The 71,442-nt window shown below is 47.0% G+C and overlaps 1 protein-coding gene and 1 long non-coding RNA gene across 4 annotated transcripts; one reads left to right on the top strand and one right to left on the bottom strand.

Moving 5' to 3' along the window:
* Window positions 1-29,573: 29,573 nt before the first annotated feature.
* On the bottom strand, window positions 29,574-53,551 carry CD34 (CD34 molecule). 2 transcript variants are annotated; one of them, XM_039230105.1, is made up of 8 exons: window positions 53,307-53,544; window positions 43,038-43,220; window positions 42,098-42,360; window positions 40,995-41,075; window positions 32,584-32,734; window positions 32,286-32,338; window positions 31,804-31,968; window positions 29,574-31,101 (listed from the first exon to the last, which is right to left on the bottom strand). In XM_039230105.1, the coding sequence occupies exons 1-8, from the start codon at window positions 53,383-53,385 to the stop codon at window positions 30,916-30,918; spliced, it is 1,161 nt and encodes a 386-aa protein (XP_039086036.1). In that variant the 5' UTR covers window positions 53,386-53,544; the 3' UTR covers window positions 29,574-30,915. The 2 variants fall into 2 exon arrangements, with proteins under 2 accessions (XP_039086036.1, XP_039086037.1); XM_039230106.1 differs by lacking the exon at window positions 29,574-31,101 and adding an exon at window positions 31,109-31,248 and having other exon boundaries at window positions 53,307-53,551.
* Window positions 50,939-68,088, top strand: LOC120230509. 2 transcript variants are annotated; one of them, XR_005528046.1, is made up of 4 exons: window positions 50,939-51,239; window positions 60,432-60,537; window positions 60,665-60,911; window positions 67,979-68,088. It is a non-coding gene; the product is annotated as an uncharacterized LOC120230509 (long non-coding RNA). The 2 variants fall into 2 exon arrangements; XR_005528045.1 differs by lacking the exon at window positions 67,979-68,088 and adding an exon at window positions 64,547-64,814.
* Window positions 68,089-71,442: the final 3,354 nt, after the last annotated feature.

The raw sequence follows: 71,442 nt of genomic DNA, 5'->3' as shown, positions 1-71,442 counted from the left end.
AGCCTTCACAAAATCATACTTCTCTTTATTACATGCCATGCAGTCTAATATTTTCTATTATGACCTTTTTAAAAAAAAATGTTGGGGGCACATGGGTGGCTCAGTTGGTTAAGCATCCAACTTTAGTTCAGGTCTTGATCTCGCATTACGTGAATTCGAGCCCCACGCTGAGCTCCGTGCTGACAGCTCAGAGCCTGGAGCCTGCTTTGGATTCTGTGTCCCTCTCTCTCTCTCTCTGCTCTCCCCGACTCGACGCTCTGTCTCTCTCTCTCTCAAAAATACAAAAACATTAAAAAAAATGTTGGCGTCAACCCATTAAATTGATTTCACCCCCTGTTATAGTGTCTGGACTTGCAGTCTGAACACAACTCTGGGAAATTCGGGAGGGCCTCTTCTTCCTGAAAAAAATATTGTATTTCAGACAGACAGTGCGAGCAGGGAAGAGGGGTAGAAAGAGAAAGAGAGAGGATCTTAAGCAGGCTTCATGCTCAGTGGAGCCTGCCTCAGGGCTCGATCCCACAACCCTGGGATCATGACCTGAGCTGAAATCAAGAGTCAGACGCTCAAACGAGCTACCCAGACGCCCCGAGAACACTTAAAACTCACTCACAGACGAACCTCTTCGCAAAGCAAAATCCTGCTAAGCACATGAATGGGAGGCCTCAGTAGAGGGGAGGAAGAGCCTGCATCGAGCACTGGCTGCTCCCAAGGGCCCCTGACCCTGCTCCTTGATTTGCTCCAGATGCACGAGCTCAAGGGCGCTCCCCATCCTCCTCCAATGGCTCCTTCTGTTGCTGATCAGCATCAAGCATGGCAGCGCACAGGGCTGATTTTCAGTCAACCTCGTTCTCCAGAAAGAAGCACTGCCTCACCGCACGGCCACGGAATGAACTTCCTACCACACACACAGGCATTAAAGTCAATGCCATGCTGCCCACACTGGGTTGTTCAAATCTCCAACTATCCTATCTGTATATCAGGTACACTACAGACTCCTGGCAGACAGGAAGTCTGGTTAATTTACTTTTTACCTGAGGGTACACAGGTATTTTCTTTACAGGAATTTTTTTTATGACAAGGAAAACAAAACAATCCAGTTTGAAACTACCCGCAGCCCAATCTTTCAGCCTTTTCAAGCAGCCCGTGAAATCTCACTGTCTCCTCCTCCAGGCAGCTTTGGATGGATCCGGGCAGCTAAGGGGCTCTTTGAACCTTGTACCATAGTAACGTGCAACTCTAATGACTCCTTTCCATGATCACTGTTCCCAAAAAAATGCTAACATTGCCTCTCTATATCTGTAATTACTGCTTGGCCGGCTGTGTGCGCTGGAAAACGCGTCACAGAAAAAAGTTAGCCAAAGAGTCCCCTATACGAACTTAGTAAGTTTTAAAGGTTCATCTCCCCCCGATACTTTCCCAGGTATACCGTTTGTTGTCCTCTGCTAAACGGAACAGACACTGGATCTCTCCATTTATGTCAGTGCATAGAGAGACCCCTCCCCTATTCTCCACGGCTTCCCTGAGCTCACTGGGGTCACGACTATGCCTGCCACCCATCAGCGGAATGTCTGCATCAAAGGAAAAACAAGTGTCTCTGGCCCATGATAAGATCTCAGCAAAAGCACGGACAGACCCCCGGCTGACAACACGGTTTTATAACTTGGGATCTGTGAGTTATATTGCACTGTTGTGATTTTTTCTTTCTTGGAGAAAAAGGCTTATTTACACGCAATTCTTAATGAGTACTGGTGCAAAAGAGGTTAAAAACCACCACAGTCAAATTCCTACGAAGTTGCTGGAGGCCCTCTGGAGACTGCCCTTAACTCTGCAATATGGAAACCCACTTTCTGCTTCATACACCTCCTCAGAGCACACCAACTACCTTCTCCCAAGCAGTCATTTCTTCCGTGACCCCTGGGCCTTTGCACTGTCTCTGGTGAAGGCCTACTCCTTCACTACCCAATTATTAACAAATGCGTAACTACTGAACACCTGATAAGAACTAAGCACTATGCTAGCCTCTGAGGATTCAGCTATGATCAAGATGGACAAGATCTTCTTCCTCATGTTCCAGGAGGCATCCTCCAATTCCCAGCTGCCCCCTCTGGCTAATAAATCCCCTTCTTGTACTCCACCACTTCCCTTTTATGCTTTGTCTTGTATTTTAGCATGGGTGCCTATCACCCTCACTACCCATTAGCTCCCTGAGGACAGAGGTCATGTCCCATTCACACTGGCATATCCCTTCCTTTCCCATTCCCACCCTGCTCCATTCAGAATGATAGAGTCTTTCACCCAGGAGGCCCTGTACAAACGTGCATCAATGAACAGATGCTGATGGAGCAGTGAGATGTCTGAGTAGCAAAGACTGGTTTACTGGGGACAAGCCTTGCTCATCCATGTGGGGTCCAGGGAACATGAGAGGTAGTCTACATGGCAGAGGTACACAGGCCTCTGTTCTTGACAGTCTGCAACTCTCCTTCCAGCTGCTCATCTTTTACATTGTGCTTCTGGTAACAGCAGTCAGAAAATCAACTCCAAGCGAACACATCCAGTTGACATACCTCCTAGATGGTCAACATGGATAAAGGGCATACTTGCACAACCCCTGTGTGCATCTAGGTGAGCTGACAGGGGGCGTCCCCCCAGTGCTGTAAAGAATGTTAAAGAAATGGCTGTAGCAGCTACCAAAGACATCTGGGTACTGGACTTGGCTGTCCTACAAAGGTACTGAGGTCAGAGAATGGATCTATCCCCCAGCACTGTTCAGTTCATAAATATTACTGAAACCCAGCCCTGGCAGGTACTAGGAGCAAGAGAAAAAAGACCCAGCCCTCAACTGCATTAGAGTTACGGAGATGAGGTTAATATAGAAGAACCAACTAGAGCAATCACGTTGGATGAGGCATGTGCAAGATCCAGCAGGGTGAAGAAGAAATGATTAGGATGTCTGTATCTATTTTTATTTGAAAGTAAGGAATTAAATCTTATTATTATTTAACGTGTGAACTGACACCGGTACATTCCTTCAATTGGTGTGGCCGGTGTTCACTGAAGGTCCAGGGGGTATCCTGTGTCTGAGTGGGAGAGCCAAACACAATGAATAGCCAGTGGCACCCCCAGCTGACTGGGTACTTTTAGTACAGTTTACATGTACCTGGTGAAGCAAATTTAAGGGTACCATCCTCCGTACAACAAATAACAGCCGTCTGTAATGAGAGGGTGAGGCCTACAAATCATCTGACCACACTGTCACTGCTTATCTCACGGCAGAGTCCCTGAAAGAGGTGCTCAACTTAAAGAGGAATTACACATTTTTTTTTAAAGCAGAAAACATCACAGCTCTGAAATTTGCCGACCTCTTCTGCAGTGAGCACCTGTCGGTAGAATGCTACTTAATGAATATTTTTAAACAAATATTTAATCCATCCCTTCAAGCTAAAGGTGACATTTCAAAATGGGTAAGAAAACCTTTACTTCTGGAAAGAGACTTACATCACAGAAAGAACACTTTAAAAGCGGGCACTTGGAAATCGTTTCCACCATTATGTGACACAGTTACTGCATTCAAGGTAAGGACGTCATTTCTAAAATGTCGTACCTACACACACACTTGAAACGGAATATTCAAACTTGGTTTAAAATAACCCAAGGAAGGGCGCCTGGGTGGCTCGGTCAGTTAAGCATCCCACTTCGGTTCAGGTCATGATCTCACAGCTTGTGAGTTCATCGGGCTCTGTGCTGACAGCTCGGAGCTTGGAGCCTGCTTTGGATTCTGTGTCTCCCTCTCTCTCTCTGCCCCTCCCCCACTCGCTCTGTCTCTCGTTCTCAAAAATAAATTAAAAAAAAAACATTAAAAAAATAAAATAAAATAACCCAAGGAAATGAATGAATTGCAGTGTTTCAGGGGTCTTGAATCCATTCATATTATAAATTGCACCCATAATCACCTCTTTATAAAGGACCTCTTTCAAAATACCCTGACTTCAGCAAGACCTTCAAACTGCTACACTGCAAAAAAATGACACCACACAATGAAGGGTAATCAACTGAATGGCGCTTGCTAAAAAAGAAGCCTTAATCATTCATCCCATTTAATTCTTCAACAACATCTACCTATCTCTTACATGTGCCAGGCACTGTTCCATGCTCGGGAAATACAGCCGTGAACCAAAGTGTCCAAAGTGTCTGCTCTAATGGCACTCAGATACCAGCAGGGAGAGAGGGAAAATATATGAAGCAATAGAAATATTACAGTGTGTTAAATGGTGATGGCGCTAAGGAGAAAAAACACCGTAGGGCACGGATGCAGGTGACGCCAACAAACGTGTGGGTGCGGAGTGGGGCATAGCCAAGATGGTCTCTGGTCACAGACCCAAAGGAAGGAAGACTCGGCCGCCCGGCCAGCTGGGAAAAAGCGTTCCAAACAGAGGGAACAGGGCCTAAAACAGGAAATGCCTAGTTTATCTGAGGAGCAGCAAAAAGGCCAGTGTGGCCAGAACAAAGTGAAAGAAGGAAGAGCTAGTAGGAGATAAGGACACAGAAGATCACAGAGGCGTGCATTTCCAACATGGGAGCCGCTTGCCGCGTGAGGCTACTGAGCACAGGAAACAGAGCTAATCCAAACTGAGATATGCCATGAATGTCGCTTAGTATGAATAACCCTGGAATATCCATCAGAAATGAAAGTATTTTTGACACGCTGGGTTAATTAATTATTAAAATGAATTTCACCTGTTTCCTTTTCCAATTTAGCTACCAGAAAATGTCGAATTACCTATGTGGCTCTCATGCGTAACTCACATTATATTTCTGTTGGACGGTGTTTACAAGCTACAGGGTCCTCTAGACCACACCAAGAGCCATGACTTTCGCTGAGTGAGACCAGAAGCCACTGCAGAGTTCTGAGCATGGCAGGGCATGATGTGACTTCTGTATCATGGGGTCCTTCTGCCTACTGAGGATTATATACCCTGTAAGGGGCAAAGGAGAACCGGGTGAGTAATGATGGTGGCTTGCACACCGGCGAACACAGTGGAAGTAGTTCCAGTGGGTCACATTCTAGATCTATTTGCAGGTATAGTCAACAAGATTTGCTGACGGACTGAATGAGAAATGTTAGAGAAAGAGTGACATCAAGTATGACTATAGGTATTCTGCATGAGCCATTGGAAGGATGGTATTCCCATATCCAAGATGGGAAACCAAAGGAAGAATATATTTGAGCGGGAAAATCAGGAGTTCGGTTTTGGGCATATAAGTATGAAATACCTATTAACATCCAAGTTAAAAGTTTAGTAGGCAGATGGATACAGAGGTCTATACTTCAGGAGAAGGGCTGGGCTTCAGACAAATAAGGGGGGGAGGTCCCTAGCCTATAGATTTTTAAAAACTTTTTATGATGGAAAATCCCAAACATAAATAAAACTACAAAGAACAGTATAACAAACCCCTAGGTACACATCACCTAACCCCAGCTGTTAACAACTCATGGTCAATCTTGTTTATCTCCCAGGATTACTCTGAAGCAAATTCTAGAAAACATTCATAGAGGTTGTATTTCAAGCCACGGGTTGGGAAAGGATGACAGAAAGAGAGAAGATGGAGAGGAAGGGCCACATGTTTCAAGGTCAGGGAGAGGAGATGCCGCAAAGGAACGGCCAATGAGACAGGCACAGCACCAGCAACGCATGTCCTGGGAGCCAAGCGAAGAAAGAGCTTCGAGGGAAAGGGTCCGACCAGACGTGCCTAACTGCTGAAGCTACTAGGATGGAGACTAAGAAGCCAGGGCTAGATTTAGAAACATGGTGGTCACAGCTGGCTTTCTCGAGGCCATGTTCACCTGAAGTGGGAGGAGGGGACAAGTCTGCCTGGGGTGGTGGTGGGGAGTCAAGAGAGGAAGTAAAGGTTGCATAGACTGAAGACTCTCCAGGGGCAGAGAAAAGGGCAGGGGCCGGAAGAGATGGGGTCAAAGAGTAGAGAAACAACAGCATATGGAAGCAATCCAGCAGAGAGGGCACAAAACTGGCGATGCCAGAGTGGGAGGGAAGCTCTGTGAGAGCAGTGATGTCCTTAATGTGTGAGGGGTGAGGACGGAGTGCGGGCTGCCATCCATCAGGACCAGGAACGGTTCATGCTGGACCAGGAAGGCAGAGAATATGCTGCAGCGCAACTTCCTTTAATTTTTATTTTGAGGGCGCCCGGGGAAGCTCAGCTGATTGAACGTAGACTTTGGCTCAGGTCATGATCTCACAGCTCCTGAGTTCGAGCCCCATGAACTCTGTGCTGACAGCTCGGAGCCTGGAGCCTGTGTCTTCGGATTCTGTGTCTCCCTGTTTCTCTGCCCCTCCCCTACTTGCTCTCTCTCTCTGTCAAAAAATAACCATTAAAGAAATTCTTTTTAGTTTGTATTTTATAGTGTATGTAATGTATTAGCACAGCACACTGTATAGAAATTATAAACACACACGGCGATCTGTTCAAAAATTTTAACCAACATAGTCATATGATTAAAATAATTAAAGACTCCTTAATTGGAATAATAGAAAGTATTCTCAAACTCTAACCTATGAATCCTTCAATGACAGGACTTATACATCACGGTATATTTAATAGACTCTGTACTAGCATCTTCAGTATACAATAAAATATCTAGGAGAAGTGAAAGAATAGTAGTCTTTATACCTGGGAATACATTTACTTTGTTAACGAAGATTTTTCTGTTTAAAGGCTCAGAACCACAATGCAGCTGCATCTGAAATGCAAATGGAAACACACACACACACACACACACACACACACACACACACAAGAATCACAGACTGTTCTCAACATCAGAGGGTCACAGGGACCCAACACAAGGCTGACTGTTATTTACATAGAGAGATGCAAGTAAGTCAATAGCCTTTTTAACAAGACAGACCTGACCAGGAGCGTCGGGTTCTGCCTCGGAGGCAGCATGGCTAGCCAGGACTCAACCTTGCGGCAACAAAGAGCAAACTGGGAAAGTGAACCTACCCAGGCAGGTAACCTCATCAGAACAGGGAAAAGTCCCCCAGCAGCCTGACCTTCACCGAGTCACAGAAGCAGCCAACCAGCTCAAAGAACGCATTAGCACCACTTGGTGTCTGCTGAGCCCTTCAGCATTTCAGAGCACCTTCCAGATGTTTCATCCAGCCTCTCCACCACCCCCCAGGCCAAGCAGGCTCTCCATTTTAACTTACTTAGCGCTAAAGACTCAGGCCACAAGAGTCCCACGGATCCATGCCAAGTCAGCCAGCGACACTGTTAGACTCCCAGTCACATGTTTATGAAAGAGGCCTCCCGCAGGAGCCACACCCAACTTCTTGGAGAGTTCTAGAAGCACCTCTTATCAACCACATAAATGACCACATGAGAACAGCAATACCAAGCCCTAGAACACAGCAGATCTGACAGCACACAAGTGACCTCGTGGTCACCCAACTCAGCTGGGGTGAACACAGGAGGGAAAGAGACAGCAGGCGGATGGAACCAAACTGCTCTCATGTGGTTGGACTGGAGGCTCCCAGGACGCCCTCTTCCCACAGCTGCATGCCCAGTGCCCGGGAGAGTGCCTGGCACAGAGCGGGCACTCCAGAAGCACTTACCGAAGGAGGGAATAAATGACTAGATCCACTAAACCACATAGACAAGAAGAAGAATGAAGCGCGCTCAGGAATCACAACAGGGTTCAAGAGAACTCAGGAAAGCTGGTGACGGCAGTTGAAGGGAGACAGAGCAGGGCAGCTAAATAAACCTCAACGGCAGAGCTACAAAACATAAATTATTTTAAGCGTGCCTGTACTCCTTATTAACAGATGACGTGAGATTAATCATAAACTAAATGAGACGTGTGGATCTTGTTTGGAACTGGATTCAAGTGAAACCATTAAAAACCCGAGACCAGGAGGGAAACATAAACACTGGCTGCAGGGACAGGTGATATTTTGGGGTGATAAGACTGGGTTATGCTTTAAGAGAGCCACACTGGAGAATTTACGGATGAAACACGATGTTTGGGATTTGCTGTAAGAAAAAAAAATACAGGAGAGGAGTAAGGAATAGGTGGGTGGGGTACAAACGAAATGAGAGAGGCCACATGCTGATTACATGTTAAAGCTAAGTGGCAGGGACATGGAATGTTCTTATTCTAACAGTATCTTCGCATACATGTGCGATTTCCACAGTAAGAATTTTAGAGGGTAACCATCATCTCAAACTGCAGCTAATTTCCCCGCATCCGCCCCACTGCAGAGAAATACGGTGTTGTGGGGGTTGTACCTGGACACGGCCTTCTAGAGACCTGCAGAACGGGGCTGAGGCCTGTCTTTTCTCCATCACTGCCATCGTGCTCCTCTGGGACTTGCCCGCTTCAGCTCTGCTTGGCCTGGGCCTGGGACTCAGCTGTGCTTCCTCTCACACTGTTCCCACTGTCACCGCCCCCCCATCTCCCCAGGCCTACCCTTCCCTGCCACTGGCTGGTTCTCCTTTCCTCCCCAGCCCTCTGCTTTCTCCGATGGTGTGGGCTGCCTCTGTCCTGACTCCCTGTACCAGTTCATTCTCCCCCTTTCCCACGGTCCCCTGATGCCCAAGGAGTCCCATTCCCACAGGGCGATCTTTCTTTCCTTAACTGCAGTCACATCGCTGGGATGCGCAGGAACATTCCATCTTACCCCAAGCCCGCCATGCTTGCTGCCATGAGCTTCCCCTCTTCCTCTGCCTGCCTACTCAGACACCTCCCGCACACTTCCGGGACGCACCAAATCAGGATGGGTCAACCAATCAAACACGTGCACGCCTACAGTGTGTCAAGCATGGTACCCCGGGCCAGGATGACAGCAACGAACACAGCAGACAAGGATACACTCTCTAGAAGCTTAGATTCAAGTGCAGATCATATTAAAATGGGTTCAACTGTCCGTATACCTTCCAGACCAGACTGTGAATCCTTTATTTTCCTTGGTAGCCTCTGAGCTTCGTACAGTGCCTCATGCATTACAGACCCTTAATAAATACCTGGTAAACAAATATTTCCCCACGTCCGTGCACTAGTGTCAACATCGGGTCAAGTCCAGGCAGGACAAGGTCACCCTAAACTCTACAAATGAAAGGTATTTAGAGAGGACTTTTGATGAGGACCCTTTCTTTTTTTCTTTTGGGGGGGATGAGAAGAGTCAGAGAGCCAGCCTCTGGGGAGAATGTGTGTAGGGAGGTGTGAAGTGAGACTCTTAGGGCCAGGCTTACCATTACCAGCTAAAAGCAGCTCTGAGTGTGCTCAGCTCCTTTGCTATTCTGGGTTGTCTGCTCCCTCCTCCCACTGCCAGCCTCCTCCCTTCCAGCTGCAATGGGAATAAACCTCAGTCCCCCCCCCCCCCACCCCTCAACACTGTTCCCAGAACGTGGTTTCCTCTAGCCACCAGAGTGTCTCACTTCCTATCCCAGCCCAGACCAGGAGTGATGCAATTGCTGTGCGGCTGTCCTACAGTAGAGAGGGGGGAGGGGGTGGCTTGGCCTGCTCGTAACCAAGAATTTCACCGAGACTCTGGTTTGAGGACCAGGTCAAAAGGGTGGAAACCTGGACCCAAGAGGACACCGTAAGTGTTGGCTGCGAGAATCCTGAATACTAATTCCAGACCCAAGCCCACACAGAGGCACGCACACCCTAGAAGCCCCGATCCAGAGGGCCTTGCTCTGACAGAGTGGATGAGTGCCAGGCTCAGGCAGACAAACTAGGCTTGGTTGCAGGCTCTCGGCAAATGCATCTGTAAAGATCCTGGCACCAAAAGGGGCTGTGAGGCTGGAAGTGACAAATCAAAGACATCAAGGGAAATAAGGTGCAGAACTGGGGAGAACCCATGATCCTCTCCTTCTTACAGGGTCTGGGTTGGTCCATTCTGTTCTGCACAGGCCTAGGAAATCAGAGTGAGATGAAACGGAGGGCCAGTTATCACAGAAAGGCCACAACCCTTCCCTGCAGAGGAAGGAAGGTCTCCAGGTCTGAAGACATGGGGTGGAGGCGGCACCTCCAGGCTCTAGGGAAAGGGCTGAAAACAAAAGGGATTTCCCAGATACAGAAAGGCTATCTTTGGGTTGATTCCACTAATCTACTCTCTCAACTGCCGTACCATCCTCTCATGGGATAACAAAGGAAGGCCCAGCGCAGAATCTTCAAGAACCAGAGGATCTGAAATGGCCACAGTGAAGCATCTCAGTGGAGATCCAAGCACTCTGGTGGTCTGCGGCACAGTTTTTCATAAAGGGCAGGACGGTATTATTTCGGGATTGCTGGTCACGCGGTTTTTGTTGCAATACTCAACTGCACCAACCTAGCATGAAAGCAGCCGTGGACGGTACATAAATAATGGGCATGTCTGCGTTCCAATAAAGTTTTATTTGCAAAAGCAGGCATCTGACCCACGGATTGCAGTCGGCCAGCTCCTGGTGACTGAGAAAACCTGCTCTTCCAGCATTTCCACATTTGCAAGAGGGACAGGGAGGGGCCACACTCCCTCTGGAGGGCTCCCATCCACTTTGGAGTCGTGGGTCTACAGGAGACCAGGCCTCCATTTCTGCTACTCCTTCCCACAAAGCATCAAAGAAATCTAGGCAGCTCGTTCAAAAAGCCTGCCCTGCACCAGAAACCTGGGCAGAGGTGGAGAGAGCCTTGAATGTCAAATCCGAAGGCTTTTAGAGATGGAAGAAACCTGACCGCTCAGACTAGGCACTAAGGCCTGGAAAAGGAAGTGCCTCGCCCAAGACCACGTAGCTGGCAGAGGCCTTCTGACATTCTGTTCAGTGCTCTTGCTCCTCTAGAGTGATGACTGGGAAGGAACCAGAACAAACAGTCTTGCTGGTGGAGGCTAATTAAAGACCAAGGCTCATCGCTATAGCAGGCACACCTTGGGGCCTCTTAGGAATCTATAAGTGAATGGCACTGCCAAGGTCAAGGAGAGAGCGTGGAGAAGTAAGAGTATGTATCTATCTTTCCAGGACATATCCTCCTGGACATAGTTACTAGGGAGAAGGAAACTTAAACAGAAACCTGAACTGCAAAAAGGGGTGTGGTTTGGTAGAAGACGTGTGTATTCATTAGCAGAAACAGGTCCAGCAGTCTGGGCGGGCGCTGGGATCATAAACAAGTGCAAGATATACAGCCTCACTCAATTCTAGGCCGATGCCCGGGGCCCTGGGCTCACTCTCTCTGCATACGTTCTCAGCAACCTACACCTTCAAGGCTTCGTAAAACAATTTCCTTTAAGTGTCTTCCCCAAATTGACTCCCACTGCAAACTTTATCTGCCTGGCCATAACATTTCTATCTGGCACCCTGCCACGGTCTTGAAGGCAGTATGCCTAAAATCAAATCAAATGTGGTGCTCCTATGAAGAAGTCTGAATCCTGGTTTTTCGGTCAATCACTAAGGCTCAAAATTTTAGCGCCTTCTCTTCCCCACGTCCTATCCACAAGCCAAAGCGTCTCTCTGAAAGACTCTTCCTCTGCATTCTCTCAGGCTCCACCCTAATCCATCACCTCCAGTCTGGAATACCACCAGTCTCCTCGCCTGGGGCCCCAGATTCCAGGCTTGTAACAATGCCAGGCTGATCTTCCCCTATATACCCACTTTCCTCCCATCCACGACAATCTTTCCAAGGTCAAGGACCAGTCCTGTCTTCTCAGCTCCCAGAACCTTAGCTAACGTTGCAGGTACCCAGGACCTGCTAAATGAATGAACCCTAGTTTTCATTGGGAGCTGAGACCATAAGAAAGACCTGAAGGCCCTTCTGTTCCCTACCTACGGGAAGCCTACGCTGCTACGCTCTGCAGGCCCTCACCCCCCCTTCCCACCCCCAGGTCCTACCACCCCAGAAACAAGCGCCATCTAGCTGATCAGTGCCCGACCTCCTCGTGCGCCAGTCATTCCCGCATCCACGTCTCTACCCACGCTCTGCTCGCCCTGCCCTGCAATGACGTCCGTACCCTTCCCCTCCTTCCCCTCCAACTCCTGCGCAACTGCCGAGCTCTGGGAGAGATAAGGGATGCTGGAAGGGGCAAGACGATTATAAAACTGGGGAATGGGGGGCCTGATGGGGATACACTGGGGTCTCTGATCCCTGGAGCCATCAACCTCCCAATGGGTCGCAGGCGATTAGAGAAGGAAGAGGCGGGAGGAGGAGCTAGATTTTTCCACTGAACGAAAGGCATGATTTTCATCACTGCTTCTGTTGCCCTGGTAACCAGGGACAGCCCAGTGGAGAGTACAGTAAAAGAACACCATGTTTATCTTTGCTGTCTGATCCACTTCCCTGTACACCCTTCCCTGACCATCCCCTAGCTCCTAGGCCTGCTCCCAATTTCTCATAAGGCCACTGCCATCCTTCTAATCACATCTGCTCAAAACCTCAAAGCAGAGTTAATGTCTGCCTCTCTCTATGCAACCCTATGTACCGCGTATTCTTCCGTAACGTTCTAGGGGTCATTTCACCACACCCATGTGCCATGCTGGGGGACCCCGAAGAACAAATGCTGACCTCAAAATGCAAGAAGGGCATCCACTCCACCAGACAGTTCTCTGGGCAAGGGGGCCTAGAGAAGCAAGAAGGTGAGGAGGGCCGCCCAGTCCACTCTTCTCTCTTAGCCCCTGACGGCTGGTGTGGATGGGCCCGTTCTCCCATCCTCCCTCCTACGCCGGGGATGGGGAGGAGGAGCCAGGCTGAGGACGGAGGAGAATGTCCACCCCAAAGCGTCCACAGATCCTGCCTCCCACAGGGACACTGTGTCGGCGTGACCCGAGAGCCGAGATACAGCGCTTGCCCTGGGAGATTATATAAGCGTTATATAACATGGTGGCACCAATAAGCACATAGCCACAGTTGTTGAGTGCCAGGGACAGGCCAGGGGTGGAACCAAACCCAAGGGGCTGGAGGTAAAGGCTTTCAGCACCAATGCCAAAGCTCACTGCCCCGGCCCTGTCTATACCTGCTCCTTGCACCCCAGAGGACACAGAAAGAGACTTGCCTGGCTCTGCATTCTTCTTCCCACGCTGGGCAGCAGGGAGGGGCTGCAGCACCATCACCACCCTGGCTCAGGGCGGCCGTGGCCCAAGGTTCCAGGCCCTTCTCACAGGGGAGCAGCAAGGGGGCTACAGCAGCCCCCTCCTCTCTGTCCTTGCACCAGAATGTGTTTGTTTGGGGAACAAGTGCTGCAGCGGCTCCAGGATTGGCTAGGCCGGCGGTCCCTCTGCTCTGTCATTTGCAGTTCCTCTAAAAAAAAATAAAAAAACAAAACAAAACAAAACAAAAAAACAAACCGAAAGGGAAAGAAAAAAGAAATTAGCACATATGGCAGATGCTGAATCCCGATTTTTGGTCTATGGCTCTAAACAAAGCTGGAGGGAGGGGGTCCTAAGGACGTTACCCTATTTCCCTACAGACCCCACCTCCCTCCGCTTAGAACATGGGCTGCAGGCCTGGAGACTTCCCCTCACCTCTGGTTCCCCCACCCGCCCCAACCTCTATCTCTGGAGCTGACTCAGTGGCTGAAGCTTCTTCAACGGAGGTCTTTCTCACCAACTCACCCCGCCCCCCACCTCCCCAGCCCCTGCAGAGTGCTCGGAGTATGCGGCTCCCGGATATGCACGCGGGAGCCAGGCGGCCGGCTGGGGGCAGTTTGGGGCAGTTCGGGGCCAGGTCTTCATCAAACTCCTCCACCCTCACTATCCCACCCACTTTATTAATTTTGGGGGTGGGGGCGGAAGGACTGATCGGAGACGGAGCCCAGTGGCATCTCCGGCAGCCTGCCCTCTCCCGAGCCATGCCTCTGGCCTTCCCGCCGCCTCCTCCACACGCACCTCCGCGCCCCCTGAGGAAGGGGGGAGAAAGAAAGACGCATTAATATCACGAGCCTCGGCGCACCAGCCCTCGCCCCCTCAACCACCTGTCTCTGCGCTCTCCCTCCCCCACTGCCTTCCTCAACTCCGGGCGCCCCCTCTGCAGCAAAGGGGCACCACGCCCACTGCGGAGCGGAGAAACGCAAGGTGGGAGTGGGCAGAGGCTGCCGCGCCTGGGCCGGGGGGCTGCTCCGCCACCTCCCCCGCCCAGTCAGCCCCGGCCCCAGAGCCCAAGGGGCCGTCCGGGGCTGCTCCGGGCCTCGATCCGCTCCTACCCACGCGGCCAGGGCAGCTGCACCCGGAGGCCGCACCGCAGCGGGGTTGGGGCGCGAGCGGAACGCGGCCGGGCCCCCGGCATCGCCCCCGGGGACCCCCTCCCTTGCCCTGGGGCCCTCGGAGAGCGCCCGCAGGCCCGCCGCGCGGTGACACCCCCCCCCCAACTGCCCAACACCCTGCCTGGGTCCCTCTCTCACCTCCGGCCGGCCTCATCCCTGCCGGGGGACTGCTCAGCCCACCTCGCAGCCCCCGAGCGCACGGCGGGAGGCGCGCGATGCGCAGCCGCTGCGGACCCCGGCTCCGCCGCGGCCGCTTCCCGGGAGTGTGAGCTCAGCCCGCCCGCGCGCCCGCGCTTCCCACGCTCGGGGCCCGGAGTCGCGCCACCCAGCGGCCGCGGCGGGCACGGCACGCTCGCGTCCGGGAAAATCTGCCGCAGCCCTGCCGACGGATTGGGAAATTCCCAGAATTTGACCGAGGCTTTGCTGTGGGGTGGGGGGGGGACATGCCAGGCGCACTGACTGTCTCCAGATTTAGGGCAGAACGACTCCCCTCCCACCCTATCTTCAAAGGCGATTCAGAGTTTTTGTATGATTCCCGAATTCTTCCCCCCTGCTCCTCTGACCTTGCCTCCTTTATTTCTCCTAGGGCACTGGAAACCCTAGTGCCAGTGGTGACTGCGCTTGTAAAATGAGGGTGGGGAGTCAGGGGTGGACAAAGGGCAGGAAGTTTGTGAGGCTAGCATCCCAAGGCCTCCTTGGGCCTAGAGAGAGAGATCCCAGGTATGCACGGGTCATTCCCAACCGTGCTTGTTTAACACAGGCGCGTGCGCGGACGCGCGCGCGCGCGCACACACACACACACACACACACACACACACACACACGCCTCCAGCCCACCTGTGAATTCTAATTCGGGAAAATTAGAGTGCTGTTTTCTAACCTTTTCTCAGATCCAGACCCTTCTGAGAATTGGAGGAGAGCTGTGGGCCCTCTCTCTAGAAAAGTCCATGTGCATGCATAAACACAATTTTGCATAGTCAGGGCATTCACAGACTCCTCAAAACTCTGGGAACCCCAGTTTAAGAACTATTTCTACAGATACCCTAAGACAGCAGGATTCTGCTGAGCTGTGATTACCAGTACCCACTGCCATGTTTGATCATGCTGTCTCCTCCTTCAGAATATCTCCTCTGTGCCCCAATCTCACATTTCTACCTATAGAAATTCCACCTTTCCTTTAAGACCAACTCGAATACCTTTTCTTCCTTCCTGATTTTCCCATTCAGAAGTGCCATCTGTGACCCTGGTTTTCTGGGAGCACGCTCCTTATGCCCTTTGTGGCCGTTAACACTATACACGTGGATCTGTAGTTACTTTTGTAGTTAGTTGTCTTCTTGGTCCTTCTAGGTACAAAACTCTTTTAAGATCAGTTTCACCCTCGGCAACTACTAATACAACTTATACAGTCTGCCCTTGACAAACAGCTCTTAAAAACCAAGGGAAAGGACTCTGAGTTGAGGGACTAGAAGGCCACAGGAAGCCCAGGGGGATGAATCCTGCTGCTCCACAGGAACTGGATGCCTTTCCACTTCCCTGATGCCGCACCACCAGCATGTAGCCACCACGTGCACACCTCAGGGCCTGGCAAATGGAATTCTCAGGTTGGCAGGATCTTTTCATCCATTCCTCATCCTTTGGACAAGACAACCATAATTAAGAGGTCCTTGGCAAAGTTGGGATACAAATTCATGGAGAATATACCGGATAGAAAGCAGATACTCTACCCTTAATGTCCCCTTTTCCAATAAGGGACACCACCACCCACCAGTCACACAAGCTAATATCATCCAGACTCTTCCCTCTCACCTCCCTCTCTTCATGCACACTCCCCATCAATCACGGCTTCTTGGTTTTGATTTCTAAATCTATTCCAAAGATTGCCCTTCTCTCTCTCTTATGGTCCTATCTGGAGCTCAGACTACCATTATTTCCTGCCTGAATTTCTGCCTTTGTCCCCATCTATCTGGTCTACTGGCCTACAGTCTTGCCAAGCTCGGATCCAGTCTCCACATCCCAGCCAGAAGAGTCTTCCAAAGTACCCAGCCATTTCCCTGCTTAAAACCTTAGGTAGCTCCACCTTAGAATAAGGATAAAGTCCAAACTCCTTTACCACTTGCTAGGCCTTCAAAATCTGGACTCAGCTGACCTTTCAATCTCTCTCTCTCATCACTTTTCCTCTTACCTTTTATGCTTCATTAGTCCCAAACACCATGCCCTTTCCCACCTTGAGCTGAGAATGCCCTTCCCTGACTTTTTATGAGGCTATGTTCTACTCACTCTTCAGATTTCCTTAAGGTCTCCTCCAATATCACCTGTCTTCCCTCTCCTTCTCACACAGTAATGTTCCTCACTTGTATGATGTCTGCTTTCTCTGCCACTCTAGGAGCTCTGCAAAATGTCCTCACTACCCGGCGCTTCGTAGAAATGCAACGAATATTTATTGAATGAATGAAGGCTTTGAACATGACTGTACCCTGTAGGTGAGACTCCAGGGCAAATGCAGCCGTGCTTCGTGATCTGAAAGTCAGACGTGGAGGGGCCAGGCATTCTGCTTTTGAATAATAGCACTGCTCACTGTTTTCAAGTGAATTTCCATCGTTCTGAGTCTTTGATTTTCTCAACTGAAAAATAGGGATAACACTCAGGGTTGAGGATCTGAAGGTTGCCAGAGATATGTATGAAAGCACTCTGTAATTGTGAAGTTCTCTCCATATGTATAATAGTAGTGTTGTATTACTTCATTTGATCCTCGCAATAACATTTGGGGGTAGGCAGCTGGCATTTCCTATTTTGCATACGAGGAAACTGAAGGTAGATAATGTAAAGCAATTTGCCTAAGGTCACCCAGCTAGTTGTCAGGGGACAAAAGCTTGTCACTGGCTCCTAAGCCCAGGCTTTCTCCATAAATACATCACCAATGCCCCCTCCCACCCACAAAGCAGAAAGCATTGTTGGGACACATACCTATCGACATCCTGAGGATCAGGCGGTTGGACAATGGTCGCAGCTTACCATTTCTGAAGGGGTTTCTTTGGGAGGGAGGGGTGATGTGTTGTTGGTAGTAAGTGAGCTATACAACAAGTATTAGAGCAGGAAAGAGTGAGGTAGGGAGCAAATGACTTTGAGGCTGACCCTGTACTCCCCATCTCTGGCCCTTCTGCCACTCTAGAGGGTTATCTCAATTGACAGCCCCCCTTTACCACATAGTTGAACTCCTTGAGAGTTCTGACGTTCCCCAAAGCTGGAGATCTTCCATCACCTCCATGTTTCCAATTCTGTCTGTCCGCATATATTTAATGAGGTCTTTGCTAAGTGTTTTGTCACTGCCTGGAGATGACTGGCCAAATGGTTTAACCTCTCTGAGCCACAGTTTCCCCATTCTGCAAAATGGAACTGGTAATAGCCTGTCACACGGGGTTTCTAAGGATGAAACAAGATAACCTAGCAGCTGCTGGTGGGCTGTTGCTAGTGGAGACACCTGTCTTCAACACCCCACTCTGTGTCTGCTATTTTTCATTTGAGTGCATGGGAATGTCAGTTTGGTAACTAGGGGAAGGGGGAAGGGGACCAGAGGGGCTGGAAAAGAGAGGGGAGGAGTATGAAGGTCGTAGTCTTTCCCACTACGCCCCTCCTGGGGACATGGAGAGAGCTGTGAGGCTCAGAGCCTGTTTGAACTGTTCAAGAATAACTTGCCAGTTCTAGGCCCTTTGAGTCAGCCTTAGTGATGAGAGGCTTCTTCAAGCTCTGGGTGGGCAGGGGGCATGGACCACCGAGAGTCAGAAAAGGAGAGGAAGAGCCGAGCGACCGTCTTTTGGTGACCACAGCCATGAGTGCTCCTAGGAGGCTTCTTTTTGAGAACGCCTAGAAATAACCGTAGGGCGTTCTAAGAATGTCAGTGAAATCATCAAGCAAGATGTCGCAAGCACAGAGCACAGAGGTGGTGCCTGGCACGTAGTAGGCACTCAACATGTGTTAGTTCCCCCAAGATGAGTGCATGTCAGGCATCAGGGCGTGAAGTGTCATGCTCCTGAGTCTTTGGATAGCACTGCCTCTGCGCTCAGCAAGTGTGTTTCTCACTGTGTCCAGCGCCCCAGGGAACACCCAAGTGGAGCTGTCCTCCACAGATCCCCTTGTGTGGTTATGGTGGTTTTTCTCTTTAAAGATTAAATCGTTTCTTCCTTTTCTGCTCAACAAAGACAACAGCCCTTTGGTTTTTGATAAACGTTCCTTTCTTACTAGCAGGTGGATTTGCCCCGGGCACTAAGCTGTGCTTTTAAAACACAGACATGCCCAGCTGTTTGAATCTGCTACTTCCGTCTTTCTTACTTCTCTTATCTCCTGCCCCTGGGGCTGAGTTTTCTTTGCCTTGGCAAGCTGATAACATGTGGAAGGATGAGAACAGTTCTAATTAATAGACTAATTAGTGGTACAAGCCTTTAATAGCTGATTATAGGAAAGTCATTCCCCACCCCCCAGGTGATTGATTTATTTATTGCTGTTGTGCTGCATTATGGCAAACTAGTCTGCTTCTAATGATCTATTGGTTGCTTTAATGGGTCTTTTCCTTCTCTTTCTTTTCCTCCTTCCCTTTGTTTAATGGTGGGAACAGGAAGAGGTGATGAGCAGCTCCCAACACATGTTAAGTCTGGGGATCCTGATGTCACCCCTATCTTGAGAGCTCAGAGCTAGAAAGGGAATGGAAGGGGTGAGGAGAGAGGAGGCAAGAAAATCCTGTTGGTACTTGTAGCTTTACCTCACCAGGACCCTTACCTCATGATCTCCACCCACCCACCTTCCGTAGGCCATAACTCATACAGGTCAACTGCATTTAAAAACAGCATGGGGGGGGGGGGTGTGCCTGGATGGCTCAGTGGGTTTAAGTGTCTGACTTTTGATTTCAGCTCAGGTCATGATCTCACGGTTCGTGGAACTAAGCCCCTCATCAGGCTCTGTGCTGACAGTGCGGAGACTGCAAGGGAGTCTCTCTCTCCCCCTCCTTTGCACTCTCTCTCTCTCTCTCTCAATAAATAAATAAATATTAAAAAAAAAACAAACAGCATAGAGGTTAAAAGAGTCCACTGAAATCCTGGCTGCCTGGATTCAAACGTTCAGGCTCCTCCCCTGGCTAGCTGTGTGATCTGAGCAAGCCACTTAACTTGACTGTACCCAAGCGTGTCATTTGTAAAGTGGGAGTGTAACTGTTCCTTCTTAGGACTGTTGCGAGGAGTACATGAAACGCGCCAGGTAAGGCATGTAGCACATTACGTGGCACATACTAAGCCTTGCATAACATTCGCTCTGATGATCACTCCTGCCTGAAATGATTTAACTTACCTGATCTACAGAAGGACTTTGATGAATGTTTGTAGAATGAATGAATGACTAGGTCATAATTTTCAAGTAGATTGTGAGCCCTTGAAGTTCAAAGGTGTGAAGAAAGAAGGAAATTGCACACTAAATCATAATAAGAAGCTACCTGTAGTTTCGTGCTTATCACAGGCTGGGCTCTGAGCTAATTATGCTTTATGGACCTTCTCTCATTTCATCCTTATGTAATCTGATTTTTACCAGCCTTCTTGGATCATGTATTTTTGAAATCGCTCAGTCCCCATACCCAGTTCTGTGGAATGTCTGTGTTCTCCCCCAAATTTCCAAGGATTCTCGGGAGATGCGCTGACATTTTCATGATCACTTTTCCTCATGAATTCCTGTTCTGGCTGAATTCCACCTCTTGCATCTGCCTCCTGACAATGTCATTCTCTTGACACATCACTCTTACCAATAGCAAGCTGAGCTCCTGCCTTCCTTCTATCTCTGAAACCCAAAGGACATGGGGCCATTTTGTGTGGAAGACTTCTCCGGGGGGTCAGAAGCAAGACAAGATGGTTGTAGCATCAGTGAGAGCAAGCAGGAGCTGGAAGTCTCCACACCAGTGGTCCCCCCTCCCTCACATGGTGCCCTCCCTCCTGGCTGCCATTTTCTCCTCTTTCTTCTCTCTACTGTTCCCCGCCTCTCCCTGGAAACGTAACTTTCCTACTACTTTATTACACAAATAAATTCAGATCTCTCTCCCTCTCTCTCTCAGTAGGCTTCACACCCAGCATGGACCCCAATGCGAGGCTTGGACTCATGACCCTGAGATCAAGACCTGTGATCAAGACCTGAGCTGAGATGAAGAATCAAATGCTTAACCAACTGAGCAAACCAGGCCCTCTGAAATTTACCTCTCTTGAACAAATCTCTCCTTTCTAGGCTATTCGCAGTCTGAGGTCAGAGAAGAAACTACAGAGATGGGTAAATGTGAGGGAACTCAGCTGCTTTTCTTAGCCACACAACGTTACCAAGGCATTTCCCTCAAACAATGTGCCTCTGAGATGGTTTGTGCCCTACACTAGAATGAGGAAGTCTAGCAGTCACATTTTTACAAACAATTTTCTTTTCTCCCTGCTATACTGATGGGAATGCTATGAGGTAAGTATTATTATCCCTATTTTTTTTTCCCAGATGAGAAACCTGGAAATGATAAAGGTTAAAAGTGTAACCCACTCAAAATCACATAGATAATGTCAGAGCTGGAATCCCAGGTGAGCCTGTCTGATTCCAAAGCCAGGGAGACTGACTGAGACATCGCACGTTCACTTAATAAAGCTCAAGCAGGTCTGAGGTGGGCTCTTCTCACCGGGCAAACCTTTCTCAGGAAACCTCTAAGTGGGGGAGGTGGTATGGGTCACAGGAAAGTGCACTGATTGACTGAAGGTCAAAGACATTAAAACAGAGTTGGAGCTAGAAATAGCTACATATCTATAGCTTCATGTATGAGACCCAGGAGTTATTGCCATTAATCACTGCTGAGTGATTACTCTGATTGCTTCATTCGTTGATGCTGTGCTTTATTCAACCTTGGGTAGGGGCTCCGTCTCTAGGAAGATAAGGCAGACTTTCTTCTTCTTGTGGAGTGCTGACCTCAAATATAAAACATCCCATTGGTAGCCCATCCATGTCTCCGAAGGCGGGCCTGGTAGCTGAGGCTCTTACAAAGAACTGAAAGAGTAACAATGGAATGAATGGAAGAATGGCTTTTCACTCATTTTAATTTGTCTGTTCTTTTTTCTCAAGGACTTACCTAAGGCAGGCAGGCTGATTTAGGCAGAACTAGAAGAAGGAGTATCCATCCCAGCTGGGCAGCCGTCTGGGGCACCGAAGTTACAAAGGATGCAAGAACATCACTGCCAATGGAGTGAGGTTACCAAAACGGGATTTAGCAGAACTCTTCTCAGAGAGAGTAATGAATATAGTTAGACAGAATTCTTGAGTCGTTCACGTGTGGCAGGGTGGGGACAGATTTTACCACATAGTAGCTTTCTCCTCCCTGTAATGGGGATTCTGATACTTATCACTAGGGTTTTTTCCCCCCAATTATAATGGGACAATGGAAAGATTACAGCTTTTATCATTACTTACTCTGCAGTCTACTATCCTCTGGTTTCTGCCCTCCCACACCTCAGTGACTGCTTTCACCAAGATTGCCAACCATCCCTTTGTTTGAAAATTCCATTTCCCTTCCACTTGATGGCATTTGGACACTGTATCCCAGACCTTCTTCTCTGTAATATTCTCTTCTCTGGTTTCATGTTTTCCTAGTCTCAAAGTTTGCATATCTCTTTGACCACTCTTCTAAGTGTCCACTGAGGCCTCGGTGCTGGTTGTCAGTTGTTGCATAACAAATCACCCCAAATGTAGCAGCTTAAACCACACCGATTATCTCACGTAGTCTCTTAAGGTTGGGAGTTTGGGAGCAGTTTAGTTGGTTGGAACTGCTTAGCTGGGTTGTTCTGGCTCAGGATTTCTCATGAGAGTGCAGTCTCATCCATCCATCCACCCATCCACCCATCCATCCATCCATCCATCCATCCATCCATCCATCCATCCATTCTTTAGTATTTTCTTCCAAGTTCTTCCCAGCTCCACATGGCTGTTGGCAGTTGGTTTCAGTTCTTTACCACGTGGACTTCTGCATAGTGCTGCTCGTGACATGACAGAGGGCCACCCCTTGAGCAAGTGATCCAAATGGGCCCAAATGAAAGCCAAGGTGTCTTTTATAATCTAATATCAGGAGTGACATACCATCATGTCTGCCTGCGTCACACAGACCACCGCTGGTACTAATATGAGGAGGCAGTCCTGGAGGGCATCCTGGAGGCGGTCTACCACACCATTGTCCTTTGCAGACCCTTAAACGTTCCCCTGGGGTCCTGTTCTCATGCCTCCTTCTCTTCTCATTCCCCACCCCACACACCTGAGATACCACCCTGCTCTCCAATACCTCGGTTGCTGTCTAGATTCCAAGACATGCAGGTCTGCATCTCTAGGACAGTTGCCTCTTAGAAACATCAGCTTGTCAGCTGCCTGTTGGTCCCCAAGGCACCTTAAAGGGCACACTTTCCACAGTGGACTCAGCCTGACCCTCCACAGTCCTGTGTATTCTCCTGTGCTTGCGTCTCAAGAATGACAACCTTGTCCACTCCATCGTCAAGCAAGCCACCAGAAAATCATTCTCGCCTGCTCTTTCCCCTTTCTCTCACATCCAATCAACGCATTAAGGGTTTTTGTTTTTCCATTTCCTCCCATCTTTTCATTTTGGACAATTTCAAACATCCAGAAAGATGAAAAGGGGAGGAAAAAGATTTCCTGTTTACTAGATCACTTCATCAAGATCCACAGTGACTCATATCTCATAACACATTTGCTTTCTCTCCTCACCTCCCCTTGCCATATACATATATTTTTCATAATAATACTCACACACCACTAGCCTTTCCGCCCCAGGTTCTCACCCATGTGCAGTATGTGTGTGTGTGTGTGTGTGTGTGTGTGTGTGTGTGTGTGTGTGATTTTCCATGCGGATATATACAACTTAAAAATCGATTGTGGATAATAGGACACTTCATTCTCAAACATTTCTGCAGGCATTTCCTAAGAATAAGGACATTCTCCTGTATGACCCACAATGTCATCACTGTACCCGAGAACCGAGGCCAGTTGATTTTGTCTTCCCAACATACATCCAGTGAGGCCCCTTTTCTCCAGACCCCAAGCTTCCCTTATCCTCAGTAGTGAAATCGCCTCCTAGCTGCTTCCTCCTTCAACCCACGCTCCACACTGCTGCCAAAGCAAACTTTCTACACTGCAAATCTGCTGCTGCTGCTGCCCTACCTGGGACTTTCGATGGCTCCACATTACCTTCAAAATACAGAACAAACTTCACGTGGCATAAAAAGCCTTCCTCGTCCAGGTTCAGCTAAAGCAGCACTGCCAGGCAGAAACCTAAAATGAGCAGCTTTAAATTGATAGTAACTAGATTAAAAAAAAATAAAATAGGGGCGCCTGTGTGGCTCAGTTGGTTAAGCGTCCGACTTCGGTTCAGGTCATGATCTAACGGTTCATGGGTTCAAACCCCGCGTTGGGCTCTGTGCTGACAGAGCCTGGAGCCTGCTTTGGATTCTGTGTCTCCATCTCTCTCTGCCCCTCCACCTCGCACTCTCTCTCTCTCTCTCTCTCTCTCTCAAAAATTAAATAAATAAATAAATAAAACAGGGGTGCCCAGGTGGCTCAGTCAGTCAAGCATCCAACCGTTCGCAGAGCCTGCTTGGGATTCCTTCTCTTTCTCTTTGTCCCTTTCCCACCCCTAGGCTTTCTCTCTAAATCAGTAATAAATAAATATTTTTTAAAAAGTAAAACTAACAAGCAAGACCTCAAAAGAACAACAACAACAACAAACCCTAAAACACACAAATGAAATTAATCTTGACATTTTAATTAACCCAATACATTCAAAATAATGGCCATAGAAACACAAACCCAATATAAAAAATCATTAATGAGAGCTCCCGTGCTTTCATTTTTTTCTGAGTCCTCAGAATCTGATATGTGTTTAATATGTACAGCACATCTGAATTCAGATGCTAACTTCTCAAGGGTTAAAGTGAAATGTAGTCTTACCAAAACAGCAAGGTTATATTGAACAAAAAATTATCCTGTTTCACCGTTAAATTTTGAATTGATTAAAAGGCAATAAAATGAAGTTTTGTTCCTCATTCATACTCGCTGCATTTCCTGGGCTCAGAGACCACAGCTATGGAAAGAGTGCAATTCTCGCAGTGCAGTCCAGGGTCCCCTGGGGGGCCTTGAAAGATTCCCAAGGGGTCTCTGGGGTTGACACTATTTTTTGTGGTAATACTAAAATGCGATTTGCCTTTTTACACTCTTCTCCTCTCTCAAGTGGAGACACTGCAGCGTTCCAGAGGCCACGTGATGTGTAATAGACAACGTTTTGAACTCAGAAACATAAAAGTGAATCAGAAGTCTTCTATTAAGCCAGATATTGAAGAGAGGTGCCAAAATGTAAAACAGTGCCCCTCTTCTCCCTAAGGGTTTTTATTTTTGAAAATAGATTTATTTTCATTGAAATGTAGGTCACTTATATATTCACACAATGAGAAAATTATCATTTTTAAATGAGTTACTGAATAATTTCAAAATTCCCCCGTTTGACTTTCTGACACAGTGACTTTTGATAGATGCGGCGCTCAAAATCAAAAGGTCTTTGAAGTCCTCAGGAACTTTTGATGGTGTAAGAGGGCTCTGAGAAGCTGATCTAGAACCTCCCTACCCCTTCGGCCTCATGGCCAGTGATTTACTCCTCCTTCATATTTTTTGGGTGAACTTACGGTTCCAGACAAGATGAAATAGAGGCACTGCTTCCTGTTCCTCCAGCTAAGTGCTTCTAAGAATTCTGGATATTATATAGAAAACATTAGAAGACCCTAAAGGTAAAGTGACAAAGGCTAGGGACCTCAGAACTCAAAGAATGATATGTCACCAGGGTGGTATCAATACAGGGACAATAGGGGGCCTGAACTTGCATTCTGGCCCAGCAATAACGGGGGCACCCACCCCAATGGATGTCAACAGCTGAACAGAGGGCTGGGACTTCCGCCCCCACCTGGTAACAAGGAATCCCCCCGCCAGGGCAGCATCAAACCGGAAATGCTAAAACAAGACATTGAAATAAGATCTGGAGTTTTATAACATAGTATCCCAAATGTCCGGGATACAACTCAAAATCACTTGTAATACCAGGGACCAGAAATTTCAACTTGAATGAGAAAAGATAACTAACAGATGCCAATACTGAGATGACTAATATTTTGGAACTATATGACAACGATTTTAAAACATCTATCATAAAAATGCTTCAATGAGCACTGATAACATGCTCGAAATAAAAAATACCAATAGAAGGTCTCAGCACAGAAATAGAAGATACAAAGAAGAATCAGATTCTCTGCTTGGGCCTTAAAAGAACCCCTCACATTTCTGGAATGACCATTCTCACTTTGCACCCGGGCCAAGGCTCTTTCCTCTTCCTGGAACACTGATCTCTAATGTCTTATTTTAAAACCCAGTTGTTCCAGGGGCACCTGGGTGGCTCAGTCAGTTAAGCGACTGACTTCGGCTCAGATCATGATCTCGCAGTTCATGGTTGGAGCCCCACATCGGGCTCTGTGCTGACAGCTCAGAGCCTGGAGCCTGCTTCGGATTCTGTGTCTCCCTCTTTCTCTCTGACCCTTCCCTGTTTGTGCTCCATCTCTCCGTCTCTCAAAAAATGAATAAACATTAAAAAAAATTTAAAACCCAGTTATTCCAGATGTCACCTCTTCTGGGAAGCCTTCCGTGGTTTCCACGCCCCTTCCACTCAGTGTCCTTCACCATATCACCTAGGGTCAATACTAACTGTTCTGTCATCTGTCCCTCCCATGTCCACCAGTGTGAAGACTTTGACAGAAGGGACTGTGTCTTATCCCAGATGCCTGACATAGTATTTGGTTTATAATTACAAAAAAAAAAAAAGGTTTGTTGAATAAATGAATAGGTCAATGAATAAATGGGAACTGTTCAGTGGTACTCTCTTTTCTAATGAATACGGTTAAGCTCTGTGGCCTGGCATTCAATGACACACACTTTTTTGATACCTGGTTTCCCTTAATACGGCCAACGTGTCTGCTGTACCAGGAAACACAGTGTTTTTGAAAGGATCATTCACTTCCCCGCATTCCTATCTCTGCAGGTACATATGGATGCCCTTAGATCACCCCCAAATGTCCTCACCCATCTGTGCTACCCAAATTGTACCCACTTTTACCACCGCACCCAGGTGCCATCTTGCCGGGACACACCATCCGCCGTCTGTCTCCCCACCGGAAGGAGTCCGCCCACCTCTGCATACACAATACTTCACTCAGTTTTCTCCTGTGTTATTGCTCACCTGCTGCCTTGCATTTTGCTGTTGTTGTTCGTTCTCACGCATTTACAGCATTCTTTTCAGGACTTAAAAGTCTGTGGGTTCAAATAAACTCACATCTGCCTCTCCTTTGCTCCTGCCCACTGAGCTTCAAGCACAGCCCCCTCGGTTTTGTTTTCTGAGATAATAGTACTTACTTCATAGGGTTTCTGTGAATATTAAATAAAATACGTATTTAAATTTTGGTATTTGAAGGACTACCTAGAGATGACAAGTCCTGCTGGCTGGACCTTCAAGACCTCTTTGGAATTCTGCTTGCTTTCCTTGTTCTCACCCTGCTCCTGGCTGTGATGGTTCCTCTGGATACGGCGGCTGTGACCCGCCTGCCCTCCCCCTTTCCACTCTCTTGCCTCTCCACCCCTGTTCTCTACTCAGTGGCCAGCTTGATCCTTTAAGAGCTTAAATCAGATCATCATTACATCTCTGCTCAAAACCTCCCCGTGGTTTTCTGATCTCCAGATAAAATCCAAACTCCCTACTGAGGCCCAAAAGGGCTGATGTGATCTGGCTGCTAATCTTGCTTGCTCTCACTCCGATGCCAGCCTCAGTGGCCTCCTTGCCCTCCTTTATCTGTGGTTTCTCGAACTTGCCGAGGTTTGTACCACAAAGCCTCGCATTTGCCATTTCCCCTGCTTGGCAGGATCTCTCCCTCACTCCATTCAAGTAAGCTATGCTCTGGATTCTCACCACCGTGGGAGTATCCACCAAATATGCAAAGTGCCAACCATCACTCTCCATCAGTTTAGTTTTTTTTATGGCTCTTAATACAACCTGAAAACATACGTATTTATTGACTTAGGTAACTGTGTTTGTTTATTGTCGCTCTTCTCCATAAGGGTCTGTTCACAGCTCTGTCCCCAGTCACTGGCACCATGTCGGCACATGGCAGGTGCTCCATGAGACTGTCGGAATGACTGAATGCTGGCCGTGAACTTGTCGGATGGGGTCTTTAGGGACAAAAGCAGAGTCCTGTTGCACGGAATTGCTGACGTGCTACTGGGTTTGGGTGAAGAGGAAGCGTGTGGCTGACCTACCTAGAGGGGACCCAGTGTGAATGACCCATGTGTGCACACCTAGAGGACAATCCTATTTATCCACTTAGGCACAACTGGCAGAAGACACTTCCAGGCACGCCTTCCACAATGGACTATGTAACACTCCAGAGTTAGTTCTCTGGGGCTGATGGTGGGCACAGCAGTGGGAGCTCAGCCTCACAGTTTCTTGGGCTCTTCAGTGCCTCCTTGGTCTCAAAGGCCCGGGACCTGCTTGGCCAGCCACGCCTGGAAGAGCACATTGGTGAAAGGCTCTAGAAGCCCCAGACCTTTCCTGAGACTGGCCTCTGCCAGCTTCGTGACATCCAAGTGGAGGAACCTTGGAGCCCTGGTGGAACAGTGGGATGGCAGGATGCAGGGCAGAGCTTCGGATTCAGGACATCTGAATTCCGGGCGATCTGGGCAAACTACACCTCCTCTCAGGGCCTTATTTTGTCTTTAAGTTGACATAAGGGAGTTAAGTTGAGTGCATCTTTAAAGGCCTCTTCAGCAGTGACCTCTTAGAGTTGTATGAGCTTCATATACGAGATCTACTGGACTAGGCTGTTGAAGGCAGGAGCAGCCAGGAGAGAACCCCGACACGGAAACAAGTGAACTGAAGCTGACTGGTAGGAGCCCATCATGGCCAGCAGGTGGGGCCATTGCTGCACCAGGGCGCTCAGGCCAAAGGTGGGAAAGTTTGATTTTAAAGAATGCAGTGAGTCCTTCGGGGCGCACTGTCCAGCCACCAAAGAGAACCAGGCTGCCATGCAACGCCCTAAACACACACACACACACACACACACACACACACACCCCTATACCTCCCAAAGCCTACGTTGGCTGACAGACTCAGAGTAAAATACTACTGTTAAGTTGTTGGATCTGAGGCTGAACCTGTTTCGAAGGTCCAGGTGCCTTTTCTCCTCCTTTCATGTCTCCCAGGAGCCTGAAGCCTGTCTCCCTGCCATCCTCACCCTGCCAGGCCCTCATCTGGGCACACTCAACGCTGAATGTAACTAGATGGAGGTCAATCTGCCTTCTCTTTCCAGATTACCATCTTCCTCGTCTCCCACCCCTTCCCAGAATCAGCCATCACCCCCTACGGAGAGCTCTAGATCTCATCCCTTGTCCCCCACCCCACCCCCACCTCCTGTCCCCTGAGTTCCGCAGAGGAATCTCTTGTTAGAGCAGTTGGAGAAAAGCAAGGGGGAAGTGGGGGTGGGGGGAGAGCTAAAGGGAAAGGTCTGGCTTTGGCCAGATAAGAATGGAAGGATCCTTTGTTTGGCCCCAACGGCCTCTGCTACTGTTGATACACTTAGGAGTGTTTCCTGAAGCTACTGGGTGGTATCTGGCACCGGTCCTTCCCCCACTTCCTGTGGTGGGGGTGGGGGGTCTGGGAGCTGGGGGCGCACTTACAGACGGTTTTGCAGTTAGGCTCGTGTCTTAACACTGAAGGTAGAAACCACCCCCTCCTGGAGTTGACAGCCAGAAGTCACCAGCCTTCACTGTTCTGCTCCCAGCTTGGGGCGGGACATGGTGTGACAATACAGCGTGCACAGGGCTCCTTCGTTTGGTTATGCAAATTTTGCAAACAGTGACCCAAATGTGCCACTTCTCAGAAAGGTGTCCACGAAGCCTGCAGCTCCTATGTCCTTGGCACACCAGCCACCAGCCTCAAGGCCCCTGCTGCATCCTGGTCTGGCTTTCTAGGACTAGAAACATCCAGCCTTCCTGTGGGCCTTCCCCAGCTCCCTTCAGAGAGGGAGACTTGGCCAAAGGGCAGCACCCTGGCTTTTACCTGTGTCCCCAAGAAGGGCCCACCTCTTTCCTGGCTAGCCCCTCTCCACATGTCATTGCACAGTCTGGCCAGGTCTGAGGTCTGATGGGGAGACCGCTGGGGCATTCAAACACACCTGGCTGGGACAGCGACACAGAACAGACGTGTCTCAGTATCACTTTAATTACAGTATTTACACATACCACTTTTTATTCAGAAATAAAATCCACCCAATCTTCCTATCTCTGGAAAGTTCTATTTCCAACCGTCATTGAAACCAGGATCCCTGCTTTCCCCCTCTGGAAAAAAAAAAAAAAAAAACCCAAAAATACAAATGAGAACCTGGGTCACCTACAGAGGAGGTGGCTTGTGGTGAAGGTTCTCTGGAGATGTCGAGGGGCCCTGACTACATGGGGGTACGGAGCAGTGAGGAGGTTGGGGTGAGGGAGACAGAGACCGAAAGGAGTCTGCTGGGAGACTGATTCCACAGCTCAACCCAGGAGTCAGGGGGAGGAAGGAAGAAGCCATAGAGATCAGAGGAGAAGGCCAGGACCTAGCCTCTGAGCAAGGGGCTTCCTCAGACGTGCTCAAGTCAAGAGGCTTGGCTCAAAGATCTGGTCCCACGGTCCTGTCCACTCTGACCCACAGGGAGAAACAGGGGCCCAAGACGAGGCTCTGCGAGCCTCAGAGAGACAAGGCCTGAGCTGTTTGCTCTCTCCTGCTTGCCCCCACAGGTAGGAATGCGTGGGCCCATGTCCTCCTACCCTGTCTCCCAAGCACGCACACAAGACGTTGTTCAAAACTTGGAGCCTCGTTCTAGGCTCAACCAGAAAACGATGCAGGCTTTTGTTTGCAGATGTGGAGGGAGGGGTGACACTCAGGGGAAACTGGAGAGCATGAGGGAAGCCAGTGCCTGAATCCACAGCGCCCTGATGAGGGCACAAGGGGGACGGTTAAGGATAACATGTCTTTCTGGCTCTATCATTACAAGGGAGCAGGTGCACTGGGTTGCTTTGCTGTCCCTCATGTAGAGAAGACAGATATGAGGAAGAAACAGGAAAAGACAAAGCCTCCTGGGAAGAAATTGTAGCCCAGGAAAAAGCCCATGCTTCGCCTGGGAGTTCCTTCAGTTCGGCAGAGAGGAGGGAGAGGACAGAAGCCCACGTGTGACTGATGTAAGATCACCACCTCCCACCCCCCAACCTTGGTAGCTTCTCTGCACTTTAGCATTCCCCTCCCCCCACGCCTTTATTCAGAGTAGATCAGATTCTGGGCTTAGAGAGCTGAACACGTAAATGGCAGGGGTTACCTCCCTGTCCCCAAGGTGGAGAGAACCCCTCGGCCTGGAGCAGTACGGGGCCCCGGGAACAGCCTCCGAGGATGTGTGCAGCAGGAAAGGGTAGAATGTAAGGGAGGGTGCTCCCGCATGGAGGCAGCACGTGGTCAGATACAGGGAGGGACCCCTTCCCCAGACACTGCCCAGCCTTGCCCCGCCCAGCCGAGTCACAATTCGGTATCAGCCACCACGTGTTGTCTTGCTGAATGGCCGTTTCTGGATGTGGCCTGGCCGGTCCCGTTCTCCTGAGCCCCTCGGTTCACACTGGCCTTTCCCTGAGCCTCAGGGGAGGCCCCAGGGCCTGAGCTATAGCCCTGGCCTCCACCGTTCTCCGTGTAATAAGGGTCTTCGCCCTAGACAGTGTATAAATAAAGGAGCATTATCTGGTAAGCAGGGGAGTGAGGCAGGGATGGGGGGAGACGGGGTGGGAGGGGGAGAAGGGGGTTGCAGCTGCATGTTCAGACTCTTCTCTTCCTGAAGAGCGGTCAGGGCTCCAGCTCCTAGAGGAGAAAGGACAGAGGACAGGCACAACACCGTGCCGCCGCAGCTCCATAACCAGCTCCCGCCAGACGCCAGGCAGTCCCCAGGACGGAATGCCCTCCCCAGAGTAGGTAGCAGGCCAGAAGCCAAGAGTCAAACCCCAGCCTCATCCCCCCTCATCCAGAATACTCCAAGAGTAGATTTTCCTTCCATATGTCCCCCTCTGGTGAGCTAAGTGGCATCCATGGACATTTAATATACATGCAAATAAGTGTGACTAATTTAGCATCCTGTTCTGGTGGTACCCAGCTGAACTATCCTAGGCAAAATCGTAAAGGGGTGACATGAGCCATCTGCTGCCACAGTGAGCAGGTGGGCTGGCCCCCATTAGTGCCTCCTTCCCAGTCTGCTATAGATTATTCAGACTTGTCCATGGACATGGTAACGTGCATGTGTGCACGTCCACGTGTAACAGCACAGAAGTACCTTTTCTGGTATTTCTCCTCCCCACTCCATGACATTTATGGGCCTCCCCAGAAGGCCACTTTTCCTTTGCCTTGGACCCCAAAACTGACCAGCCTTTCTCCTGTGGGGCTCCAACTGCGGCGCTTCATCAGGAAATAGCCAGTGGTGCCCAAGACAGCCAGTAGGATCCCTGAGGTGACCAGGGCAATTAGGGTCTTGCGGGAATAGATCTGATGGCTCCCAACCTCTTGTTCAGAGATGGCTTTGATCCCGTGCTTGAAGGGAAAACCGAAAAGACAGCCTGTCACTTGTGGGGTGTGAGTTCTAGGAGGGAAGCCCAGCCCACGCTAGACTCAACAGCGGGTGAACACAGACTTTGACCCCAGCAATTTTCTAAAAAGCATTTAAGACTGACAGCTCTTAAGTTGTACCATAAAATTTGGTTCAAGCTCAGAAAGGGAGGGACTGTTGGGGAAGGACAGAGAGGTAAGAAGGACAAGTCTAGAAAAGGTCATTACTTTCTCTTCTACTCCATTGAACTCTCCTGATCCAATTTTCCCTTTGAGAATTCCCATCATCTTAGAGAACTTACCCTTTTCAGGTTAGGCAGGTGCTTTTGCAGAATATTGAGCTTACTGAGAAGTTCTAGAATGAGAAACAGGGATTGCTGAGTCTAGAAGCTGGAACAGTTCATCACCCTATACCCTCTTGTGATGTTCTAGATGATGCTCTGATGGTCAGTGTGCTCCATCTCCCTAAGTCAGCCCGGCCCTTCTCCCCAGCATCTGTGCTCTTTGAGCTAAGATACCAGATTTCTACCCAGGATTCTCTAACCTCAGCCCCACTCCCTCCACTCCCTCCCCAGACTCCAAGACAGATGCACCCCGTACCTGTTCTGTTGGTGAAGAGCAGCAGCAGGCAGTGAGGCTTCACCTCCGACTGGGCCAGGAGCAGGGAGCACACGCCGGCCCCAGTCTCAGCCTGTTCCTTCTCACACAGGACTTGAATCAGTTCCTCCCCATTATCCTTCTTAAATTCCTCCTGGTAAGACAGCGAGAAATGAGGAGCAGAAGATGAAATTATTACTATACCCTGAGCAACATCGCGAGTCTCAGGCAATTATTCTGATGATAGTCATGCTATGACTCTCTAAATAAGAAGGATCCATTTTGCCTAAAAATTTAACTGGAAAAAAAATCCTGTGAACTACATAGGTGCCAAAACACAATAAGAAAAAAACTCACAGGCTTCCCCGTACTGAACATCTATCTGTTAGTGCCATAGATGGCATTGTGAGAGGCCAGAGAAGAAATTCAGGAAACATTATCTTATTTAAGGACTGCCCATGTACCCATATACCATTTCAAACCGAATTCAAAAGAAAGTGCCAATAACAGAAAATATTAATCATGTATTACTGATGAAGAGAAAAGCCTTTGTCTCAAGATTATAAAAGCCCTAAAGGCTGGAGGAAAAGCCAAGGGAAGTGAGTAGAGAACAAGTCTATGGCTATAGACTCAGTGGCATCCTTGGGCCTTCCCTCTTCTCCCCCAACGGGGCTCACAAGGAACGTGGCTCAAACTGAAATGGTGTTTTTGTGCAGTCTACCCCCCACCCCTTTCCCCATTAAAAGCACGGAGGCCAGTTTTACATGAGGTCCACAGATGGCTGCAGTTGCTGGCTGGTCCCTAGGATGCAGGAACTCAGCCCCAGGAGATAAGCTCCAATAATTCTTTGACAGTTGAGTCCCGGGACAGAGATGAATTGGAAACATTGGCTGTGCCCTTCCAACACCCTGCTCTCACACCTCCCAGGATGTGTTCCAGCAGCTTCCAATCAGAGCGGCCTCCCCTGCACAGGAAAGGAACCGAAACCAAGACTCTCTCCTCTGTCCGGATGGCAGATGGTGAGGAGGAAATGCCTGACCGGCTTCGACAACTTTCCTGTTCGGGGAAAATTGCTAGGGCGTGTGAGGGGTATCTGAGCTGAGCCTCTGTGGAGGAGAGAGCTTCCTGTTTGTGGGGCAGGACTGCTCCTTGTGGGCTTCCCGGCTTGGAAAGCAGCCTGGGTATTTTCCTACTGCTGTGGCCCACAGCAGGAAACCCCAGGATCCTTTGCGTCTGCACAAGGCAAGGTCAGGATTGGCCTCAGGCCCCAGCTTTCTTCTATCAGCTGGACTTGAAGGGAGCTGAGCGGAACTCACTGGGCTTGGAGGAGGCCAGAAGAGCAGGGCTAGCTAATTTCCGGGTCCCAGAGACAGGAGTCCAGAAGTAGCCTCAGAAGGCCCTCAAGAACCAAGGTTACAGAAAAATGCATTCTCAGGCCACTGCTGCTTTACCTCTCAAGAAAACATCTCTAAGGGGCACCTGGGTGGCTCAGTCAGTTAAGAGTCTGACTTGGGCTCAGGTGGTGATCTCTTGGCTTGTGGGTTTGCGCCCTGCGTTGGGCTCTGTGCTGAGAACTCAGAGCCTGGAACCTGCTTCAGATTCTGTGCCTCCCTCTCTCTGCCCCTTTCCCATTCACGCTCTGTCTCTCTCTCTCTCAAAAATAAATAAACATTAAAAAAAAGAAAAGAAAAGAAAAGGTCTCTAAGGAAGTAATTGGATAGAAGCTTTGTTTCTGGAAAAATCTGGCTCTCGAAAACAGCGTCTGCTGTGGCCATTTTGGATACCACTGGATATGATCAGCAGTGGTTTTCTTCTCTGGGCCCCTTTCTCTTTGGGGAGCCTGAGGTTGCTTCCCTGTGAGCACCCTCCCAAACACCATGCTTTCTGAATGAGGAGGAGGGAAGTTCCTGCCTGGACAACTCTGGGTATCTGGAGTGTCTCTGGTTGAAATCTATCTCTGTCCTGAGAGAGGCGGAGGGACAGGGCTCCTGCTCAATCTGGACAAACCACACAAAATGGTACCTTCCTCAATCTGAAGAGTCCTAAAAGCTGTACCTCAACCATATTCAGCTCTTCTGACATGTACCAGGCCCTGAATGGAAGACGCTGTGTGAAAATCTCTGCACATGTATCATGTGTGTGTGTTGAGGGAAGGTGTTGAGGGGGGACGGGGTAGCTATGAATTCCACATGGCCAAAGCTCTCAGTTGGCATGCATGGCGATGAAAATAAGTGATGGTTACTATATCTCAAGCACTGTTCCAAGTGCTTTACACATATTGACTCATTTAGACCTTGTACAACCCTTTGAGATGGGTGTTATTATTCTCCCCTTTTTAGAGATGAAGAAACTGAAGCACAGAGAGACAGGTGACAGAGCTAGTTACATGACAAGTACCATGAGGAAAGTACAGCTAAAGTGTTATGGACATTCAAAGGAGGGTGAGCATACACCAGGCTGGGGGTTATCAGAAACACCTCAAAGTAGACCATGAAGAATTGGGAGAATGTGTGAAGGAGAAGCTGGTGGGGAAAGGCTTTCAGACTGAGAGTGGTATCACGTGAAGCCCAAGTGTGTGGGAGCCAGCAACCTCCACCGCCCTGACTATATGAGAAAGGAAGAACATCACCCTCTTCCTTGGAAATCACATCCTTCAAGAATCAACTCAAATCCCAGCTCCTCAATGAAACTGGCCCTACCTCCCACAGACTGGGCATCATCCTTGCCTCTGCTGTTGACTAGAGTCTCTGCAAGTCATACAACTAGTCTGAGCATGACATTCCTCAGCTGAAGACTGAGTTGTGACTAAAGAGGTATTGTGTGAAGAGCGCCCAGCAAGGCGTGTGGAACCTAAAGGACACTTGACAGAGGGCAGCTGGTATTGTTACTACTTTTTAAAAAATTTTTAATGTTTATTTTTGAGAGCGAGAGTGACAGAGTGTGACTGGGGGAGGGGCAGAGAGAGAGGCAGACACAGAATCTGAAGCAGGCTCAGGGCCTGATGCAGGGCTCGAACCCACAAAGCGTGAGATCATGACCTGAGTCAAAGTTGGATGTTCAACCGACTGAGCTACCCAGGCGTCCCTGGTATTATTTCTATTAATAATAGTAATACCCATATACCATAACCCTTTGAACCCACACTTTGATGTATGATCATATTCCGCCTTACTGTCATTGTCATTTCTCTTTGACGAGACCGTAAGACTCCTTAATGGGGGGAGTGGGTGTATATTACATAATTTGGAACCCAGACAGCACTAAACATAGCACCAAACAAAGACCTCAGTGAATTGTTGTTCAACTTAAAGTTCCAACTGGATTGGCTTCCACACAGGGTTCCTCCACCCTTTGCTTAGTTTTTTGGACTAAATTCAAGGGAAAAACAGCGGCCAGCCTCCCACTCTGGAATCCAATGGCACCAGTGAATTGTGTTTGGGGCTGGAGAGGAGCAGGTGGATCCTGAACAAAGCACAATGCTTCTCCGGATGCTTGAAATAAACACCCTTCCCCCGGAGAGGCTGTGGGCAGGCATCATGGGAGAGTGGGCAGGAAGAAGCCACAGACATTGCCATTTCGCTCATAAGAATCAGATTTGTAAGCCCCTAACCACATCTGCTCACACATGTTACTTTGCAAAAATAATAACCGCAAGAATAAAACCATCTAACCTTTCTAGAGCAGCCCCCTCAAACTCTGCCAAGCCTCTTAACACGTTAAGGAAGCATGTTAATTAAGCATTTGGAGTAGGGAGAGAGGGACAGGTATTTTTCCATACGATCCTCAAGATTTCTTCTCAATGTGGGGCACCTGGGTGGCTCAGTGGGTTGAGCGTTGGACCCTTGATTTTGGCTCGGGTCATGACCTTAAGGTTTGTGAGTTGGAGCCCTGCTTTGGGCTCTGACTTGACATAGCCGAGTCTGCTTGGGATTCTCTATATTCTTCTTTCTCTGCCCCTCCCCTGCTTTCACTCTCCCTCTCAAAATAGATATTTTTTTAATTAAAAAATTCTTTAATGTTTGTTTATTTTTGAGAGAGAGACAGAGTGTGAGTGGGGGAGGGGTAGAGAGAGAGAGGGAAGCAGAGAATCCGAAGCAGGCTCCAGGCTCCGAGCTGTCAGCACAGAGCCTGATGTGGGGCTCGAACTCACAAACCACGAGATCATGACCTGAGCCAAAGTCAGATACTCCACCAACTGAGCCACCCAGGTGCCCCTCAAAATAACTTTTAAAAAATTAAAAAAAAAGATTATTCCTTATGATGAGATTTTAGGATCTATCCTCATCCTCTCTCTCTCTCTCTCTCTCTCTCCCTGTCTTCTCATTTTATGTATTTTGGAGTGAACTTGACATGGCAGGTGAAACCCTGTCTTTAGAGACCGGAGTGAAAAGCTCTGCTTACACATCACACCACCAGTGAGCTGACCACGGGTGGGGAGTGACACTGTCCCAGATCTCTGGCTCTCTCCGGGAGACATACTGTCTTCATCTGTCCTCCATCTGTAAGTGATTTTTTCTGCATGGAAACTGACCTTTAGTGTTGGGCAGAGGGCAAGGAAGGCGTGGGCTGGGGGATATGATCTTCAGCCTGCCTTAGATGAAGTCAATATGACAGAGCAAGGGCGATGTGAGCTAGCTGAGGAAATACGGCCTCTACACATAAACACATGTGGCTCTAATGAAAGGTAGTTCTAAAAAACAAATTCGTGGGCAAAGGGCTTGAATAGAGATTTCTCCAAAGAGGGTAGGCAAATACCCAATAAGCACGTGAAAAGATGTTCACCATCACTAATTATTAGGAAATGCCAGTCCACAGCACGATGATATCACCTCACGCCCATCAGGATGGTTGCTCTCAAAAAAAAAAAAAAAAAAAAAAGCCAGGACACAGCAAATGCTGGTGAGAATGTGGACATGCTGGAACCCTTGAGCCCTGTCGGCTGCAAAATGGTGCAGCGGCTATGGAAAAGAGTGTGGTGAGTCTTCAGAAATTTAAAAATAGACTTCCCATACAACCCAGCAATTCCACTTCTGGGTATGTGCCCAAAAGAAGTGAAATCAGAGTGTCAAAGAGATATGTGTACACCCACATCCATAACAGCATCAGTCACAACAGCAAAAGATGGAAGCGACCCAGCATTCATTGGTGGATGAAGGGATAAAAGCAAAATGGGCTATAGATATGATTCTGCCTAAAAAAGGAAGGGATTTTGACACAGGTTCAACATGGATGAACCTTGAGGCAATGCTCAGTGACGTAATCCAGTCACAGAAAGATGAATACTGTGTGATTCCACTCCTACGAGGTACCTAGAGTAGTCAGATTCATAGAGACAGAATGTAGAAGGGTAGTTGCCAGGGGCTAGGAGGTGGGGGGAATGGGAAGTTGTTTAATGGGTGTAGAGTTTCAGTTCTGGAAAAGGAAAAGGGATCTGGAGATTGTAGTACAAGGTGAATGCCCTTAATACCACTGAACTGTATGTGGACTTACATGTGGTTAAGGCGGTACATTTCACGTTATGTGTCTCTTACCACCATTAAAAAATGTCTAGGTACACAGGGACAGCATAAGAGAATAAAGTAATCTCATGTGTGGAAAGGATTTGGGAAACCATAACCACAAAAACTAAATTACCCTGACACTGCAGCAGAGAGAGAACCTAAGTCAGATGCAGAGTGACAGGTCCCACTCAGGAGAGGTCTAAGATGGGGTGGCAGGTACTTGACAAGAGTGTGGCGTTGCCTTCCCTCCCCCAGGCTGATAGAAGTGATTTCTGCCTAGAGGTGAAGGGTGAGGAGAAAAGGAGAGTAGTTGAGAAATGACTGTCTGCAGAATGCAGGCACAGAAGGCAGGCCCGAAAGATCCACCCAGAGAGAGCTAGAAGGTTGGATACTCAGTACGACCCAGTGCAGAGTGAGCGTCTGGAGAGCCGAGAACATGCGTGCATATCGCTGTTCGGGAGTATACTGTACTCAAGGACATAGTGTTAGGGGAATTCAAATCCTTCATGCTTCTCGTTAGGGTGTGAGTGGGGCTTGAGTTTCCCATGGTTAGAACCAGTGCCTTAAGGCCCTCTGACACCGAGTTCAAATGCAACCTAAAGAAAACTAGGAGGTACCGAGCTGCTCACAGCCTTTGGAACAGATTGATGATCAGATAAGCACACAGTAGAATTCAGGGGAAAGGAATCTGAAACACAGTTAGGGGCTTTGGCTAAAGATTCTGAACAAGGATTGCTGACTAGGGGAAAATTACCTTGGGGACGCTTAGGAGGCCCTGCTGCCTGGGCGCTGGGGAAGAGGAGCCCTCAAGAAGAGAGGGTGATTAATGGTGACAGAGGGACCAGGGAAAAGTAGCCGGAACGAGTGGTACCATAGAGTTGATTCCCCGTGAACAGTGCAGAGAGGCCTTCTTGAGGAGAGTGGAGGAACTGCTCTCTTTGCACATCCCTGCTCACAGACCCTCCCCAGGTCTCAGAGGAGAGAGCAGCCCTTCTCAGCTGCGGCATGAATAGAAGAGACAGTAAAGACCACAGAGAGAAAGCAACTACAGTAAGAGGAGTTATTTCTGGCATAGCAGTGAGTTTCCGGCACTCGTCTTGTATGATAACCCTAGTTAAATGTGAACCTTGAGGGGCAACGTACAGAATCTTAGATTGCCCTGCAATTAGCTCTAAATCAGTGGCACGCAGAAGCAGCATTTTGGCACAGACCAGCATGATAACCAGGAAAACATGTCCTTCACCAGGATATTACTAAAAAAAAAAAAGAGTCAGTTTTAAAGCTATAATTAACAAAGCGTTTGGCAATGTTTTTTTTAAATAAGTAGAATTGAAAATAGGTGTCAGAAACGCACGGAGTATTACTTGTACATAGTATGTTCATTTTTAAGTTGACCATTTTGCAAATTGCACTTAGTCATTCTATTGTGTGAGCTTCTGTCTTTGCAATTCCTGTACTACTTGTACATTGTATATTCATGTTTAAGTTCACTATTTTGCATCGTGCACTTATTCTATTGTGCGAACGATGTCTTTGTAATCCCCATTGTTTTTAGAAGTTCTGGGCTAAACAAAGCGTTTTTTAGAAGTTCTGGGCTAAACAATCTAAAAGATCTGTGAGTCAGAATGACCTAACTGATAACCACAGTTATCAGATATGGGTAGTCAGAATGGACAAAATAAATAACTGAATGCCCTCTACAGATTATAGTCTACCCAGGTGTCTGTGCATGTCACGCATCACATATATGGTTCCCTTAAATGGATTCCCAACTTGTAAGGAAATGTTTTTTCCTACAAGTGAATAGGAAGAGTCCCGTCGTCCCATTCTTCGTCAAGGAAACTGTTACTGTCAGGAAATTGGATTTACTGAAACAAAGCAAGGACATCTGCTATCAGCATTCAAAGTTAACACCGTGCTGTATGGTCTTACCAATGCAGTAAGATGTGAAACTGAAACAAGGCACAACTACGCAAAAGGAAGAGAAAAACAATGTGCAGTGGCAGGTAACATGATAGCTCACCTTGAAAATGAGAAAGAATCAAGTAAAAAGCTCTTGGAATTAATGAGCAAGCTAAAGAAAATGGCTAAACCTAAGATAAATTTTCAAAATTCAACTTTCTGATAACCTTCTAAAGATCAATTCGAATATTTAATGGGAGATCTATATTATAAATAAACTTTAAAAGACCATAAAGCCTACAGGAAAGAAAATCCAGCTTTTAGTTTTTCAAAACTAAGAAGTTAATACGCTGAATGAGACAAGGGAAGACCAGAAAAATACAGAGATTTTAGAGCAGTTCCAATGAAACAGTTCCATATGAAAAGGTATAATTAAAAAAAAAAAAAACAACTTAAAATAGGCAAAAAATGACAAACTGAACAAACAAAATGTCTCTGAAGAATGTGCTCTGGGACATATAAAAACTTAATATAAGTTAAAAAACAGCATTCCAATCAACAAAGGGAATCATTCAATAAACAGTGTTAGGAAAGACAGTTATATGGAAAATATGGCATTATAGCACAAAGGAATTCTAAACAGATTAAAGAGTTATATGTAAATAATAAGCAAACTGACACTTTAGGTCACTAGTTCATATTTCACTTAGGACTTTCTTAACATGCAAGCAGACTTAAGTCTCACATGTATATATTAAATGTACCACAGAGGAAGGGAAAAGTAACAACTCAATTTAAATAAAATTGTCTTTGCCTTCTTTGCCCACCAGATGGGGCCTCTTCCTCCCTCAACCCAAAGCTCTGTCTTTGAAAGCGCCTGACCAACTAAGTTCTCCCCACCCCCACCAAAGTCTGGTCCAGTCCAAGATGGCTTAAGGATGTTCAGAAGGGATTGTGGGAGAAGAGGGAGGAGGAAAGGATGGGGGTGAGGTGGAGGGGAGTTTGACTTACACAGCTGGAGGTCTCATTCAGCTCTAGGCAGATACCTTGGGTCAATTTCACTTCTTTGACTCGGGAACATTTGATTTCTCCCTGTATTAAAACAAAAACAAAGTAAATAAGCCAGTGTCTTTGCCCCTCGTTTCTACCCCCACTAGTTTGATTTCTGTGGAGTACTCTCTTAAGAGGCTTTAGGAAAAAAGGAAATTTAAAAATGTTAGGGGCCTGGATGTATATATCAGTGTTACTCTCTTTCTCCATCTTACTCCCATCCCCATCAGATAATCAAAACTTTTGTTTCTAGCCTGGGCTTGCCAACAAGTAGCTATTTGCAATCTTGGTAAACATTAGCTTGGATGGTGCAGAAATGGAAGAGGGGAGGAACTTTTCCCATTGGGGTTGTTTTCCCTGCAGTAGATTATACACATGCAGTAAGGCCATATAAGCACCAAGATAATGGGGTGGCCAGGCAGATCCTGGTGACACTCATTTTCTTCCTGGCCCCAAGGGCTCTCCAGATTCCTATTCTGGTTCCTTTAAAAACAGAAACCAGTCAGGTCCCTTGTGCCTGCCCCTAGGCACCACACCCTCATATTTTCTACCCTTCCTGCCGAGAACCTTTGTCAGCCACAGACCCCAAGGCTGAGCTCACCATCCTTGGTCTGCCCAATTCTTTACTGCTTCTCTATACCTGACATACCACCAAACTCTCACCTACAGAAAATGGTATTTGCTCTAAACATTGTTTGTAAAGTTGCCTCATTAAATGGAGGATGGTTTCCAAATATGCCCAAAGGGAAATGGTGTCCTGGTCAAAGCTCAGACCAAGAGGTACTAGAAAGAACCACAGGAGACTGGATGCCCCCCCCCCCCATATCCCCCTTTACTTTCTATTCCCTAGAAATGCAATACTCACATCACAGGTCAATGACCTGTCTCCACTCCTCTCTTCCCTTTTCTCTTTTCCAGCAATATTTAAGCTGCATATTTTCCGTGTTATTTCTTACATGACCCAAATCTCACTGGGTGGGATGAGGAGAGGCTGAGGGGAAGAGAGGGTTTGCATACATATGCCGTGAGGGGGCAATCTGCCACTTTTGGCCCAGTTCACCTACCTTGACGGTACTTAGGGTAGGAGAAAATGATGTATAAGGCGCAGTGGAGAATGTCACATTGATGGTGCTGTTATATGGGGGATCTGAAACATTTCCGGGTAGCATACTGGGCTTCAAGGTCATGTCCGAAGTTGAAAAGTTGGTTGTAGTGGAAGACACTGTGACACTTAAAGAGGTCTGTGACTCGACAGACTGGACCGAAGAGTTCCCAGTTCCAGGCACTGGGGTGATCTCAGAGGTAGAAGTGAAGTTGACTGTAGTCTCTGACAGAGGCCAAAACAAAAGTGTGCGTGTGCACATGTTTGCATAAACACACACACACACACACACACACACACACACACATACCCCGCTACCCACATCTCAGTTCACTGTCTTGAATTAAAACCTTATAGATAACGATATTGATATGGACTTCAAATCAGAAAAAAGAATTGGGGAAGTTATGAGTTACTTCATATCCTAACCCTTACCAAGCTCATTTCAAGGCAGCTACTAGAATCCTGGCTATCACTGAGCATGTATTAGAGGTGCTTCCAGGATTCTGATGCTGAACTGGAATCCCATTCACCCTAAAGAAGTCAAAAACCGTGTATGCCTGTACCTATCTTCTTTCACTTAGAAGAGATCAGAGATGTCTAAGGAGGACTCATCTGATCCTTATTTTATCACTAAGCTGAACTCAGCATGAAAACAGGGTACAAGGAGAATTACTGATCAGATCAGCTGCCGAAGCGTTGGCCTGAGAAAGCCATCACTACAGGACTTATCAGGAACTTACTTCAGGGCACCCTAAGCATGATGCACAAACCATGTTTCACAGGGCTTGTACATTTCCATCTGAGGGGGAAGGCAGGGCTAAGGGTGTTCTGCAGACATCCTAATGCTTTACCCAAGCACACACCACATCCCTCTGGGGCCTGAGACAAACACTCCTTACCTGAGATGGCTGCTGTGGTCCCTTTGCTGTCTTCAGAGACAGAGTACAACGTGGTGTTTCCAAGAGGACTTAGTGTGGTAGCTTCCTGGTTGGACACATTTGAGGAAACAGTTGAACTTATTTTTGAGGTGGTTGACACTGTGGTAACAGTAGTCATGTTTTCCATATTTGTGAATCCAGAGGCTATGTAGAAACAGGGGGAAAACGTCAGAACCTAAATCGTCCTGGAGACTTAGACATCATGACATCAAGACTACCCTCCTGGACAGGAGAATTTCTCACTACTCGATTTTCCCTAAGAAAATAAGGAAGGAAAAGCTTGTATGCACCAAGTGTCTAGGATTGGACTATTTGCAGGAGAGAAAAGTTGCAAACAGCTAAATGAACTTCAATGAGATAAATGCTATATGCACTTAACAAATCAAAATCATTACAAATAAAAATTATAAAAAAGCTAAAGCCACATGAGAATGAGGCAATGATTATAACATGTTAAATAAAATATTAAAATACTAAGTTATATCTGAATAAATATTGTAAAGATCTAAAATATGGGGGAGGGTTTCCTTTTTAACGTATCTTATCTTCCTGTCTGTTACTGTCCATCCATTACACCCATATACTCTAGGAATAATCACTAGATTCATGCCATCTCTATTCAATCCCCTTAAAAATCTTCTATTTGTCCAAGACTTCCCCATTCCCAAACTCTATTCTTTCCTTCATGGCCTGCAAACCCATCCTCCTCGCGTTTTGTAATTGACCCCAAGATTTCTGTTAAGAAGCTCTGACCTCAGAATCCATTGGATGGTCTAGAGAACTTAAGGCCTGGTTTCTCACTAAATGTAGTGGAAGATACTTTAGTTCTGGCTCTTCCGATAACTATGTAGTTTAATGTGTGTGTGTGTGTGTGTGTGTGTGTGTGTGTGTGTGTATTCCAACCTCTAAAGTGAGGGTCTTCCCTTACATGGATTGTTTGGGGAGAATTAATGACAAATAAATTGATATAGTATAATATTCCTGGATTTAATTATTCTCTGATGATCTTCAGGAGAGTCCTTGTCCTTCTATGTTTCCAGGGGGTACCTATCAATGTCATCCTTACATCTAGAAAGGAGAAGCTTCCTGATTGGACCCTGAATTGTAGAGTCTATATTCTATTCCTCCTCCTCCTCTGCCCTGCCCCCAACCATGAGGAGTGCGTGGGGCCAACAGAGACATACTGTCTCTTCTAGATCATACACTGAGGACCAGAACTCCTAGAACTTCTTGCCCAAATGGCTCTTTGCTCGCTTGAAGATCTTCATGGGGCCTTTTCTCCCCATCTATCCTTTCGAGGATCAACTACAACACCAGGGTTGGCCAGTGGCACCAGGGTGGCCAAGAGGTGGCAGTTTCAGGGAGGAGGTTTACACATTAAGCATGTGGATTTTGTGTTCCTTGCAGCCATGCAAGATCCCCTACAGTGTGAGCCAGAGTTGTGGAGATAAGAAGAGAAGAGGGGCAGGCTGGGGCCAAGGGCCAACTCTTTCTGCTCAGCTACATGGTGGCACTGAATTCTGAAACTGAGAGGGTCCCAAATTCAAACCTAGCCTTTCAGGTGGCCATGAAGTATGTTTTCTCAAGGTCAGAGGATAGAGGATATTTCGTTTATAAGCTAATAGGCCTGACTGTAACCTTGAAGTATTTAGACATATACTATGAGGGCCTCTCTTCCACTCTTGGCTTGGGTCCTATAAATGTTATAGGATGGACTTGGTATCCAGAGCTCAGCGCCCCATAGTACCACCTTCAAGGAAAGGCTCCTGAGGATCCTAGGCCACCCTAAAGCTTGTCTTTAAGTTTTCCTGATTGAGATCTAGAGCTGTAGTTTTCAGAGGGTCCCAGGTAAATGGCAATGTGGAATGACAACTCTTCTTTCCCTCAGCATCAAGAGGGAAGTTAGGCATTAGTTTCAATGCTTCCCCTAAAAGCAGTGACAAGTCTCACTGTCCCACATCTGCCTCCCTCCCCACCTGCTGCAAGGAGATTGATATTAGTGGCGAACACAATAATTGTATCTTGACATGATGTGCATCTGAGCAGGAAGATGAAATGAGAGAACCATCTGCATTTTACAGACAAGAACCTGAATCACCCAAGGTTTTGGCCAAGATGGGAGGCCATAGTTCAGGGCAGGGAACAGTGGGGTCACTGAGGTTTAGCGGACTCTTGAGTAGAATTAGCAAGAGGGTCAGAGAGTCTAAACTGCTAATAATCAGGATGCATCCTCTATATTTCTGGAGAGAAAAGGATGGGCTCCTATCTGGGTTAAATGGGAGATGGGCTTATCAAAATAAAATAGGTGGGGAAGCAGATCCAGTATTCCTCAGAAGACTTAGACAGGACCCGCTTAGCAATCCGCCCCTAAGCTACGAACGCACTGCAGGGGGCAGGTAGTGGGAACAAGCGGACACTGACCTGAAGAATCATCCTCCCCTTTCCAAGGCACCACTGGAACTCCCCGTTGACATCATTCTTCCTGCCCACCCTTTCCTCTTCTTCCTTCCAACACATTAGTTCCTGGGAATCCTATCTGGCTAAGCTGGCCCAGCCCTTTACGCTTTCCAAAGAAAGCTGCGCCTGACTGAGGTGATGTCATGCTTTTGAACCCCTTCCCCCAGGGCCTCCTTCACCCAGACAAACAGTTCTGAACTCTTCCAGATGTGAGCAGAGACCTGCTGCTAGTTCTGAGGATGGAGGTGCCTGTGCCAGATGAGGGAAGCGACTCTGGACCCAGGCCAGCTACCGACCCACTAGGTTCAGGCTCCCAGCTGCAGCAGCCTCCTCCCATCCACCCCTGGGCCAAATACCAAGGAGCAGGTAGCAGGATCCACCTGCCAAGAGAATGAAGCCCCAACCTCAGGTTCAGCAGGCCTTGAGCCTGCTGTGAGCAGGGAAGCCTCTGAGGCCCTGGAGAAACAGATCAAAGAGGAAGGACAGAAAGGCAAGGCTATGTGACGGGATATGTAAGCTGGTGTAGAACAAGGGAACATGGTAGTAGAAGTCCTGGAAGCCAATCCAACCTGGGCGCTGCGGTGTAGGGACTAGCAGGGAGGAAGTTCTTTTAATTTCACAGTATCTAGGGCTCCCTTTCTAGAGCTCCCATGAAGAGACTGCGCCTTGGGGAGATAACATTTATAAGAATCAAGACTGACCACATGTCTCTGTTTATCCTATCTTCTCACCTGTAACCAAGGCATTAAATGATCAACTGCTGACCTTTCTTTATCTGATTCTGTTCTCCAACTCTGCAAAGGAGTAATAGTTTCGATTCTAGGAGACAACCCATGAAACCTCCACTCCATTCCATTCTAGACTGGACCCTACAAACAGCCTTGAGCCCCAACCCAACAGAGCATTTACAGTACAATCTAAAATCGAACAAAAGGCTATCTTCTGTTGTTTACTTTCCATTCTACCTTTACTAATGGTATCTACCTAGGTACCCTATTTGACTCTAGATATCCTATTTGGTCCTAACTCATGACCTTGGGGCAAAGGGAGGAAACAAGATATCAGGAACTTAGCAGAATCAGGATAAGAAGCTCCCCCCCCCCCTAAAAAAAGGCCAAACAGAAGTCACAAAATTCACGTAGTAAAAGTTTTGCGTTTAACTTATAGGTACTTATTCAGAGGCAATTATTCTTGTTTTACACAGATTTCTAACAAGCTTGGTTATCTGATATCCTAGTTAAGGCTAGAAATTAGAGACTCTTAGAAGCAAACATTAAGGAGAAACAACAGTTTTAAAAAGAAGAAACAGAGATAAATGAAAAACAGACATGAGTATTAAAACCCATACCAGTCTGGAATCATTTATGGTAGGAGAAAATAAATATATACACCTTAATAAGCACTAACAAAGTCACTGAGTTGCACCATAACTAAATCATTTTCATGATCCATCTGAGTCATGAAAGTTAAAGTCCTATTTCTGAGGGGCACACGGAAGAAGCAGAGGCATAATATAATACATTTTAAAGAGATTCCTACCTACAATTAGTAAATTGGAGAATCTTTTCATCTTGAAAGAGGGTTTACAAATCCTCAGAGATCCAGAATGCTCTGCTAATAGCTAAATAGCTAAATGCCTATGCTTTCCTATACTCGGTCTTGCCTCCCAAAGAGCCCTTTAGGTTCAGTTATGGGTCTTCTGTTTTTTGGGTTTTTGTTTGTTTTTGTTTTTGGTTTTTTTCTCTGCTGGTGTTGTTTTCTGATCTCCTCCTGGCCCGCCAGCCCCATTCCACCATTCCTTTCCAATTCTGGCAACCTGCTTGAGAGGAGATTCTTGGAGGAATTCTTGGGTGTCTCAGCTCACAGGGATACAGTACTAGGAAGAAGAAGCCCGCTGGGAACCCACAGCCCATGCTTCTGAGAAGACAAGGAAGCCTCAGAAGAAAGAGCCTGGGCTCTGCAGTCAGACCATGTTCAAAGGCTTCTCTACCATGTTCTAGCTGTGAGGGCTTGTGGGGAAGCTTCTTCATCTCTCTAGACCTTCCCTGTAAAATGGGAATAAAAATATTCCCTGCCTCCTAATTGTTTTGAGGAATAAAGGAGATAAGAGGCATAAAGCAGTTAGCCTGTCTGGTAAACGCACAAGAAACAGCAGTTATGTTCAGTAGAGGGCCCCCTTCCTTCTGCTTCTCAGAGACCCTGAAACACATCTATCTACCACTTATCTGGCCCAAAGTCATGTACGTTGTTTCCTGAGTTAGGTCTTGCCATCTCAGTTACATTATAAATTTCTTCAGTGCCGGAAACATCTCTGATACTATTTGTTTTGCTCAGGGCACTTAGCACAATCCTCTGAGTTCAGAATAAGCTGTTAGATAGAATGGAGACTACGTCAGGCATGCTCACACCAACCACATCTATGTAGAGTGGTCTCCTTCAGTGCTGTACTTTAGGAGGGAGTTTATTAAATTAGGGAGTGTCCATGGGAGGATAACCAGAATTAGGAGAGCTCTGGAAACGAAGTCAGATGGTTGAGCGCCTGGAGTTATTTCATCTAGATCAGGGGTCCACAAACAGTTGGTGGACCGAATCTTCCTACAGGCTGATGTCTGTTGTACGGCCAGTGAGCTAAGAAGAGCTTTTACATGGTTAAAGTGTTGTACAATTAAACAGAGTAGAATATGCCTAAGAGACAACATATGGCTTCCAGAGTCCAACATATTTACTATGTGGCTCTTGACAGGAAAAGTTTACTAACCTCTGATCCAGAAAAGAAGAATTTGGGGAGGGAGAATAAATAAGTTTCATCAAGATTCATTTCACGCATTCTTCCTTCGTATTTGTCATAAGCACCAATGATGTGCAAGGGACGAGGCTCAGTGCTATGGGGAGCACAGGGTAGGAGATTCTTTCCTGAGGTTTGGTGTTAAGGTCATTACAATTTCAATAAATCTCTGTCCTCAAGGAGTTTATAAGCTAGTGGGGCCAGAAAGATTGTTAAGGTGTGTCTTGAAGAAGGATCATATTAATTCTATGGTAGTTCAAAGAAGAAAATTAGATTAGACACTACTGAAGATTAACTAGTTCCGATTAAGAATCAAAGTTAGGGGCGCCTGGGTGGCTCAGTTGGTTAAGTGTCCGACTTCGGCTCAGATCATGATCCTACAGTCTGTGGGTTCGAGCCCCGCATCAGGTTCTGTGCTGACAGCCTGGAGCCTGCTTCAGATTCTGTCTCCCTCTCTCTCTGACCCCCCCCCACTCGCTTTCGTCTCTGTCTCTCAAAATAAAGACATAAAAAATTTAAAAAAAAAGAAAAAAAGAATCGAAGTTAATGTTTAGATGATTCAAGAAAGCTAATTTCATTGTAATACAAAGAAAGGCTTAAAATAAGGGGGCTGTTTTTTTTAATTGAATGAACTACTCTGGGAGGTGGTGAGCCACCCATCTTTTTCAAAACCATGCAGGAAGCATCCTTGTTATGGGTCTCCCCTGGGTTTGGGCATCGTGGACCAGAACAGAGAACTGGGTAAAAGCCTTCCTATGGTTTAGAGGCAAACTGAGGTGTGAGCGTAAACCAAGCATCAGTGGCCCAAGTGTCCCAGCGGACTCTGACTTCCCTTTAATATTCAAATTCCTTATCTTGGACCCCATCGACTTTCCAAGGAAGCTCCGTCTCCTGAGCTTTCTCTGGGGGCCCACATCCTTCCCAGTCACCTCTTGCTATGTTCTCCTAATGACCACTGACTCCTTTTCTGCAGCTCTGTGTCTCCCTGTGCTCCAGCTGCTATAGTTTTGTGTCACCATAGCCAGCCAAGGACCTATTCCTTCATTTCCCGCAGAGCATACCAGCACCAGGCTAGTGTGTTTATCAAAGGTTTGTGAGCATGGAGCCAGATTACAGCCCAGCCCGGAAGAGGCGATGGCATAAGCCTGGAATACCAGACATTGCTGTGCTAAGCATGCATAGGCCACACTGTAAGGAGTTGCTCCTTGTTGGGTCTTTTCCATCCTAAGGCACCACTGCTTCTCTGATGGTCCAGTCACTTCCCCTTCTCTCTCTCTACTCCTTCTGGGCTCTGGGTTCCCACAGCCTATGCCTCTTGGGCCCATCAAATACAAAGTTCCAACGTATTTTACCATGCTCAGAAATTCAACTTCTTATCTGGCCCTGCACATCCAAAGCCTGTCCAGGGGTCCGGGTTATGTTCACCCAGAGACTCGTTAAGGCATTTTCTTAACAACCGAGCTAGAGGTGCTGTCCCACTAAAAGGTACTGGTTGTGGGTCCTTTGGGGTCTTTCGCCTCCCAAGTCAGGAAGAAGCAGACTTCCCAACTAAGCTTAAAGGCCTTTTCTTTTGCATCTAGAAGGAAAGGATTGGTCCCCAGTGGGTTCCAGAGTACGGGTGCTAAGAAGTTCACCTTGGTCCAGCCCTGTTCAGTGGCATCTCACTCTCCCAAGATGCACGCCCCTTTCTCTTTAACAAAGTCAGGGGCCATGGAGACTAAAAATCATAGATAATGTGTTTTTATTTCTTAGCTGAGGAGGGAATAGAATGTTCTCATTAGAGAGAGAAGTCAAAACCCAGAAAAATAGGAAATTCTGCCCTGGCAACTTGGAGCATTTTCTTTTGGAGGGTGGTGTTTTTGTTCTTCTTTCCATACCTTCACACTTTGGGTTCTCCACACTTGGGACCATTTAGTTAGATCGGGCAACGTCAAGGAGAGAGGGAGGCCAGGCCCCCTGAGGGTGAGCTGAGTAGCCGCCCAGCCCTGAAAGTGAGCCCAGGCCCTCTTGCCCAGGGTCTAGAGGAAATCAGGCAGTGAAACCATACGGAGTGGAATCTGTTCCTCCTTCTTTATTTGTTTTTGTAAGACTCTGAGCCCGAGTTTATCTGCTGCAGTTTGGCCCTCCTTGCCCTAAGCCTTTGGAGACAAAGACTCAGAGAAGGAAGAAGAGGAAGACAAGTGAACAAGGAGGCCCAGGAGGTGGAGCCAAAGGAATAAGGAAAAGATGTCCAGACGTGGTTTATCCGTCAAACGGGAAGGCTGCGGAAGACTTGCATTTGCAAAGGTCGGGCCAGCTGGACTGGCCCTACGAGGGGGACCACTGGGGACCACTGAATTAGTCAGAGGTCCCCAAGCCTGCTCCTCCTTGGTCGCCATGTGGCAGAGAGTCAAAGGGTGGAGTCCTCTCTCCTCTGGAAAATATCTGATAAAATTCTTTTCCCTTTTCTTTTTTCCCCTCTTACACGTAGCCCCAGACAGGATATGGGTGTGGGGTCAGCATGCACGAAGGAAGAAGAGGAATGTGAAGGGGCGGGCCTTGGGGGAGGTGTCCTTACAGAGAGAGGAAGGATATAGGCCATGGAGGGCTTGGAGGGGACAGATACTCCTGAGCCTCACAAATGGGGTTTCCTAATAACCTGAACGGTGTCTCTTCCCTGCTGGTGGCATGGCGATGCTCCCTGGCGGCTCACTCTGACTCTGGTCACCACCCAAAGCAGCCTCATCTGCAGCAAAAAGAGTCTACTTTTGGTCGGCCGCTGCGCCCATCCTTAGGCCGACTTCTCACAGAGAACAGAAGGACCTTCCCAGAGCAAAGCTTGCCGTCAGCGTAGATGATGAGAAAATCACAGAGCACCTGTGCCCTAAATGTTGCAGTGATAGCCTGGAACTCCTGCAACGTCCCTCGGTTAGCATTTCAAGGTACAGTCACTCACTCATCTATCCCACAATATAGACCAGGACAGAAGATGGCTCCCAGGATTAAAGAAATAAGCCTTAGAATGTTCTCAGGCAAGACAAAAAGCTACACATTGGCTCAAGTAGTCTGGCAAGATTGAGAATCGGGACCCATGTCCCAGCTGTCACCCCCAAAGCTGAGACACTGAGATTCTCAGCAAGTCTGTCCCAGATTTTGCAGGAGTTAAGTCGCTGGCCCCCACCCCCTGCTATAGGCCAAGGCGAGACTGAGACTGGCCAGCTGAGGAAATAAAGAAAGGGTGGGCCTCACTCGGCTCAGGCCCAGGTCATCAGGAGCTGTGGAAGGGAGAGCAGAGCATCTCATCAGTTGTTGATCAGCTCGACTCTGTTGTGAGGGCTCCGGCTAGCACCCAGGGGAGTTCCCCATTCTAGGGCTTCGACAAGGAAGTGACAGCTTTTTCTCTGCCCTAGACAGTAGGTCTGGGGCCGCCAAACTGGTCAATCCAGAGCCTAACTTAGAGCTTTCCAAGCCCGGAGTCTCTCTCTAACTGGGTGGGCCCAAAGGGGGACAGCAGAGGACACTGAGAGCAAGGGGCCTTGCTGGCAGGCGCACGTCACTCCGTGCGGCCATGGTGGGGGGCCTTTGGGTTAGAGTAGGAAACTGGGGGCCCTAGAGGGTTGGAAGCAGAATATTGAGCAAAGGAGAGAACAACTTACAATGTTTAAAACCTTGTAAAGGCAATGAGATGAGATAGACAATGCACCCCCCAAATGAAAGCGATTAAGAATAAATACTCATTGCCTATTATTTCTTTACAAAAGTGAGAGCAAGATCCTAAGAAGTAGGGGCAAGTGTGGGTGAGTGGAGGGGTGTCCACAAGCCTGCTAACCTATTCTAGTTCTAGAACTTGGAGGGGGAGAGGGCGCCCGGGTGGCTCAGTTGGTTAAGCCTCCGACTTTGGCTCAGGTCATGATCTCACGGCTCATGGGTTCGAGCCCCGCGACGGGTTCTGTGCTGACTGCCAGCCAGCTCAGAGCCTGGAGTCTGTTTCAGATTCTGTATCTCCCTCTTTCTCTGACCCTCCCCTGCTCATGCTCGCTCTCTCTCTCAGAAATAAATAAAACAGTAAAANTGTTTCAGATTCTGTATCTCCCTCTTTCTCTGACCCTCCCCTGCTCATGCTCGCTCTCTCTCTCAGAAATAAATAAAACAGTAAAAAAAAAAAAAAAAAAAAAAAAGAACTTGGAGGGAGAAGGGGAAGAAAGCCCCCCAATGTAACAGGTTGGAGTTGGTGCCAGGGTCCGGGGGTGGCGAAGGGGAGAGGGAGGCTGGGCGCACAACAGGCTCCGACCACTACACCTTCGCTCCAGTGGAATGGGTGTGGGTGTCGAAGAGGGAGTTGCAGTTTAGCTTTCAGATCTTAAGTGCAAGCATTCTTTCACAGACTGTTCTTCCTTCCACACTTCCTGGTCACCTAACTCAGCCTGCCCCGGGGGCCTCCCGGGCGTCGGAGCTGGGGCCTCCTCTGAGGCTGGTCTCCCTCCCATTTTGAAATTCGGGCTTGCCTAAGGCTGGTGGTTGGCGGGCCCCTGCGCTCTCTTCCCAGCAACCTCACCCGCCTGGGCTTTTCTGAATCAACCCCCAGGCGCAAAACTTTTCCTGCCTCTCTCCTCCCCTCTCCTGGCTCCGGCTCCATCCAGCTTTGCGCTCCGGACCTCTGGCCGCTCAACAGACTCTGGCATCTTCGAAGCGCTCTACGTTAGGGACAATTCAAATGAGTCGCGCTGTTCGACTCCGGGACGCTCGGAGAGCTCCTCCGGTTTACACCTGGGCTGGGTGACACTCGCGGCGGGGTCGCCCGCCGTGCCTCCCCGTCCACCCCACCGCTTTCCAGGTGGCGCGCGGGTCCCGGAGGGCCCCGGTACCCCCCAACACCGGGAGCCGCCGTGGGCGTGGGGCGTGGGTTGGGGCAGGGGGCCCTTCCGTACGCGCCCTCCCCGGGCTCGGCGCGCTCGGCTCCGGGAAGGCGGGGACCCTCCCCGCCGCCCGGGCGCGCGGCCGGTACTCACGCAGCAGACTGAGCAGGCAGAGCGCGGTCCAGCCCCGCGGCATCCCGCGCCCCGCGCGCGCGCCCCTGCCGACCAGCATCCTTCCCGCGCCGCTCCGCAGAGATGCGCACAGCCCGAGACGCGCTCGGCCCGCGGGACGCGCTGCCCCCGCCCTCCGCCCGGGAGCGGGGTGGGCGATCGCGCCTTTTCCCCTCCCCTCCCTCTTTATTCCTGGCAAGGCCGGCCCCTCTCCTTGGCCGCCACTACCGTGAGCTTCCCCGCTTGGTCCCAAAGGCGGAGGACGTTAGCAGGGGCTGGGGTTGCCGCCGTGGAGGCCAAAAAAGGTGGAGGTTTGTGCGGGCCCCAGATGCCTTGTTCAAGTTTATATAGAGGCCCGTCTTACTCCTTCCACTTAACTTTTAACCCCTTTGTGTCAGCCTGGCCGGTGGCTGGGGGCAAGTTTCCTCTGAGTGTGTGTGTGTGTGTGTGTGTGTGTGTGTGTGCGTGCGTGCTTTCTTTCCTTTTTGTTTTCCTTTATTTTTAACTTTTCAGCTGAGAACCATCTTGCCAAAGGACTCTACTGTGAGGACCCGAGTTTACAAATGTGAGCATTTTGCTAATCAGGTAAATCGTAGCCCGTGTCCAATCTGATGCATTTAATGACAGTCACACCAGAGACTGTGCTGCATGTTAATGAAGCATAAAGAGTGAACGGGACACATAAATAACCGCAATTATTCAGCTTACCCGTCCAAACCATCCTTGTTGATTTTCTTTTCACTTTTTCCCCCTGCAAGATCTGTCTATTTGTGTTGCTTTGGAGGGGTTTTCCTGCGACCGTTCCTAATCTTCCACATGGTTTGAGCCTGTCACCACCATCATAAAGACAAAGGACTCTCCTGGAGCTGGGACACCCTCTCTCCTGTCACCCCCTCTCCAGCTCTGGGTTTGAGACTCTACAGGCTTTATCTGGCTCTTTCATCAGGAAAAGGGCTTCCCCTGACCCCACCCTCTACCACCTGTCTGATCCTGGAGCTCCCTATTGCTCTCTAGTTGTGCTAGATGTTGGTAATCCGAACTGCAGAAACCCTGAGCTGGGCAGCCAGTCTTGTGGCAGATGGGACTGGATGGGGGAGGAAGACGCCAGAGGAGAGAGGGGCTGGGAGGCGGAGATGAGGACGCCGGGGAGCAGATACGGGAAGGCACAGTCTGGGAACATGCTCTGAGATGAAGGGAATCACAGGGTTGCTAATACTCAGTCCAGTCTCTCCCATGATATGCATCCTGTACAGCCCAAGTTGGGAGGAAGGAAGAGTCAGACCAGCCGCCTCTGATCTTTCCTGATTTATTTGTCTGCAGACTCCCGAGCATCATGAAAGCAGACTTATCTTTACAGTCCTCCTCCGATCTACTAACTTTTGGTTGGTACAGGAGAGAGACGTGGACCCAGGTCTAGAAACAAAACCCAGAGTTCTCTGTTTTGATCTTATTGGCTAACTTTCCTTTAAATAGGAAACAACCCCTTTCATCGCATAATAAAACCAAAGGCTTAATATGCAAATTTGATAGGACACAATGGTATTGGGACTCCCAATAAATAGAGAGAAGAGATTGGCCCCTCTCCCAACCCCTCTCTCAACTTCCCCTCAACATTCTCAGCTGAGACTGTGTCTACTTCACACCCAATCAGAGGTCGTGAACAAAATGTGGAGTTATAATCCTTGCTAGAGAGGAAAACCAGTGTGGTCAATGTGGATATTCCTTCATTCTTAGTAGGTTCTTCTGGTTACTTCAAATGCCATTTATCTGCCCTAGCCGGGCCACAGAAGATAGGAAAGAATTTGTCTCTAGCACTTGAATTTCTTAACTAGCTTTGGAGCAGAGCTTCTCAAAGCATGGTTTACACAGAATCAAGGTTAAGGTGTGGGAATCTGCAGTTTACATAGGAACTACCCATAATTCTTTTTTTTGTTTGTTTTTCTTTTCAAATTTGTATTTAAATTCTAGTTAGTTAATGTACAGTGCAATATTGGTTTCAGCAGTAGAGTTCAGTGATTCACCATTTACATAAAACACCCAGTGCTCATCATCACAAATGCCCTCCTTAATGCCCATCACCACCTGGCCCATCCTCCCCCTCACTTCCCCCAGTTGTTTCTCTATCCTTAAGGGTCTCCTGTGGTTTGTTTCCCTCCCCCCCCCATATGTTCATCTGTTTTGTTTCTTAAATTCCACATAGGAGTAAAATCATATGGTACTTGTTTTTCTCTGACTTGTTTCACTTAGCATAATACATTCTAGCTCCATCCACATTGTTGCAACTGGCAATAATTCATCCTTTTTGATGGTTGAGTAATATTCCATTATATATATATATACCTATATAACATATATATATATGACATATATATGATATATCTTCCTTCCTCATCCATTTATCAGTTGATGAACATTTGGGCTCTCTCCATAGTTTGACTATTGTTGGTCATAAACATGCTATAAACATTGGGGTGCGTGTACCAGTTCGAATCTGTGTATTTGTATCCTTTGATTTTCTGTGATTCTTATGCACACTAAGTTCTAGAAGCCCTAGTTTAGAAAGAAGACCTGCTCCATGCAAAGTGGATGGCCTACTTCAGAGAGGAAAAATAGGAGTACAGGGATGGGAGGCTGACATCCCTTCCTCTGAGAAGCCAGATCTGTTCTCCTTCGGTCTGTACCACAACTATGACACTGGGTAATAACTGGCTACCCTTCCTATTTTCCAAGGTCCTTGAGACTCACCACTTCACACGCACACAAGCTTGCCCCAACCACCCACAAATTCAGGTTCAGGCAGGCCACTGGACACAAGTCCATCATGGGCACCAGCATTATGTTTCCTTACAGTCAGAGAGAGGTGAGCTACCAAGTGTCTTCAAAGCTCTAGCTTTTCTTGGTTGCCCCTTGGTGTCTCTGCCCCCCACTTCATCACATAAACTGGTGCCAGAAGAAGATGTTACCTGCATTGCATATAGTAGAGGCTCCAATAGAAAGATCCAGAGTGAGAGGCTCTGTCAGACCCTTTATAAACCTCTAGGTTATGACCACCCCATGATGTCATATGATGTAGAACATCATCCCACCCCAGCCCCAACCCATCCATGTCATATCAATCAATTTAAAATTGCCCCTCATCCCATGTTAAATAGACTTCTTTGATATAAAACAATAATGGAAAAGATTTTTAAAAGTTTTTTAGTTTTAAAGTATATTCTTCATTTGGTTCTTGTAATTCAGACTTAATTACATTTATATAAAAGTGTTAGAGTTGACTTGTGGGTTACAAGTTGCCAGAGTTTACCTTTTATGGACAGTTAATAAAACTTTTGTTCACTTTGATTTTCCAATTTCATATTTTGTAAATAAGACCTTTTTCCCAAGTTGCAAACTTGTTGTGGCTCTTTGAAAACTCTCAGGGTTTAAACCCCTGTTTGGTAGGGAGGGAGCCTTGGTGACAGAGGTGTTCAGAGGCTACAGGGAGGCAGTGAGCACTTAAAGTCAGAAGGGAGTCCCTTCTTTCCTCCTCTTACCCCCTAATCTCTCTTCAGTGCATCCTCTTGACAGAACCCAGCTAGAAAGCCACTGAAAAGGGGGTCTGGGAAATGTGGCATGGAGATTCCTGGCTCCAATGTCCTGTGGGAAATTAGGCCCAGGTAGTGGTAGCCTCCAAGTACACCATAGGCAGGCTGTAGAGGCCACAGACCAGGAAGGCTCAGGCTAAACTATGGTGATCAGATCACAAAGGTTATTGAATCTATGTAAAACACAGTCAGAAACAAGAGGAAAGAGTTGGGATACATTAACCTGCTTGGGATAGGAAGCAAGCAGGGTGAGTGGACCCTACTCTCTTGTGTTCTACTCTGAAAGCATAGTTATGAGGACAAGAATTGAGGGGAAGTAAAAGAGAAGTAGATAGCAGATTGATGGGAAACAATGTTGCAGCCAGTTGGTTTGCAACCAATGCTGGCCACAGGTCTGCTCACACAGCTAGTCCATGTTCTGTCCCCCCCACCCCCCACTTTTTTTTTTTTTTTTCATTTCTGGGGAATACAGGAACCAGAATGGTGTCACCAATAGGTAGACAGTTTATGTAGATAATGACCTGGCTGTGAACCCTGAGGTGGTAGGCTCTATACCCTGCGATTTATGATTTAATGTTTCTATTCCTTTCTACCTGTAAGTAATACTCTTGTTTGTTCCATTCTTCTTAAAATATACTCCTTTTCTTTTTGTTTTTTAATGTTTATTTTTGAGAGAGACACACACACACACACACATACAGAATGTGAGCGGGGGAAGGGGCAGAGAGAGGGAGACACAGAATCCAAAGCAGGCTCCAGGCTCTGAGCTGTCAGCACAGAGCCCAATGCGGGGCTTGAACTCACAAACTACGAGATCACGACCTGAGCCAAAGTCAGAAGCTTGCCCAATGAGCCACCCAGGCGCCCCCCATTTCTTTTATTTTTATACTTCTTTGCATATTACAAACTTGCTACCTATTTTTAGCATGTCTGAATTCTGCCTATGTCTCACAAGACTTGCTTACGTTTTATCTGTAGATTTATCTGTAGAGCTGATGAATTTTGCCCATCTTCTTTGCTTTCCTTGACCTCTGTAGAAGAATTGAATGGTCTCCCATAATGGAGCAAACACACACTATACATATCCAGCATTTAGAGAAGAATATAGTAATATAGGGTTGGAACTAAGAGATTCAGGGTAAATAACTGGCACTAATCCAGTGTCATGTATTTTTCATACAGATAACCACTTTCCCGGCTCTGTTTACTCTCCTTTCCATGCTGATCTGAATTGCCATTCTGTCATATGCCAACATTTCATGTCAATATGGGCCAGTTCCTGGACTCTATCCATTGGTCACCATACGTATCCCAGTGCCTTTACCACTGCCTGATTTACTGCAGCTTTGAGGAGGGCCTGATATGGGTAGTGAGACTCTAATTCGCCTTAGAAAAGTGGCCTAGCTATTCTCTGCTCTTTACTCTTCCACCTGCATTAGAATCTGCTTATCAGGTTCTCTCCTGAAATAGCCCTTTGGATTTTGATCAGACCTTCTCTGTAGATTAATTTGGAGAGGACCAAATCTTTCCTTCTGTGAATTTGGCATAGCTCTCCATTGTTTGGGTCTTCCTTAAAGTTTATGACTTTTCCTGTTGTGGTTTAATGCATCTTTTGTTAGATTTATTCCTGGGGGATTGATGTCCTCTAATGCTATTATAAATAATATCTTCTTTTTAATTATTTTTGTTGCGGGCATGTGAAAATACAATTCATTGTCTTATATTAATCTTCTATTGAGTTATCTTGTGAAATTCTCCTACTATTCAGTGTTTGGAGATTCTTTGGGTTTTCCATGTAAATGATCATATCAACTGGATATAGTGATAATTTCATTTTTTTCTTTCCAAACCTTCTCCCTCTGAATTAATGTTTTAAAGTTAACATACCGGCAAGAACATCCACTACAAGGAGTAAAGATGTGTTACCTTATACATGCTGGCCTCATTTCAGATCTTAAAGGCTAATATTCTAATGTTTCCCCACTTAGGACTATATATGCTTAATTTTTTATATGTGCTTTGTATCATGCAAAACTCATTTTCTTGTATTCCTCATTTACCAAAAGATTTCTGTCTTTAATAATGAACTTACTACTTTTTATTTAAATGTCTTATCTAGATCTACTGAAATGATATATGGTTTTGCTCTTTTAATATGGTAGTAGAGTAAATTACATTTATAGATTTTCTAACATTAAGCCAACTTTGCATTAAACCCAACTTTGACATGGCTTATTATCATTTTTATACACTGTAGAATTTAATTTGTGAATCCAATCTTCTATTTATGATTTTTGCTTCTGTATTCATAAATGAAATGAGCCTGTAGTTTTTCCTTCATCACTCTGTCATTGTTTGATTTTGGTATTGGGGTGATAAAGTTCTTCTAAAATGAGTTGGAGAGTATTTCTTCTCTTTTTCCTTTCCTTTTTTCTATTCTCAGGAAGAGTTTTTATAAGATTGGGATGATTACTTCCTTAAAGATTTGTTAGAACTTGCCTGTGAAATCACTTGAGCCTGGTATTTAGTGTGAGACTATTTTCAAATACTGTTTCCATTAGTTGTTATGAGTTCTCAGCTTAAAAAAATGTCTTCTTGAGGAAGTGTTATTATTTTCCTAGGCAATTATATATTTCTCAAAGTCTTCCAGTTGTTACTGATAAAATTCCTTTTGTCTCATTAATCTCTGCTTTATCTGGAGTATGTTCCCTTTTTAATCTGTATCATTACTTGTTTGTGAATAACGTGTGTCTTCATTTGTTACAAATATTTAAGTTTACAGAAGTTTTCAAATTACTTCTGGATGTATATGTATATATACATAAGTGAAAATGCACACGTACATAACTCTAAGTAGGTTGGACAATATTCTGATGTTGATAAAAGATCCCTTGGTTGCGTTTGGAGGGGTGGGGCTATTGCTCAGAAGGGAGTGAGCTTGGGCTGACCACCCAAGGCAGGCGCCCGCGGTCATCTGTTGGCATCTTTCACAGGCCCCTTAGGATATCATTAAAGGCAAAAATGTAATGATGATTAGAAAAGAAGCATAACATGTAATGTCTCATTCCCCCCTCCCCTCCAAGCATTGGCCTCGGGCAACCATCTCAATTTTTGCTCCTAAGGGACAAGCTTCTGAATCAGAGAGAAAGGATGTAGCATTTCGGCTAGACTTGCACACAGTCCACAGCTTTTCTGTGCATTGCTGCAGCTATTAGGAGCTGGTGATCTGTAAGTGGAGATAAAATCATGTCACAGTGCGACGCTGTTTTATTGCGGGAAGGGGGAAAGGTCAGCGTGTGAAGTGATAACATGCATCCCATGCATACACAACGATTGTCTCTGGCGGTGAAGTTATGGGTGAATATCACTTTCTTCTCCATGTCTGTAGGCAGGCTGTACATTTGGTTTCTACAATAGCCGTCTATGCGTTACCTTTACAAACAAATATAATAAGCAAAGCAATTTTCCTTCTGAGAAGGTGAAAGGTGTGGCAATGATGAACTATTATAGTTCTTTCCTTTAGCTATGTCAGGACCTGGATTGTCTATGGATTGTCTGGATAGCAGCCTTGTGATCACCGAATGAAGCTTGGCTGAAGGGTGAACATGTCTGTGGTGAGGACAGCTTGGGTAAGGATCCGTTAAGTCTTGGGAAGAAGCTCTCTGAGAATGGGTCAGACATCCATTGTTTGTGAATATGAGTGTGTCTGCACTTCTGGTATTGTCTCTGCTCATTTCCCTTGTGTTTTTTTTTTAGGCTTTCAATGAATCTTCCTGATCATGCACGCCTATCTCAGTATTGCTCATGAACGCTACTGGATCGTATTTATGTTTCTATTAAAGCCAGAGTATGAGAGGGGGTCCAGACTACCCCAGGGGTCAGGGTGTAATTGATTCAAGAAAATTGTACGGAGGAAGAATTTATGGAGAAACAAAAGTGGAGCTACTTGGCAAAACTGAAACTACTTCTTCACTTGGGAAACTCTGTGGGGTGCTACCTGAAGGTAGGTGTGGGGAACCACTCTCAAGGGGCTGGATTATCTCGCATCCAATGCTGCATCTATTTCCTGGACCAATAGGCTTTAAAATCTAGGGACCCATCAATCTTCATCTCTGGAAATCCAAATGGAGAGCATTAATAACATACATCTTACGGAAGCCAAAGCAAAGAGGGTAACTATTTTTAACTTAGGGCAGGAAAATGTGGCTCGAAAGGAAACATCTGTCCCAAGCTATTGACTCTTATGCTTTGTGTAGAGGTCTTTTCTGTCTTGAAACCATCAAAAATAAAATAAGGTGGTGGGTGCAGGCCTGGTTCTGGAAGAAAACGGCAAAGTATTCCTCTCTTCTCACTTCTCTGGCTTCTCATCTTCTGAGTTGGGCCTGGGGCCTGGAAGAGACCACCTTGGAGGCAGAGGGTGGGCACAGCCCACTTCCAGTGAACTTGGGGGACCCCTCCTAGCTTAGCATCTTCATCCAAGATGAACCCTTTAGGGTTCAAAATTTGCAGATGCACCACTTGGGGGGGTCACCAGAGGCCTCGTGCTCGGAGAGGATCTCTGAGTGCCAGAATACTTTCCTTGGCAGTTCTGGCTGCTGCTTTCTGAGCAGTCGTTCTTTCTTCCAGGGGCAGCAAGAAAGTTCCCTTCCCTCCAAAACATGCCAGCCTCCTCCTGTGTGTCTGGCTGGGGAAAAAAGGGGGGACAACTGTGAACCTGTGAAGGTTCAGAGACATCTTTTTGTCTCCATAGAAGCATTTTTCATCATTTTGGAACATACAGAGCAAGGCTGAATTGACTCATCAGAGGCTCTGGATGGATTACCTGATGAAGGAGGCAGGGTCGAAGTAAACAGTGCTCAGGCTGTGCACTGCACAACCCAGCAGCACCAGCCACACACACTTGGGGGATGCAAGTAGCTCTCCCTGGAGTGGCTGGAAATAGGGAAGAGGAGGAGGAGTAAGGCAAAGTGTGTAGCTGGTTGAGGGGCTCTCAATCTTTGTCTTGGAAAACTGACTGGTATAGTTCTGTGTTCTTTCTCTCATTTGTCCCTCTCCTCTCCCCTCCTTCTCTCTCTCCCTCTCTCTCTATCTCTTCGTCTCTCTTTCTCTCCCTGTTTCTCTTTTCCTTCTCTCTCTCTCTGCGTCTCTCAACTCCTTTCTGTTTTCAGCCAAAGATTGAACCAGGAGAGAGACGCTTTTTGTTTTCCAGATTGAGTAGAGAGCTGCCAGGAGAAACAACCAGGGAAGAAGAATACAAGAGCTTGCAAAGATCTGCTCCTTGCCTCTCCTGGTGCACTCCTAGCAGAGCAATGTCAGAGCAGCAGGGCTTGGAGGGTGTGAAACAGGGTTGCCAAATTGCATGAGTCTCTAAAAAGATCCATATGTCTAGGCCGCACCAAACTTCTGAGCTCAGGGAGGGGGCTGATAACATCATCTACTGGATGGAAGTACAGTTCTCTTCCTTTAGGGAGGTTTCCAAGTCAGCCAGCCTGGATATGCAGGACTTTTAGTGATCCATGTTTGGAAGTTTGGGGTGCAAGTGCTTGGGGGTGCAGAGGAAGGAAGAGGGACAGGGAGTGTAGTGAGCAGGAAAGAGGAAGTCTCTACACTGGAGTCTATGAACCATTTAGGAAGAAAGGAGTTTGGAAGCCCCAGGACATTGAGTTTCCTTTCCATTTTTTTTTCCACGCCAGGAGAGAGTTTTGGGGGAGCCACTGTGCAGATGGACTCCAGGCCATTTGCCTACTTCGTGGGAAGTCTAGACTCATTCCTATAACTCACCCTTCCAGAGCCAAAGAAAAGTCATTGTCTTTCCCTCACTTCTCTAACCCCCAAACTGTAGCTTCCTCTGGGGTGGAGGGTAGCAGATGGTATACAGCTGTGGGACACATCTGGCTTTGCAGGGATCAGAGGAAGGCACAAAGGCCAGTTGAAATCCCAAGGGCAACCCTGGAGGCATGTCTCAAAAGATGGGGTGGTGCCCCTGACACTCTACTCAGATCCCATCTTGGACGGGCCTCATGTTTTTCCTAGTCTTCCACGCCTTCACTCCACTCCTGCTTCAACCGGATTAGATGATGATTTTGTGAGAGTGGCCAGGCAGCTGCTTCCCAGATGTGGGTTTTCTCTAGAGATGGCCATATCCAAACTGGGGAGCTCTGGGAGGACTGCTTGGGGACAGCAGGGACAGGGCCTGGCAGATTCCTCTGAGGAGGTATTGACCTAGAGGAGCGAGCACAGTGACCATCTGGAGACCCCGCAGTAAAGCCAGAGGATTAGAACTGAAGATGGAGAAGGCAGGTCCTGGAGTGTTCTCAGCTCTGGTATCCAAAACTCTGTGTCCAAACATATGACTTTATTGAATTTGCCAAATAATCTGACTCATTGTGTGTGTGTGTGTGTGTGTGTGTGTGTATGTGTGTGTGTGTGTGTGTGTGTTTGCTTACAAGGAGAACATAATCTTTTTATTTTTTTTTTATTTTTTTTATTTCTAGGAGAGAGAGAGAGAGACAGCGTGAGCAGGGGAGGGTCAGAGAGAGAGAGGGAGTCACAGACTGAAACAGGCTCCAGGCTCTGAGCTGGCAGTCAGCACAGAGCCCGACGCGGGGCTCGAACCCACGAACTGCTAGTTCATGACCTAAGCGAAAGTCGGACACTTAACCGACTAAGCCACCCAGGCGCCCCTAGGAGAACATAATCTTGAGAACAGTCTATCACTTCTCTATCTCCTGCATTTCTCACTTGGAATACCAGTGGCCTTCGATCGGGTCTCCCTGTGGCCACTCTTGGTTTCCCCTACTCATTCTTCACACAGCAGGCAGAGATAATATGTTTAAAATTAAGATGGGGCCATTTCATCCCCCTGCTGAAAATGCTCCAATGACTTCCCATTGCTCTAAAATAAAAGCCAAACCCCTCATGGTAGCCAATCATTTCTGAAGGGGCTGGGCTCTCCCCTGACTGCCAGCCCTCCTCTCTGAGTGGGACCCCTGGCACACTGTCCCCAACACTGGCTGTCTCCTAGAGCTTGCCAAGTTCTCGTCCAACCTCAGATCTCTGCCGGAGCTGTCCCTCTGACCGCTCCTCTTCCCTTTGCTTTCTGTAAAATGCCTCCTCATCTTCTGGTCTTCCATGACCACCCCGTGGAAACTAAGTCCCCCCTGCCCAGTCCCTTCTGTTCTCTCTTACATCCTCCTTCCTCTCAAAAACTCATTTGTAGCTCGCATCACATTTTCCAGCCACACATTTACTTGTTTGTCCCTTGTCACCCGTATCTGGCTGTAAGCAACATGAGGGCAGAAGCCATGTGTTTTTTGTGCCCTGGCACAATGCAGGCCAGCAGCAAACCCCCTGAAGATGTATGGAATGAATGAATGAACTGTGGCTTTATTTTCTTGCCAGCACTCTCTGCTTTACTGGTTCACATATATATGTTCCCTCCGCACATCAGTAAATGATGTTTTAGTGTTAGGGGCTGACATAGGACTGTAATGTGCTAGTATAGTCATTTCATAAAAATGAAGCCATTTTTTTTCACAACGTCAAGTTAAGAAGAGTGTAAACTCAAAAGAATGCCCTTTCTACAAAAGTACAATTGGTGATCTTATCCTATTTTTCTTCATTTTCCTGAGGACCTAGGAGGATGTGGTCACCGATAGCCCATGCTTTCTGACTGGCACTTGGAAACCTTAGCCTGACCTTACAGCAGCCGTAACCGATCACCCAACCCTGCACTGGTTAGAGTTCTGGGTCAGACCCTGAGTACAGGTGGGCCTGGACGAATCGCTCCCCGCTCTGGAGCTCAGCTTTCATCTGTGGAGTGATCGGGTTCCATGAAGGAACTGAGAGGGCTGCTGAAGCGCTCCCACTGTACCCACACACTGACCCCCGTAAGAGGGGGGCCGAGACAGATTTGCTGCTGAGGGGACTGAGGGGGTACCCAAATCTGAGCCATAGTTGCTGTTGGGTTGTGGGGCGGGGTGGCCATTTCCTTGTGTGAGGGGCAGCCAAAGGAAGGGGGCGGAGCTGCCAAAGTGGGTGGCCAGTTCCTGTCTCTGACCCTTGGGGCAATGTGTGCAGCTCCTGCCAGGCTCCCACACCTTGGCTAAGAATAGCTCAGCTCCTTCCTGCTGGCCTGCAGTCCCCCGGAGCCCAGAGAAAAGAGAACTGGGCTCTCTGACTTCAGGCTGGGCTGTCCATTCCGGCGATTCTCTCCTCCGCCGGGGGATCAAAGGGCCGCCGGGGACTGCTGTTCTGGTCTCTGACGCTACCGCCTAATAATAGCCGGGCGGTGTGCAAAGAAGGGTGGTGTTTTCAGGCTACTGCTGAGGGGTGGTGGGAAGCTGGAGGCCTTGAGACTGAAAACTAAGGCTTCTGGATGCCCCGTGTTGGGAGGATGTGTCCTGGGGGAGGCGAAGGTTCTCAGTGGTCTTTAAGGGGAGCTAATGTTCCAGCAGGGTGTCAGGCTAAGGCCCTGGGGAAAAGGAAGCTTCCGCTTCTGACTGAGTAGGATCAAGGCGGGGGCCTGGGCAGCTCCGTCGCTGACTGCGGCAGGTGACCTGGAGACCATACTTAAAGAAATAGCCAGCAATGGGTGATGTGGCAGTCCAGAAGGCAGATCCCTGCAAGAGAGACTGGTCCTGGTCGGGCTCCCGAGGTAACTTCAGGGCATCACAGGCCCCGGTGACCAGGGTGACCATCTAATCTATCATCCAAACAGAGACGTTTTTGACAGTGAAGGAGGATGTTGTTGATAACTATGCCAGGATAGAAAGCATAAACAGAGTCTGTCCTGGGCAAACCAGGACATCTGGTGGCTCTAACTGCTAACTATTGCTCTGTGGCCATGTTCTCTTAGATTTCTCAATAGGAAGAGATGAGATATAATAGAATAAAAAAAAAAGAAAAAAGAAAAAAAAAAGAAAAAGAAAAAGAAAAGAAATGGAGGGACCACAGAAATCATGCCCAAGCACGTTGGTGTTTCATGGATCGTGATCTTCCTAAATCGGGTGGGGTTTAATTATGGCCACAGAGGAGTTGGGCTCCAGAGCTGGGAAGGAAAGAACAGTTCTTAGAAAGTTCCATTGCTTGGCTGAGGTTGGGGGCTGCCTGCATGGAGAGATAAGCCGCGCTGACAACCCAAGAACAGCTTCGTGCCTTGGTTTTCTGCAGCTGAAATCCTGGGCTTGTAACAAATGCCAGAGAAAAGCCTTGCACCTTCTCTTATTGCAAAATCTCATCAGCCTCCAGTTAACTGTCCACAATCTATTCAGATCACTTGAACAAACAGGTCTATTGTTGATTCATTAATGAGCACGTAAGGAATAGATCATATGTTACGTGCCAGCTTCCGTGTTAATTTCTGGAGACATGATAACAGACAGGGCAATGGTCCCAACTCTTAGGGAACTCTCAGTCTTTCAGAGGAAACAGAGGGCTAAACAATTCGGGCAGGGATGGAGCAATGTGGCTTTGGTGGGGAAATGTGTTCCCGAGCCTCATTTTCAGAATCACAGAAGAGTTTCACGACCTCCCTGTAAGCAGATGACAGTTGTCCATGTGGCAGAGCCCTTGCTGATAATGATGATGAAAATGACTGTGAGGCATTTTGGAGTAGTTGTCAGGAGCATGGGGGGCTTGGAACCCATCAGACCTGGATGCGGATTCTGGCTCTGCTAACCCCCCAAATTGTGCACCTTCAGCAAGTTTCTGCAGGCAGATGGTAACAGTGCCTACTTCATAAAGCAGTGAAGCAGTGTGTTAACGCTTTAATGGGCACATGAATCGCCTGAGGATCTTGTTAAAAATGCAGATTCTGATTCGGGAGGTCTGGGCTGCGGCCCAAAATTCTGCATTCTTAACAAGCTCCCAGGTGATGTTGATACTGCCGGTCTGAGGACCACCCTTTGATTGAAAGGGCATAGAATCTTAAAAGATCAAAGAAGTGCTGAGCATGGTGCTGATAAGTGGTAAGTTAAGTACTCAGTAAATGTGCTCTATTACTGTTTGAATGAAATACTAACATGTTTATTTATTGTTGTTTAAGTATCTCCCCATATATGACTTATCATCATTCAAAATAAAATTTCTTAAGTCAGGGATGTTTCCCTGTTACATTTCTTGGGTATCACAAGATGCCAGTTTTTTTTTTTTTTTTTTTTTTTGTCATGGTTCATAGCAATGGGAAAATTCCAGAAGATGGGAATGGGAGGTTTAGAATTTGTTTCTAATACCACTCCACACCCTCCTGTCGTGAGGGGTGATGGGGACCCATTGAAATGTCACATGTCTCCTGCATCTAACTTTGGGTACTGTGAAGGTATCACTCCCTAATCCAATACCAGCCGCAAGGAGAGAAACAGGGGTTCAGATATCACAAACATAAGTCTTGATATTTTCATAAACCTTGGTGGTTTTAAGATGTCCCAAACTTGTTGAGACTCCTCCCTACCACTGAGAGGCGGGCTCTATGCTCCTGCCCCTCACATCGGATCTGGCTTGACTGCTTTGGTTAATGGAGGACCGTGTCGGTGCTGCTGGGACACTTCAGAGGCTAGAGCAGAAGAGCCCTGCAGTGTTCTCCTTTTGCTCTGGGAATGCCTGCTCCCCTGACAGGCTCCCTCTCCCAGAGCCCCACCCCTGCCACGCTGTCTGGAGAGACCTCTTCCAGGAGCTCTGCCTGAGGACCCCAGCTGAGCCCAGCCTTTCCGCTTCTGATCAGGCACCAGGCATATCAGTGAAGGGAAGCATCCAGCCATCCCTCTTTCCCCAGCTGAGGCACCGCAGTAGTAGAGCAGAAACAAACCCTCCTGCCGAGCCCTGACCCATGGAATTATCCAACCTGATGACATCCTTGTTGTTTGATGTCAATATGCTCTGGCGGGGGGGTGGGGGGATTTGTGACTCAGCACGAAGTAATTCAGACATACAGCAATATTTATATTTAGAATAAGAAAGCATAGTGAGCCCTTCTTTACGGATGTTGAATGTTATGTGCTACACAGTTAGAAATCTAGAGGTAAGCATCAAATCTCCAACAACCTCAATTTCATTTCTGTGATTATTCTATAGTGTCGTTAGGAGAGGAGGAATAAATAGTGAAAGGAAAACAAAACCAAACCAGGCTTTGGAAGCAGACAGACCCGGATTTGAATGCCAACTTTAAAACGCTATTAGTTGTGTAAAAGGCAAGTGGTTTCCTTTCCTTTATCTCAGTTTTCTGATCTATTAAATGGGATAATAATACCTAATGCATAGGGGTTGTGGGAGATATCGAATACAAATAATGATAATAAGCACATAAATAATCATTATTATTACCAAAAATATCTCTAGGGAGAATGTGTACTGATTGTAAGTGCTTGTGAAATGAGAGGCTAAGCAAGGTGTGGCAGAGAAGATAGTTTCTGAAGAGGCTGTTCCCTAAATTAATCCTTCACATGACTAAGAATAACTAAGATATTCTCAGACTTTAGAATTTCAAAAATTTCCCCCAAATTTTGGGGACAGATCTAGAGGGGAAAAAGACTTCAAGAGCCTTATAATAGCCAAGACAAGCTTGAAGAGAAATAGGGCTGGAGATATTTTATTATTCTATATTAAGGTCAATTATAAAGGTATAGTAATTAAGATTGTGTGATTCTGGACTAGAAAGTTCAGAAATGTACCCACACGCATTTGGTCACTTGACTTATAAAAAACATGCTAATCCAGAGACTATGAAGAAAACAGAGGAGGAGTAAGAAAGAGGCCTGAGGAGATCAAGAAAGGATGAAGATCTCAGAATCAAGGGGACAAAAGAACTCCAGGGAGCAGGTGGAGATCAGCAATGTCAAGTGCAGCTGGTGTCTGTTAAACTGAAAAGTTACTCCGGAGTTGACTTTCAAGTGATTGTTGTAACCCAAGTGTGAGCTTTTCCAGCAAAGTGGACAGGAACCAGATAGGAGTGGTTTATGGAGCGAGTAAAAGGGATGGGCCGGAGGCAGGAGGTGTAAGGTGCACCTGCAAGAACTCTGGGTGACAGGGAGGCAAGGCGTTCACAGCAGGTGCAAGTGCCTGGAGTTTCTTATTTATTTATCAAGGACAGTAGAGGCTTGGGGGTGTTTATATGTCGAGGACACAGTGAACGTTGAGACACAGAAAGGGGAACATGCGTGCCATGAAGATATATGATATCGCAGCCTGGAGGAAATTCAGTGTCTTCCAGAGGAGAAAGGAGAATGAGGGTCAAGAATAACACATGGATAAGCTGTATTTTATGAATCGTTAAATGTCTCCAGAAATGATCATATTAACATTTCAGTTGAAACAGCTTCAATTCTTGGACATCCTCAGTTATAACTCAAAGGCATTTTAGCTGCTTAAAAATATATTTTGGAATATTTCAGGCATAAAAAGGGCTATAAAAAGTGATGTAAAGAACTTGTGAGCCTTCTACCTAAAGAAATGGAACATTATCGATACAATTAAAGACCCCTATGTGCCCCTTTTCTGATCATAATTCTGTCTCTCCTCACTCTGCCTGCAAAAAATCTCCATCCTGAGTTTGGTATTTATTTATTTCTGATCATTTCTTTATACTTATAATACATTTGAATTCATCTCTGAGTGATATTTATTGTATTACACATTTGTACATTTTAAATAAATGACATTGGTCTGCGGCCATACACCCTGAATGCGCCCGATCTCATCTAAATAAATGACACTGTACCATGTGCTTTCTTTAACTTGGTTTTATCCCTCAATATTTTTGCAAGATTTATGTGTGTTGACGTATGTTCATTAACTTGTAGTGATGCATGGTATTCTAGTATGTGGACATATCATAACTTATCTTCTTTCATATTGATGAATATTTCCAGTATTTTCCAATTATAAACACTAACATCATGAATATTCTTGTACATATTATCTTGTACACATGGCAAGAAATTATTGATGGTCTGTACATACCTAAAGGTAAGATTGCTGGGTTGTTGGGAAATGAACTCACTCAACTTTAGTGTGTATTCACAAAATGTTCTCCAGTGTGGGTGCCACGGTTGATAAATTTTGGGGACGTTTTAGTTATTATCTCTTCAAATATTTCCTCTGTCTTAGCCTTTTCTTTCTGGAACTCCAATTATATACTTACTAGAACTTCTTGTTCCCTCTATGTCTCTTTATTTCTCTTTCATAGTTTGTAGCTCTGGATATCTGAGCTGGATTTTAGATAATTTCTTCATTTCTACTTTTCCATTCAACTGATTCCGCTAATTCTCACTTTATCGCATCTTATTTTAAAACTACACAAATATAAATGTATAGATTTTAAATATATAGATGTATAAAATATGTCCTACATACAGAACTGCTGGATTGCATCAAGAAATCTTTATATTTTCAGGATATTAATTATTTATTAGTTATATGTTATATAATATCTTCTCCTAGTCTGTGACTTGTCCTTTTTTTTAACGGTTGCTTTAAATTTTTTTAAAATGTTTTTATTTCTTTCTGAGAGAGAGACACACACGCAGCATGAGCAGGGGAGGGTCAGAGAGAGAGGGAGACACAGAATCCAAAGCAGGCTCCAGGCTCTGAGCTAGTTATCAGCACAGAGCCCAACATGGGGCTCGAACCCACAAACTGCAAGATCATGACCTGAGCCAAAGTCAGATACTTAACCAACTGAGCCACAGGCACCATTGCTCCTTTATAGTTCTGTAGAATGGACTTAAGTATCTGAGTCGTGGGTGAGATTATATGTGCGAGTCAATTCTTAACAATTCATTCAATTTACTTGTTACAGTACTATGAAGATTTTCTATTTTTCTTGAGTCAGTTTTGGTATGTAATATTTTTCCATTTGCCTAAGTTTTTAAACATAAAGTTATATAATTATTCACACTATTCTCTTAATATTTTAAAACATATTCTATATTTGTAGTTATAAATGATTTTTAAATCATAATTTTTTTTTCTTTTTAAAAAATCAATCTAGTAAAAAAATAAGCTTTATGATTTTCAAAAACATCAACTTTGGCCTTTATTCTTTGTGTACATTTGGTTATTTTTTGTATTTTCTTAAGACGCTTAGCACACTAATTTCTATTCTTTCTGATTTCCCCATATAAATAGTTAAGGCTACAAAATCCCCACTAATATCATCTTTGTTCATTATACATATTTGATATGTACTATTTTATTATCCTTCAAATTGATGTATTTTCCAGTTTCTAACTTGATTTGTTTTTTGATTTTTATTTATTTTTATTTATTTTTAATTTTTTAATGTTTATTTTTTAAAGAGAGAGGGAGGGAGGGGGAGAGAGAGAGAGAGAGAGAGACAGAGCAGGGAAAGGCAGAAAGAGAGGGAGACACAGAATCTGAAGCAGGCTCCAAGCTCTGAGCTGCCAGCACAGAGCCTGATGTGGGGCTCAAACTCACGAGCTGTGAGATCATGTCCTATGCTGAAGTCAGATGTTTAACTGACTCAGCCACCCAGACACCCTGATCGGAGGATCTTTTAGAAGTATGTTTTAAGATCTTCA

This window comes from Hyaena hyaena, unplaced genomic scaffold (genome assembly GCF_003009895.1).
Source record: "Hyaena hyaena isolate Hyena2069 unplaced genomic scaffold, ASM300989v1 scaffold_43, whole genome shotgun sequence".
NCBI classification, from domain to species: Eukaryota; Metazoa; Chordata; class Mammalia; order Carnivora; family Hyaenidae; genus Hyaena; species Hyaena hyaena.
This window is presented reverse-complemented; position numbering and strand designations above follow the sequence as displayed.

Bases quoted from the DNA above. Each gene is read 5' to 3' on its own strand.
- CD34 (XM_039230105.1), bottom strand. From the start codon at position 53,385: ATGCTGGTCGGCAGGGGCGCGCGCGCGGGGCGCGGGATGCCGCGGGGC. The intron at 42,361-43,037 runs GTAAGGAGTGTT...GGCCTCTGTCAG, and splicing joins GACCACAGCAGCCATCTCAG to AGACTACAGTCAACTTCACT. The intron at 31,102-31,803 runs GTCAGTTTTGGG...TACACTGTCTAG, and splicing joins GCCCCACAGGAGAAAGGCTG to GGCGAAGACCCTTATTACAC.